Source organism: Hyperoodon ampullatus (assembly GCF_949752795.1).
Source record: "Hyperoodon ampullatus genome assembly, chromosome: 10".
In the NCBI taxonomy this organism is placed as follows: domain Eukaryota; kingdom Metazoa; phylum Chordata; class Mammalia; order Artiodactyla; family Ziphiidae; genus Hyperoodon; species Hyperoodon ampullatus.
The window spans coordinates 45,067,496-45,139,584 of record NC_136923.1 but is presented as its reverse complement, the minus strand read 5'-3'; the positions used below and the strand labels follow the sequence as shown (position 1 = coordinate 45,139,584).

At 45.3% G+C, this 72,089-nt stretch overlaps 1 protein-coding gene across 1 annotated transcript; it reads right to left on the bottom strand.

The window, feature by feature from the left end:
* Positions 1-34,706: 34,706 nt before the first annotated feature.
* LOC307058906 (zinc finger protein 621) lies at positions 34,707-50,283 on the bottom strand (the record flags this gene model as incomplete). Its single annotated transcript, XM_079712608.1, has 4 exons — positions 34,707-35,764; positions 37,313-37,420; positions 37,998-38,124; positions 50,260-50,283. The coding sequence occupies 4 exons, from the start codon at positions 50,281-50,283 to the stop codon at positions 34,707-34,709; spliced, it is 1,317 nt and encodes a 438-aa protein (XP_079568734.1).
* Between the last annotated feature and the right edge of the window lie 21,806 nt (positions 50,284-72,089).

Sequence of the window (72,089 nt, the reverse complement as noted above, 5' to 3'; positions counted from 1 at the left end):
TCTAATTGTATCGGAAAGAAAATTATCAAAGACTACTGGGGTTATTCCAACTTGAAAAAAAAACTCCCACTGGCCAAAGATGGGACAATTTGAGCGCCAGTAATAATAATCTTAAAAATAAATAATAAAATGAATCATAATAATCATTGCAAGTGAATTCAAACATGTCAACTATGATTAAATGCATGGATTCATAATGATTCTTTAATAAGAAAATTGAAAAATGTGAATTTTGATGGATATTCCATAATATTAAGGAATCTAGAAGCAATAATGGTAATTGAGGTTATGTTTTTAGAGGAGTTCTTATATTTTAGAGATGAATACAGTCAATCCTCTTTATTCACAGATTCTATATTTGTGAATTTCCATACTCACTAAAGTTTACTGGCAACCCCCAAATCAATACCCTCAGTGTTTCTGTGGTCATTCACAAACGTGTGAAGAGTGGCAAAAACCTTGAGTCACCTACCCTGCACATTCCAAGCTGAGGTTGATCAAGGGGCCTCTGCCTTCTTGTTTCAGCCTTCATACTATAAAAAAGTGTCCTTTCTGTGATCTATTTAATGTCACATTGTTCACATTTGTGTGCCACTTTTCGTTGATAATTTCACTGTTTAAGTTGGCCCCTAAATTATGTCCTGAAACAATGTTCCTAAGAGCAAGAAGGCTGTGATGTGCCTTATGGAGAATACACATCTGTTAGATAAACTTCGTTCAGTCATGAGTTATGATGCTGCTGGCCATGAGTTCAATGTTAATGAATCAATAATGTATATTAAACAACTTGTCTCTAAACAAAAACACACATAAAACAAGGTTATGTGTTTATCGGTGGATGAAAATGTGGCCAGAGGCTCAGAGAAACCTACTCCTGTATTTCCCCTGGGAGTAACGGTTCAGTGTTCACTAATTCAGTGTTCATGGTGACTTTATGGAACCTAACTACCACAAACAACAAGAATCGACTCTATTAAAATAGTCGCAGATTATACGGAGCAAAAAACTATGCAACATGAATAAAATATATCTGCTGGCCTGGATTTGGCCCACAGGACCCAACTGTCAGTCCCTGGTCTATTTCAATCTAACCACTACACGGGACAGAAATTTTTTCAATCATCCCCCTACTGACAGACATTTGAGTTGCTTTCAGTTTTTCACTCTTATGATCGATGCTGCAGTGAACATCTGCACATGTGCAACAGTTTCTCTTGAGAAGACGTGGAGAACTGTAACTGCTGAATCACAGGGTGTGCACGTTTTATATTTTAATAGATGCTGCCAAATGGCCTCCGAAGTGGCTGTACCAATTAATGCTCCCACCAACAGTGTGTGCATGTCTGGATTTCTCACACTCTTGCCAATGCTAATTCCACAAGTATTTTTGGAATCTGGATACTGTGTGAGGCACTAATGAGGTGACGGGGGTGGAGAGGAAGCAAAGCAAGATGTAAGCTCCATAAGACATGGTGTCACAGCCCAAAGACAAGGTGCTCATCCTCTCCAGAGGTTCACCCAAGATTCACAGAACAGGATGGTGGGAATAAAGAACAAGCAGAGGATTTTCGAACCTTATGCAGTGCCCCACTCCTCTTAAAACAATAATCCATAAAAATGAATTAATTAGCTTTGGAGTGCTAATATGTGCTATGTCTAGCCCAAGACTGTGTCAAGGGCAAATCTGTTTCATTTTAAAAATAAATTACATTTTTTCTTATTATATATGGATATCTATTTGACTATGTGTATCCAAAAAAAAGGGGGGGGTGGGAATCCTTTAAACGTGCATGCTACTTAGCCAAGCAATTCTTTTTTTTTTTAAATAAATTTATTTATTTATTTATTGCTGCATGGGGTCTTTGTTGCTGTGCGCGGGCTTTCTCTAGTTGCAGCCAGCGGGGGCTACTCTTCGTTGCGGTGCGCGGGCTTCTCATCGTGGTGGCTTCTCTTTGTTTTGGAGCACAGGCTCTAGGCGCACAGGCTTCAGTAGTTGTGGCGCACGGGCTTAGTTGCTCCGCAGCATGTGGGATCTTCCCAGACCAGGGATATGAACCCGTGTTCCCTGCATTGGCAGGTGGATTCTTAACCACTGCACCACTGGGGAAGTCCCTAGCCAAGCAATTCTTTTCTGCATATATCTTAGGGGAATTATTTGAAAAATTGCAAACATTTAAGCACAAGGGTGTTCATTTGTAGCACTGTTTAATATCCCCCATGATGTAAACTACCCAAGTGTTCAAAAATAGAGAATTTAACAGGTAAATATAACAAACACTTTTGAACTGTCAGTTCAATAAAGTGTTAAATAAATGGAACTGTTAGGAAGTATTATGTAGCCAGCAGAAATGATTTATTTGTTGTCATGGAAAGATATTTGGAAAGTAGTATTATTTTTTTAAAAAGCCACCAATGTGCACCCATTTGTTCATTCCCTCACCAAGTGCATGCTGAGCATCCACCATGCTGGGTGCTGGAGACAAAGTCATAACACGTGCAGGCAGAGTCCTTGCTCTGGGGATCCAAACTGTCTTGTCCCTCTTGCCTGCACTATGGACTACACACACAGGCTTCTCCAGCCTGGATCTGAGCACACGACTAATTCTTTGCTATTAAGCTCTTTGTGATTTCACGAGCACTAATGGATTGATTGCTTCTAATTCTTACACCACGTATAACTATGCTCCACTCGCTTAAAGTTTCTTCTTTCCAGTATCGTGGTACTTAGACTCATGGGAAGACAGGTTATCTTAACCACAGAACCAGCAGAGCAGACTTCCCTTTCCCAACACCACTCTCCGAGGGAAAGCATCTAAAATAGTGGCAATACCATGCCCGAGGGGTGAAAACAGTCCAGGCTCAGAGTCCCTGTTTTGCTTTCTTGACACCTGCCTTACCGTCTCCCCACCTCTGTGTGTTCCCATCAGTAAGACGAGCAGGGAGGGTTGATGATAAATGAATCCCAACCACACAAGGGCTAAGATGATGACTGGCACACAGTATATACCCTTCAGATATGAGCCCCCCTTCTCATCTTCTATTTTCCTGTCAAAGATTGGTTTCATCCACAGAAATCACTAGTATGAAAAGTAGAGGGATGTGGAATTCGGCTGGGATGTTATTTTCTTTCTATCTCATAACTTTAAGGAAAAGAGTAGTCTGGCTTACTCACAGGTTCTCTAAAAATGGTCACCAATACTGTGTGATGGTTAGTGAGTGATCTGACTCTAGAGGCACATATACATTCAAGGCTTCTCCCTTCTACAAATAGACGTCAGCACATGACACAGGCAAGTGTCTGCCCTTATCTACTTCCAAAACACAAGTCCCTTGTCCCTGCTTCCAATCTCTCCAGTGTATGAAATGGTGTGGGTTGGGGAAGGAGAACAGGAGTATATAGAAGAGGACCTGAAAGGGAACCACAGGCACAAGACTCAGGACTGGGCAATCAGGCCATTCCATCCACCTGGCCTCTGTGGTGGCTCAGAGATGTGCACGTCAAGCCAGTGGTTTGCAATTCTAAGATTTGCTTGGATTTTCTTCTTTCTGCTATGGTGCTTTAGTTGGGAGAATATAAGCCTGGGACTGCTGGGAACCACTGTGTTAAGAAATTCTTCCTGGGAAGCAAGCAGAGCCAAGTGATGGAAGGAGAGAGATCAAATCCTAATGACATTGTTTGAGTCCTCTGGATCCAACCTTACCTGAAGCCAAATCTATGCCTGGGCACCAGTTACATGAGGCTAAATCAATCTCTCTCTCTCTCTCTCTCTCTCTCTCTCTCTCTCTCTCTCTCTCTCTTTCTCTCTCTCTCCCAGTTGAGGCTCCTTCTAAAAGGATGCATATGCAAAGAGTATTTGACAAGCATCCCAGAACACACCAGCAGGAGACTGGGGAAGGGAGACAGGGAAGAGAAGGTACATTACTGAGCAGGTAACTACTAAAGGTCAACTTGGGCTCAGTCGCACTCAGGAACTCCGGGAGACCTCGTGGAGCACATATTTCAGAGCCATCCCGCCTGAGGGGCAAGGGAGCTGGGGTATTGACACACCTCTCTGCCTGTTGCTGTGTCAGGCTGCTCCTGGGGGGCCTTGGTACCCTTCCTGGCTGACCCACCATGAGAATGGGCAAAGCAGGCTCCTTGGGCAGCCATGGGGGCCGGCAGCAGGCAGTCAAAGTAGTCTGCCCTGTACCAAGGGGAAATGGGTGGAATCCTCTTGTTTTGTTTTGTATCCTTTTGGCGCCAGGCGGGAGGATGGGGGGCAGGTTAAGCTAGGCTTCCAGCCATTTGCCTAAATCATCCTGACTAATGTATGTAACACTTCCACCCAAGTCAGAAATCAGCTTAGAGTGTTCCTGGGATAAAAGAGCCCTGGATGGGCTTCCCTGGTGGCGCAGTGGTTGAGAGTCCACCTGCCGATGCAGGGGACACGGGTTCGTGCCCTGGTCCGGGAAGATCCCACATGCCGCGGAGCGGCTAGGCCCGTGAGCCATGGCCGCTGACCCTGTGCGTCTGGAGCCTGTGCTCTGCAACGGGAGAGGCCACAACAGTGAGAGGCCCGAGTACGGCAAAAAAAAAAAAAAAAAAAAAAAGCCCTGGATTTCTTCCTTGACCTAACCCCATCCCAGACATGACACCAGCCTGGTTACAGGAGAAACTCTTACCATTGATCTCTTCTGTGCTCTGCACACACGCAGGCACAGCAAACTTGTTCATTCAGACATCCCTGAGTAGGAGCAATGGCCAACCCTGTACCCGTCCAGAGTCAGCCAGCCCTCCAGGAAACAGCACTGTTCCTATGGTTCCCTGCTCCCGGCCGGGCCCTGGGCTCGGGTGACCACCCACAGTGACCACAACGGGCAACCAGCAGGCCCAGCCGCCCTTTGGCTGCTGCCCACAGCAGCTGTCATGAGCTTATACCTGCAACGTGCCTCCAAGGAGACAAAAACCTCCCACTAAGAGAGCCAGGGAACCGCTGGCCCCCTATGCTCTGAGGGGTAGGGGCCAGGAATCCAAGCTGTAATCATAACAATTCTCTCTCCCACCACGGAGGGATGCCTGGGACAGAGGGAGGAAGGTGCAGTGCATGTGTCTTCTCCTACAAGTTTGCTTTGAGGTGATAAATATCTTTTGTTTCTATTGTGAGTGAGATCTTTCTCTTCCATTATTTTTTCTAAGTGGTTACTATTGGAAATAGGAAAGCTACTGATTTTTGTACATTTATTTTGTGACTGGCTGTCTTACTGAACTCTCATTATTTCTAATAATTTTTCAGTTCAATACTCCGAAAGCAAAAAATTTTAGGCGATGTGACAAAACTGACCAAAAAACATGTGAAATCAGCCACCATTCTATTTGTTCTGAGATGGATAAAAAAATCAAGACAGAAACAAAATCCCACTCAGGCTACCTGCGAGTAGTCTGTTCCCACCCACCACATCCCAGTGTTCCCGTGCCCCTCCCCTCACACCACCCCTGGGGAAAGCTTACTCCCCTGTGTTGTGTGTGTGTGTGTGTGTGTGTGTGTGTGTGTGTGTTGGCCGCACCTCGCAGCATGCGGGATCTTAGTTCCCCGACCAGGGATCAAACCCGTGCCCCCTGCAGTGGAAGCACCTATTCTTAACCACTGGACCACCAGGGAAATCCCTCCCCTCTGTTTTGAAGAAAGTCTTTGAGACCCACACTCAGAAAAGCCCTTTGTTGGGGCAAACAGTCCAACCGTAAGCTTTTCTGGACTGTCAGGCTCGGGCAGGGGTCCTAGCCATGAGGAGGGCCGTGACCTCCACGCCTGACCCAGCTTTTCACCCATCACTCCAGCTCCTCTCCAAGCAGCCCTGTAGCCTAACTGAGTACCTCCTGTGGGTCAGGTCTGGGAATGTGAGAACCTCGCACTCTTGGGTATACATTTTTTTGTTGTCTCATTCTTTTCTTTGTAGGATGTAGCCACACAGGCAATGCCCTGCCCAGATGCCCTCCAATCCCTTTCACAGCTGCTGAGAAACCCTCTGGCTTCTGTGTGATCTGGCTTCTGATGCCTGCACCCGTGACTCCCATTGGAGGACTGCCCTCAGGCGACTACAGCTGCTTTGCCCACACCTGCAGAGATCGGAAATGCCTGGGAGGTGATGTCCCCCCAAGGCAGCCCTGAGCCAGTGACTGACAGGTGCGGTTGTCTCAGGCTCCAAGACGGACTCACAGCCCAGCACTCCCCTGCAGGGGCAGGATGAAGCCACCTGCTGCGGGTCTACATCTGAGCTCTTGCCCTGCCCCTCCCAGACTCCCTGACCTATCCCCCAGGGAGCCCATCTTCGATGCATCACTGGCACGTAACTCTTCATCTCATGGTTTGCTTCTGGGGAATCCAACCGAGACACAGAGCAAGCCTCTGACCCTCCACAGCCTTAGTTTCCCCATCTGTCAGGGTGGCATAATTAGAAAGTCTCCTGAGAAAAGGGTTAGGATTCTGTTATAGACTGAATTGTGTCTCCCCAAAATTCATATGTCCAAGTCCCAACCCCAATGTGACTGTATTTGAAGATGGGGCCTATGAGGGGGTAATTAAGGTTAAATGAGTTCATAAGAGTAGAGCCCTGATCCAAGAGGATCGTGTCCTTATAAGAAGAGACACCAGACCCCTCTCCCCCTACCCCATGCACACGCTCCACGGAAAGGCCATGTGAGGACATAGAGAGATGGTGGCCTCCAAGCCAACAGAAGAGGTCTCAGAATGAAACTGAATTTACTAGCATCTTGATCTTGGACTTCCAGCCTCCAGAACTGTGAGAAAATAAATATCTGTTGTTGAAGCCACCCAGCCTGTGGTATTTTGTTACAGCAGCCCGAGCCGACTAATACAGATTCCTTCACCTGCTTTCTGGCTGGGATCCTGGAAATGCCTCTTCTGCCTCATTCAGATGACCCCTCACCACAAAACAAAAAGACTGTGGCTCTGGGAGCAACTCTGCCTCACTCCAGGGAAAATAAAATAAAATTGAAGCCATAGACCAGAGGTTGGCAATTTTTTCTGTAAAGAGCCCGATAGTAAATACCTTAGGCTTCACAGGCCATGTGGCCTCCGTCTCAACTACTCGGTTCTGCTGTTGCCTTGCAAAAGCAGCCCCAGACGGTACACAAATGATGGGTTTGGCTGTGTGCCCATTAAGCTTTACTTAGAAAAACAGGCCACTGCGGGCAGCCGTTCGCTGACCCCTGCCACAGGCTCTTTGAACTGGGAGTTTAGCAAACATCAGATCCAACCCTCGGATGGCAAGACGAGGACCAGCGCAGAGGGTGGGAGGGATTTGTCCAAGGTCCCCCGGGGAGCTAGTGGCAGTGAGGCTAGAAATGGATGGCCCACTCCTTGTTTCTACCCCGTGGTTCAGAACCGAAGCATATAAGGGTAGGGCTGGATCCTGAGGGCTTCTGTGACTGTTGAAGATAGAGGGTGACATGCTGCCCCAGGAGGAGAAGGAAAGGGGCAAAGTCAGCCAAGAGCCAGGCATGGAGACAGTTGTCAGCATTCCCACCTGAGGTCAGCCTCTGAGGAGGCACGACGAGGGGCAACCATAAGGCAGAGGATGGCACTGACCCATGAGCTCTGGGACCCCACTGCTCTTCAAAGGAAAATGAAAGGCTGGCCCCTCCCACTGGCAAGACCAAGGTGAGGGGCTGAGGGGAGAGGAGTCCCAGTGGCTGAGTGTGCAGAGAATAGCTGAGGAGAGACCCTGGGATCACACCTCCATGATTGGACTGCTTACCTGCACAGGTGTGACCCAATCCTTGCTCTCACAGGCCTCTGCTTTAGGCCTGAAGCCTATTTTGAGCCTCCTTTTTTTTTTTTTTTGGCCACGCCACACGGTTTGTGGGATCTTAGTTCCCCAACCACGGATCGAACCCGGGCCCCGGCAGTGGAAGTGCAGAGTCCTAACCACCGGACCGCCAGGGAAGTCCCATATTTTAAGCCTATTTTGAGACACACCAGCTGCACACACTCTGACCTGTGGCTTCACATTTTGCAGAGGTGGTGTAGGGATTGCAGCCTCCAGGAGAAGTAGGGCCACAGGGCCCAGGAGGAGATAAGGGGGACTTAGAGCCGTCAGGACCTGTGGCCTCCTCTCTCTCTCAGTGCCCCACTGTCTCGACTCTGCTGCCACAGACCACTGGGTTCAGATGGGGACCTCTCAACAGATGTAGGGAAGGGGACACCTCGTTCACAGCAATGACCTTCTGAGAGCTGGGAGACTCCCTCTGGCCCCCAGAGTCTCCTTAGGGCCCCTCGGAATCCTGGGCCCACTCGGCAGCCTCCATCCTTACAATCTCCCAAGTCAAAGCCTCAAGTTTTCAAGAAAGAAATGTTCAGGTTTGGAAAGAGAAGGCAGTGGGGACCTTTGGGCCCTGGCAGAGGACTGATTCTATTTGGAATTCTGTAACCACCTCAAGGCCAAGGAAAAAGGACCCAAGCATATCACCAGGACCCGAGAGACAGATTTTTTTTAACTCTTGGTATCAACAAGATTTTGGTCTTCAGTCATCTCAAATTAAATAAAACCTAAGCAGCAGGAGTTATTGTAGATACGCAGAGTAAAGAAAGAAGGGGAAGAAAGAGCCTTGCATCACGTGAATTTTTTGCCGCAGAAACTTAATGAGAAACACACCACATTTCCAGAACCCTCTTTCTAGTCAGGGCTCCCGCTGAGATAAAAGGTCACAAGAAGAGAAGGAGGGAGAGCAGGCAGGAGCTGGGGCTGGCAGCAGGCAGGCACTTTTACTGGAAAACAGGCCCAAATTTCATACACGCTGCTATCTGCCTGAGAGTCTAGACTGATGATTTTCTTTGGATGCCAGATGTGAAGGGCTTTCACAAAGGAATCTCAAACATCACGCATTTAAAAACAAATCGACCCAAGCTGCATTCACTGATGCAATGGAGAACTTTCTATCCCAGACAGCAGGGAAAACACACAGCCTGGTGGGGAAGAGTCCTGAACTCGGCTGTGCATCACATTGCTGCCCCCTGCAGGCCACGAGCGGCAGGGCACCCGGAAGCCAGCCAAGGCTGGGGACCCTGGGCTGAGCCACGCCTCCGCCAGCCGATGGAGACTTTCTGACCATCTGGCCCAAGGTGGCTGGAGAACGGTCCTCTGCAAGGTGCCAGATCGTGGCTGGAAGGACTGCGCTGGGCCTGCACCTCAGCATTACATACATCAATCAATCTCATTCAATCTCTAACCTGGCAGGGTGGAGATGTTGCCCCTGTAAAGTACAGGGTCCAAGAAGTTGAGTGATTTGCCCAGTGGGTGCAATTGGCTTATTCAGTATTGGCATTTGACACCAGTGCCCCTTCCCTGACCCTGTGTGCTGAGGCCATCACTGCCGGGATGCCCCTTCTCAGGGAAGATGGAATGATGTAACTGGACCTCCGTCATCCAAACCTGATCAGACCAGCAAGGAGGAAGCTCTGCCTGTGAGGCCCACAGGGCCAGGCTGGGGGGCTGCACGTCCTGCGGCCTCAGGCTGGGAGTGGCCCAGGACTCAGGGATGCTATTCCTGCCGTAAGGCTGGAGGCGGGCTCCTTGACCGCACACCCAGCCAGGGCTCAGGGAGAGTGTAGAGCAAGGAGTGTCCCGGCCACCCTCTAGCCTCTGGAAACTCCCAACAGCCCTGCACTTCTACTATCTTGGCTGTCTTGGGCTGCTACCCACCCCCCTGCCTTTACACAGGGAGTGACTCTGTAAACATCACCCTGAGATTACCCCTGACCAGAGACATCCCACTTGGCGGCAGCTACAAATCACGATGCCAGACACTGGGGATCAGTGACCTTTAGAAGAGGCCGGGCGTGGCAAGGACCCCACAGTGACTCACGTTTAATCTAGTGTGAAAGGACCTCTGCCCCCACTGCCCCAGGCAGCCCAGCCCTGCTCCATGCTCTCTGGCTTGCCCGATCCCGAAGTCATGGGGACTAGACAGGATGTTCTGGAGAGTGTTTGGTTTTCTGCCAGTGTTGTTGACTCAAGACGCTGTGTGGACCCTTGGGCATTCCTTCCTTTTCTGAATCCTCCTAAAGTGGTCCAGTCACCTCTCTGGCCCCATCTCTCCACGGGGCTTCTTCTCTCAAAGGCAGGGCTGGGTGTTGAGCCCAGGACACCCCTGGGCTTTTGCACAAGCCGCTCCTCTGCCTGGAATCCCTTCTAGCCTTCATCACTTGCCCGACTTGGGCTTGTCACCAAGCGTCAATCCTCCCACGGACAGTTCTTCCCTCCTCTCCTTCCCTTACCCCTTGGGCAGAGTACCCACACACACACACTCTGAGCTCCACCATGCCACCTACCCTCGCCTTCCTCTGCTGGCAACATCACCATGCAGTCACCTGACCACTGGTTCGTCTTCCTGTTTCTAGAGGCCAGCTGGAAAGCCCTTAGCAAATATTTGGTTGATTCCCTAATCTCTTTGCATCTGGATGTCACTGCCCTTATGTTCAGGGACCAACCTGCTGAATTGGAAACTGGGACTTGGGACCTGACCATGGACTAAACATTTGCCTTTGGAGTTGTCCTCCAAAGGAGAAGAGGTTTCTTTCCCGGTCCACTCCCTCCCCAGGGCACTTGGGTGGCAGGGAGAGGGGCCAACTTTATCATCACTTGGCCAGAGGCGCCTGTTGGGCCTGAGGGGGAGCAGCCACTCGAGGGAGGTGTCCCTGAGCCACAGTTCCAGGTCCACCCCTGGCCTGGTTGACCCTTTCGAGCCACCACTTCCCAGAAGGCTTGGCTGGGGTTATTAGTGTGCCTCTGGGAGCTGAGGACGGAATGTGCCACCGCGGTGCAGCTCCTTTTGTTTGCTCCTGGAACTGCTGTCTGGAGAATCTGACTGAGAGAGGCCTTGTTCATAGTTCCTGCATAAAATCTAAGGAGAGCTGTATAACGTATCAGTCATTTACACCTTAATGAAAACAAATGAATGCAATCTGGTCATTGAATCCCAGAACCTGAGGATCAAAGGGAGCCTTCAACCAGCACCCTTTCTGTCCACCCTTCTGTCCAGCTGGCTTCCATCCTGTCTGTCAGTGCTGCTGCCGTAACTTGATACGTTTATAAAACACATCCCCTACGCCCCCTTCTCACATTCTTTGCTCTTTCTTAATGAATTGAAAATTAAAATGCTAACCATGATCCTTGTTAATACAGGTGAAATTACAAAAAACTCTGTGAAATTACAAAAAACTGAAAGGGCACCAGGTCCAATGCCCACCTGGTACAGACCCTCCCTCATCTCCTAGACGAAGCCCTGTGACCTGGGAGGCTCCCAGACCCCCTGGGGTCTTTCAGAGAAAAGAAAGGAGAGAGAGTCCCCCTCACTGGACCGCGGTGGGAGGTAACAGCTCTGAGGTGATGAGGAGGCCATCCGCCTCAGGAAGAATGTCCTGTATTTTCTAATTCTCCATGCCCAGAATGACTGCAGTCAACAGGGCCCAAACAGGTCACTGACAAGCATATCTGGAAATGTCACCATCCCTAAAGAGGCCAAGTGGTGCCTGGGGGTGGGGAGACCCCTCACCTCATCCACCCTCCCTACAGCAGGACACACACAGAGCAGGGCTCTCCCACCCTGCCTTTCCAGCTCTCCAGCCACCCTCCTCTCTTCCCTTTCATCCCAGGAGGGAGAAGCAGATGGGAGCGAAGCACAGCTGAGCCCAAAGAGGAGCCTTGAGGCTGCAAATGTGTATAAACAGAGGCGAGAACCACAGGGGAAACTACTTTAAAGTCTCCATCTGGTAACAAATGAAACTGTGGAAGATAAGGCACATGGTTTCCCACTGCAGCAATTTGTCTTTGATCGGAAGAGGCCATCTCGCTTATTGGGCAGGGGGCTAGGTCTTGAAGCCACAAGCCTGGGTTTGAAGACTCCTTCTGCCACTAACTAGCCTGCTGGGGGTCTAGAAGCACTGCCTCACAGGGTGTGGGGAGATTTTTGAATGATGAAACACTTAGCACTGTGCCTGGCACATGATAAATGCTATCGAGGAGCAGGAAGAAAAGTAAAGGTGCTCCATATGCTTCTTGCAGCTCTACCTATGGCGCCATAGGTAGAGCTGCAAGAAGCATATGGAGTACCTTATGGTCTGCAAAGCTCTCTGGGTTCTGTTCTTTCACCTGATGCTCTAGGAGGCTCAAGCTGTAATCATCCCCACATCACAGAGGAGAAAACTGAGGTTTCAAAGTGCCAAGAGACTTGCTTGTCATCCACATGGATTGCCCAATGGAAAGCAAAACAGAACACCGGGAAAGGAGAGTAGGTCTGATGAGGCCATCCAGAATTTCGCCAGCAGAAAATCTAGAAAGCCATTCCTTGCCGATTTGCACCATGCACATTTGGGGTCTTGTGGGTGCAGGGTTGTGTTTACACACCAGGGGTACCGTGATCTTTCCAGAGTCCGACTCCAGCTGCGTGTGCGGCGCCCGCCCCCCACTGCCGCAGATAAATGCGGACAGGGCAGGGAGGAGAGCCTACCCACGTACTTCCCGTTTCCCTGCTAGTTTCAGGGCATTCAGACCTCATGAGGCCAACTGGACATTCAGCCCAGGGCTTGACAATGCACCAAGGCAGATCTTGGCAGGCCCGCACGTGGATATCACCGTCTTTCATGTGTCCAGGTCTCCCCAACCCCCATCACGTTTTCGGTTAGAGATACCAGTACATTCGCGTACCCTCTGTGCAAGTGCAGTCACCGCAAACGCTTCGAGTTGCCCGTTTATGCCTGCATCCGAGCTCCACCTAGTGGCAGGTGTTGGACATGGAGTCCGAGTGTGCATTTTTTTCCGGAGTCATTTGCCTACACTGAGTCATTGAGTGCAAAGTGGACACTTTGAACTCAGCACCCCTGAGGCCTTGGTCCTCTGCGACCCTGTCCATGTAACCTGCCCTGTGCCAACCCCTTAGCTTTAACCATGCCGGGAAGCCTGAAGGCACTAAGTGGCTAATTATAAACCCTGTCCAAGACTGCTCAGAGCATCCTCCCTCTTGCTCTCAAAGCCCACAGAGCTCTGTGATGTCCCAAAGGCTTGGCCAGAGCTGAAGTGGCAGCCACCTGACACAGTAGAAAGTATATAAAAGTAAGTGTCCCAAGACCTGAGTTCTAATTTCACTGTCTTAACCTGAGAGCTAGGTGGACTCGATAAGTCATCCAAGTGCTCCAAATCCACCTGTCCCCTTCTGTGTAACTAGGATAAGACTCAGCCTCAATATCACATCAAGTCATGGTGAATGTGCTGAACAAACATGATATTTCTCTGCAAGAATCCAACAAACAAGCCAAGTGAATTTCTACATGTTTTAAAGAAACAGGTGGCAATCCTTATGCCCTGTTTTTCCTCGTCTTTGTAGACGCTGGTTTCTCAGCCTGGCATGCTCTTTGCCCCACTCCTCTTAGCTAATCCCTCCCTCATACACCCATCACCTCCTCCAGTAAGCCCTCCCTCCTCCCTCCCCTGAACTGAGTACCTCCATCTCTAGCTCGCACAGCACACTGCTATGGCTCTCGTCACACTTTGTTGTCGTCATCTGTTCCTTTTCTCTTCACTTGACTAAACTGCATGCTCTTTCAGCAAGGGGACTGTCTTCTTTACTCTTGTATCCTTGCTGCCCAGCACAGAGTCCAGGATACAGTAGGCTCTCAATCCCGCTTTGTCTTGAATGACTGAAAAAAACTGAACAAAATAAACAAATGGGTCATGAGGATGTTCTCTGTAATCCTCCAGAGGCCTTTCTGTTTTAGATCTGAAATCCACCTGCCTTTTTATGTATAGGTGAGGTAGAGATAAAGATAGACTTTTTCCCATATAGATATGCAGTTGACCCAATACTTTTATTAAAAAAGACCATCTTGTCCCCACTATATGGCAGGGTCACCTTTGTCATAAATCAGGTGACTGTATATGCGTGCGTCAGTTTCTAGACTTTATTCTGTCCCATTGGTCAGTTATTCAACCAGGTTCCTGAGGCAAAGACCCCATTACAGACATTTTCTATGCAAATAAATAACAAAGTTTATGCCAATGCCAATTTTAAGCAGTGCCACACCCACTTGGGAGCCCAAGGGGTGGACAGAGCCAGAGGAAGTGGCCAGGCTGTGAGCTCAGGGTAGGTTACAGCCAGCTCTGAGAGTCTGTGCACCTCATGGAACCAAACAAGGGGTGGATTGCCCCTGTAAAAAGAGGGGAAGCAGAAAGGCAAGCCAGGGCCCCAAGTCAGGAGGAACCAGGCATTGCCTGAAGTCCATGACAAGAGCCAAGGGAATGTGTGCACTGCCTGGGGCTGAGTCCACTGGTACCTGCTGCTATGGCATCTGGCTCTCGGCCCTGCAGGCAGCTTTTAGGAAGGCTCCCGTACAGAGTAGCTCAGGGCATCAAGAGGCTTCTGACAGCTGGGGCTGGGGCTGGGAAGGCTGCAGAGAATCAGGGAGGGGAGGATATTGAGAAAGGCCCCAGTTCCTCTTTGACTTCACTTGGGAATCTCAAATGAGTGAAGAGGCTGAGGGGAGGGGAGGGGAGGGGGGGATCTAATAGCAGGCACTTGGCCTTCCTAAAGTAGCGGTGTTGCCACAGCGGAATGGGGCCCAGAGTTGCCAGCTCTTCCAGTTTTCCAAGAGAAGCTGAAAATCCAAACTTGCACGCTAGATTTTTAACTACTGGCAGCTAATTATTTTAATTGTAAACACAGTGAGCGACATAAAACACACCTGCAGGCCATATTTGATTGTATCTGATTGGTATCTGATTGGTTTCTTTGAAATCAATAGAGGAAGAAACAAATTATTTTATCCTTGAGTCCTGGGTATTGTTCAGATATCAGGAGAGTGTGGAAGTGGTGTCCCCTACACACTGAGAAAATTTATTGTGAACATAAGAAAAATAAATAAATAAACGTGCCCCCCCTGCTGTGTTACTTTTCCAAGTATAATTGCATTTTAATAATCTGGGGCTAATTTTGAAGGTAATAATTGTTTGATTCTCACTTTGGGTTTGTGTTGATTATTTTAGAAAATGTGTTGAAGCATATTTTATTTTCCAGTCTTGTACCACTTCAATGAAAATTCGTTACCAAAAGAGCTTTCTGAACTGAAAAGGAAGAAATCAAAAATACACAACTGTATGTAAATAAAGTAAACAGGCATGCTAAATAAATAAATTCTTTGTACATGAGGTATCTGGTCCATACTGATGAAATACAAATAAGGGAATATTTCAGCCTTAGAAATAGAACAAAAAACTATGGAAAGAATAAGTAAATGAAATGATACTATGTCAAGGATCATTTGGGACAGCTATGGTGTAGGAGAGAAAGCATTAGAATCATAAGATCTGGTTTAAGTCCAGACTCTGCCCTTCTGGATAAGTTACTTAACTTCTGGATGATAAGATTACATATTCCTGCCCTGTTGGAGTCATTCCTTTGGCCAGTAAAAAGAGCAGAATCGAGTACATTTATACGTAGGTGAAGCTTCAAGAGCTTGTGAAAGCTTTTCTGTGCTTTTCTTTCCTTTTGATACAGTGATCAGCAACATTCCAGGTGGTGGATACTCTGTCACCAGAGTTCTATCATGAAAACAATGATGCAGAAGAGGGTCTCAGAGTAACCCACCATGGACTTGAATATGAGCAAGAAATAAACCTTTATTGTCTTAAGCCATTGAAATAGGGTGGGCTACTTGTTACTGCAGCACATTGTACCCCATCTCCACCCCAGTCTGTAAACAGAATCCTTATCTTTAAAGGAAATTTAAAAATATCTACCTTAGAGCATAGTGATGCATGTTACCTCACCCAGCAATGAGTACCCTGAATTACTCATTTTTCTAAGTATACCACACACCTCGTGTCCTCTACTCCCCATTATATATTTTACATATAATTATATGTTGATATTTTTGTTATATTGTGTTTCCTGAAGACAGGAATCCTGTCTTTTCATCTATAGATCTCAAATAACAACAACAAAAATCAAGCCATTTCAAGTTGGGCTTTTGCACCCAAAGCAAAATACATCATTCAAGGCACCATAAGAAAGACGTCCCAAGCTCATCTTTCTGCTGCAGAAAGAGACGGCATTTGGTGGGGGCCGGAAAGAGTCCAAACGCTGAACCACCCAACCGCAGTGCAGAACTGCAGCCCAGCTTGAAGGGCCAGATGCAAAGGGGAGACCAAAATGAAAGCTATCAACAGGATAAAAGAACACACAGGCAGGAAAACAGCAGGAGGGCTGCAGAGAGAGAGAGAGAGAGGCAGGCACAGGGAAACAGACCAAGAACATGAAATGTGCTATCACTGATTTGCATGTTGGACTGGGCCGATACACACCATTTTTGGAGTTGAAAATGAGAAAGCATGTTTTTTAATGAACAAGAGAAGAGAGTATGCCGGCAGATTCACGGTAACCTGGGAACGGGGCCAATCTCTTCCAGCCAAAATTAAATCCCCACAAAAAGAGGGGGTGGGTATGTGAATAAAGACCCATTTTATTTATTTCTTTTTAATTTTATTTTTTATTTTTGGCTGCGTTGGGTGTTCATTGCTACGCGCAGGCTTTCTCTAGTTGCGGCAAGCAGGGGCTACTCTTTGTTGTGGGGCACGGGCTTCTCACTGCAGTGGCTTCTCTTGTTGTGGAGCACTGGCTCTAGGCGCAGGGGGCGTGGGCTCAGTAGTTGTGGCTCGCGGGCTCTAGAGCACGTGGGCTTCTGTAGTTGCAGCGCCCGGGCTTAGTAGTTGTGGCGCACAAGCTTTGTTGCTCCACGGCATGCATGTAGGATTTCCCTGGGCCAGGGATCGAACCCGTGTCCCCTGAATTGGCAGGTGGATTCTTAAACACTGCGCCACCAGGGAAGTCCTAAAGACCCATTTTAAACAAAGAGAAGAAAAGGCATTTGGAGTTGAGAGATACCGTGTGTCCTAAGGCAGGCTCGTTGAATCTTTAACCATAATAAACACACATAAGGAGAATAAATGCTTCTTAACGTACGTATATGGTTCAGCGGCTGGAAGCCCAAGAATAAAAGGCAGAAGGAGTAGAAAACAGGGCATTTTTGCCATCCCAGGTCACTGATGTTGTCACTCATTTATTCCATGTACATTTAGCAAGCCCCAAGCCCCTGGCGTTCATGACGCAACTTGGACCACGGGATGATGTCACCCTCCCTACCTCATTCGTTGTGCCTTTTCTTCCCCAGCACCTCACTAAGGGTTCATAAATGCTTTCCTTCCACTCTGTACCCCTCTGCCTTGGGCAAGCGCCCAACCCCCTGTGTTCCTGACCCAGCCTGAACCACAACCCCCAACATGCCCCCCAAGATAGAGGATCAGAAGTATGTCAGAGCATTTGTGTTGATTTCTTTTAGAAGTGATAATATAGGGTCTTTTTAAACTACTTATCTTTTAGAGTTCCCTACTGAAATATTTATTAATGGAATGATATATTTGGAATTTGCTTCAAAATAATTTTGGATAATATTACATAGCAATTTTTAAAAACAAACAAACAAATGGATGAATTTCACGGACAATGTTGAGTCAAGAAACTACACCCCAAAAGAGTATGATTACCTTTAGAAGAAGATCAAAAACAGGCAAAACCAACCTTTTGAGAAACAAGTTAGAATAGTGGTTAGAATGCCTTGCAGGAGATGGGAATAAAGACACAGACCTACTGGAGAATGGACTTGAGGATATGGGGAGGGGGAAGGGTAAGCTGTGACAAAGTGAGAGAGTGGCATGGACATATATACACTACCAAACATAAAACAGATAGCTGGTGGGAAGCAGCCGCATAGCACAGGGAGATCAGCTCGGTGCTTTGTGACCACCTAGAGGGGTGGGATAGGGAGGGTGGGAGGGAGGGAGATGCAAGAGGGAAGAGATATGGGAACATATGTATATGTATAACTGATTCACTTTGTTATAAGGCAGAAACTAACACACCATTGTAAAGCAATTATACTCCAATAAAGATGTTAAAAAAAAAAAAGAATGCCTTGCAGGGAGTGATGGTGATAGAAATCAGAATAGTACCTACTTCTGGGTGGTGGGTATTGACTGGAAGGGGACAGGAGGGAACTTTCTGGGATGATTGAAATGTTCTACATCTTGTCTTGTTGATGGTACACAGGTGTAGATAATTGTCAAAACTCATCAAGTGCTCAAGATATGTGCTTTTCATTATATACTAATTATATTTCAATAAAAGTAGGTTTTAGTCTCTTGCTATCATAATAGTTATTTTTTAGCTTAAAGAACACTTACTCTGGCCATCGGTTTTCTTCATGACTAATGCTATGGACATTCTCTTTGTACATAAATCTCTGTGCAAGCGCACAGGCATTAATTTTCCTTACCAGTGAAGAAATGAATGAAAATAACTGTACTGTTATTTAGCTATGAGAATAATTCTCTCCTAGAGCCAGAGAAATTTAGAAAAACCCAGCAGGAGTTTGTCACTAACAAATCACCCAATTAGGGATCTTCATTCTGAATTACCACTTTTTCTTATGAGGTATGTCAATGATCCATACCACACAGGACCAATGAGTATAAAATGAATGTTCTCATTTGAGAGGCCAAAATGCACCATATGCAGTGAGCCAGAGAAAGCCCAAACCCAGCTGTCTAGGTGAAGCCAGGGACCTCTCTGCCCTTCACTGTCAGGCACTGGAGGGCATTAGGGTGGAGGTGACCCACACACACCCCTCACAAGTCTAAGGGTTCTTCATGAAGAAGTGAAGCTGTTCCCCAGGAATGAACTTGAGCCTTGGAAGCTAAGCACATTTTGAAAATAAACATTCAGTAACTCAATAGAGAGAAAAGAGGATCTTCCCAGTCCTAAGAATAATGTTGGGTCACCTAGAGGGTCACCTTAGTCAAGATTAGCCTGGCTCTGAGTAGCAGACTGAAGACCTAGAAGCTCCGGTCTCAGCCTGAATTTATTCCTTCCTCCCCTAGTGTTGTTTATAGTTTAAAAATACCTGGCAGTTGGGACTTCCCTGGTGGCGCAGTGATTGAGAATCTACTTACTAATGCAGGGGACACGGGTTCGAGCCCTGGTCCAGGAAGATCCCACATGCCGTGGAGCAACAGAGCCTGTGATCCACAACTACTGAGCCTGTGCTCTAGAGCTCATGAGCCACAACTACTGAGCCCGTGTGCCACAACTACTGAAGCCCGCATGCCCAGAGCCCGTACTCCACCACAAGAGAAGCCACCACAATGAGAAGCCTGTGCACCGCAACGAAGAGTAGCCCCCGCTCGCCGCAACTAAAGAAAGCCCACGCGCAGCAACGAATACCCAACACAACCAAAAATAAGTAAATAAATAAATAAATTTATTAAAAAAATATATCTGGCAGCTTTCACCTGATTGGCGTTTTCATCAGTCTACTGAATTAATTCAGTCTACTGAAGTTTGCTGGCATTCTGCAGCCATTTCACCTGCTGAGGATAATTCAGTAGAATTATAAAACTTGATTCACATTCTGTCTTGTGCTCCACAGATTATACATAGAGAGAGAGATTAAAGATTAGGGAGACGATTCAGGCAAGAAGGGAACAGGGTATTTACATAAACCCAAAATATCTCCCACAAAAGTACATATTAACTACAAAAGGAAAAACAGGAATTTAATGGTGGAAAAATCTGATGGACACCACCTTAACCAAATGATCGACATTCATAGCATCAATAATGAAATCAACCCACAATGTATGCCTCATAAGATACACTGAGAAGGACACAATATCACCTCTGGGATATTCTTGGCCAAAATGCATAATCTGAATCTAGTAACGAGGAAACGTCATAGAAACCCAAGTTATATAATGTCAAAGTCATGAAAGGCTGAGGAAATGTTCCAAATTAAAGGACCCCTGAGAGACATGAAAACTAAATGCAATGTATGATCCTGGATTAGAATAAAAATAGCTATAAACAACATTAATGGGATAATTGGCAATACTGGAATGTAGACCACAAATTGGAAAATAGTATTGGATCAATGTTAAATTTCCTGAATTTGACAACTATGTTGAGGTTACATAAGAAAATATTCTTGCTCTTGGATATTCCCATGGCAGTGTTTAAGGGACAGGAGGCCTTCAATTTACTCACAAATGGTTCAGAAAAAAAAGTGTGTGTACACATGTATGTATACACACACACACACACACACACACACACATATATATTGATAGAAAGGATGATAAACCAAATACGGAAACTGTTAATACATAATTGGTGAATCTGTGTGAATCTTTTTTCAAATAGGGTAAAAATGAGGGTGGAGATCTGAACAAGGCTCATCCCCTCTCTGGATCACTCTCATACCAGAAAAAGTCAGAAGAATTCTCAGTTGATCCCAATAGGAACAAATTGAACTGGTTTGGGGGTCTATGTGTCCAGCTAGAGGACCTAAAATGATTCAGATCACCTTCATTTTTTTCCCTTTGTTTCCATGGTTAATGTGCTCTCTCACATAACAATACCACTTTTTTCTTAGAAATGTCACATGCTTAAAATCTAGGCACAAGTAAAATAAAGTTGTAAACAATGCCAAATTTTGCTCCCTTCCTCATCAATAAGGAAAGATTGAATGTGCTGCTTCTCACCTTGTTCATTTCCCTTTTGCTTATAACAAGCACTCATCTACTAATATACATTTGCCTTTTTTTTTGGCTGTGTTGGGTCTTCATTGCTGCACACAGGCTCTCTAGTTGCGGTGAGCAGAGGCTACTCTTCGTTGCGGTGTGCGGGCTTCTCATTGCTGTGGCTTCTCTTGGTGCAGAGCACAGGCTGTGGGCACATGGGCTTCAGTAGTTGTGGTGTGCAGGTTCAGTAGTTTTGGTGCATGGGCTTAGTTCCTCCGCAGCATGTGGGATCTTCCTGGACTAGGGCTCTAAAACCCATGTCCTCTGCATTGGCAGGCGGATTCTCAACCACTGCACCACCAGGGAAGTCCCTGCTTAATGTTTTAAGATAATCTTTTCTGCATGTCCTTATAGTAATCCTATCATTGTGGGAGCAGTTTGTTCAATTTATAAACAAACTAGGATCTGTAGATATTATTTGTATTTCAATATGTACTGAGGGCTGTTTTACAATTTATAGCTCATGAATCTCCATATATTTACTGCTTGGTCTTCTGGTGACATTAAGTTACAGCTTGAATTAGGATGAGGGTAATAACTACTTACACAAAGATGCTTTAGTAATTTATTTCTTCATAAAGCACTTATCGAGGGACTTCCCTGGTGGCGCAGTGGTTAAAAATCTGCCTGCCAATGCAGGGGACACGGGTTCGATCACTGGTCCGGGAAGATCCCACATGCCGCGGAACAACTAAGCCCGTGCGCCACAACTACTGAGCCTGCGCTCTAGAGCCCACGAGCCACAACTGCTGAGCCCTCATGCCACAACTACTGAAGCCTGCACGCCTAGAGCCCATGCTGTGCAACAAGAGAAGCCACTGCAATAAGAAGCCCGCACACCACAACAAACAGTAGTCCCCACTCACCACAACTAGAGAAAGTCCACGTGCAGCAATGAAGACCCAATGCAGCCACAAATAAATTAATTAATTAATTTTTAAAAATCCTTTATCTAAAACAAAAAGCACTTATTGAAAGCCTTCAACATGTCAGGCACTCTGTCAGTTATTTGGAATGAGATAGTTGTATGAGTTAGACATGTCATCCAATCACGGATTGTTTACTTTTCTTATACTAAAAACAAAACAAAACAAAACAAAAAACCACCACAATGGCTGCAAGTTCAAATGAGAAACAACAATTGATGCCTCCTGATCACCACCTTTCAGCACCAGGTTCACAGAGATCTACTTATCATTCAGTTTGGGTTTCCATGTGAAGAGTGAGTTGGAAAGCCAGAAAAAAGTCCAACAGCCCCACAGCCAAGAACTAGACTAAATATATCAAATCCCAGCCTTGGACAATTCATGGTCAAGCTAACACAGTAGCTCCCAGCTCTCAGTTTCTAAATAATCTTCCCCAAACCAGGGCTCCTTGGAGAAATGGTTGATTTCAGGGCTGGGGATGGGAATTATCAGCCAGAAAACACAAAAATGATCAAAGACTAATTAGGACATGGCCAGAGGACACAAAAGCCAGATTGAAAGGGTTCCCAGTGGCCAAATGTGGGATAATTTAAGAATAATAAGAGGAAGAACTATAATTGATTATAATACATTGAATGATAATTTTGTAAAAAAGCATGAGTCCACAGTGATACTTAGAGTAAAAGGGGATAAAAAGATCTTTTTTCTTTTTTTTTGGCCACACTGCGTGGCTTGCAGGATCTTAGTTCCCCTACCAAGAAATGAACCTGGGCCATGGCAGTGAAAGCGTGGAGTCCTAAGTACTGGACTGCCAGGGAATTCCCTAAAAAGATCTTCTTTACAGAAGAATACTGGCTAATAAACATAGAAGAAATGATAGAACTGGAAAAGTACTCTCTTGAAATCCCCAGTGACCGATTCAGGAAAAAAAATCATTAATGGATTCTAAAACGATTATACAAAAGTTTGTTGGGGAATAAGAAATTAGCATGATGCTGAAGTATCATGCCATAAATTATATAGTGATTTCAACAAGAAAGGTACTTTTACAATGGAAAGACCTAGTGGTCACCACCTTAATCAAATGGTCAAACTTAGGATCATTCATAGTAGGGAGGCTTGGCATTTAGTGCGTCCTGAAATGCAGTATGAAAGACACAACATCACCATCACAAGTTTTTGCCAGAAATGTTTGCCAGAACATTTCAAATCAAACCTCTAGACAAACTTCCGGGATACAGGAAATAGAGAAGAGAGGAACAAGTCAATTCCCAGAGGAAGTAACCATACAAATCAAGACTGGGGGACATTTTACAAGACAATGTGTTTTTAAATTAACTACCCTTGTATTAGCACAAGAAAAACCAACCCAGCAGCCCCAGGGCCCAAGAATAAGTTAAGACACAGACAGGCAAGGAGTGATTTTCCCAGGCCCAGGTATGGCGCCCCAGGCCTGCGTGGCACAAACTTCCTGAGCAAACTCCCAAGGGGACTGGGAGTTCAAGGAGCTGGAGGGGCTTTTCCTTTGAGATGAGGGAAATGGAGCAAGGTGTGGGTCCAAAAAGGGCCCACTGTGAACATGAGGACACTGGATCCTGTCTGATGGCCTTGCCCGGCCATCCCACCAGTGGCTTACCTCCACAAGTAGGGCCCTTGATGGCACAGTAGATGACGCTCATATTAGATTCCTGGGACCAAGAAGAGGAATCCAGGCAGGAAGAAGGTGGTGCTGGAGACACCTGGAGATGGGCCGCCTCCAGGCCCACACCAGTCAGGATCAGCACTCTTACTTGTGATCTCATGAGGAGAAAATAAACCTGCCCTGGACCTGCTTAAAGCAGACACGGAATAAATGGAAGCTGTTCCTCTCCTGCTCCCCAGTCCCAAGAGCGGGAGCAGGAAGGAGGCCAGCACCACCTGGGGGCTCTTCTGCATCAAAGTGTGTTGAGGTTTCTCTCTAAGAAACAGCTAGCGTTTTAGGTTCGGGTCAGTTGATGTTCCCTGGAGGTCTCTGCCAGCTTGTTTCTCAATGTCTCTCCATAACAAACCTAGGCTTGGGGGTAGGCAGAAAAATCAAATAGAATGAGCATGTCATCTTTCTGGGGGGATATATGTTGTAAAGAACAGGGTAAATCAGTCAAGGACAAGGCGGAAAACAGGATGCAAAGGCTCATCCAATGACTTATCAGAGCTTACTGTGGCATCTTGGCATATTGTGGATGTGGGAGGGTGATTAAGAAAGCAGCTTGTGATTTGGGTTTTTTTTAGTTTTGTTGTTCTGCTGCTGTCAATCATCAAGAAGTGATGATAATTGTTTTTCCTCTCCCAGGAGAGTAGCCAGGTATCTCACAAACTAAAATCTGGATTTTTCTCTCCTTACGGGGGAAGTTAATAAGTGTTTTTCTTAAAAAAAAAAAAAAAAAAAGGAAAAAAAGAAAAAAAACCCTGCAAATCGGGAGTTTAGCATGAAAACAATAACTAAAAAATAGGCATTTGCTGTTAAAAGCATAAATTTGTTGAGGTCGTTAACTAGACTGGGGAGAGGATGCAATGCAGGCTTTGTGCTTTTCTGGTTGGGAGGGAAATCTAGAATGAAGATAATTGTTCCCCCAGGATTGGAAAGAGAAATGGTAGGGATGGGGACATGAGTCGTGCATATTCAGAGGGTCTGAGGTGGCAGGACTGCAGGTGAGTTTGTCCACTGGTCCTTGGGAGGACTGAGCCATAAGCCCTGCAGTGTGGCAATCTCTGGGGATGGCACAAGGTAATCTGTGTTTACGAAGTCCTCTGGATCTTTTTTTTTTTTTTTTTTTTTGCGGTACGCGGGCCTCTCACTGTCGTGGTCTCTCCCGTTGCGGAGCATAGGCTCCGGACATGCAGGCTCAGCGGCCATGGCTCACGGGCCTAGCCGCTCCATGGCATGTGGGATGTTCCCGGACCGGGGCACGAACCCGTGTCCCCTGCATCGGCAGGCGGACTCTCAACCACTGTGCCACCAGGGAAGCCCCCTCTGGATCATTTTTAACACGTTCAAGTTTGAGAAGAACTGGTCTATAGTATAATTCCATTGGGGGTTTAAAAAACTGTGAGCAAGGACCTGTATACATACTCATACATACATACGTATATTAAAAAATCATCAGCTAGAATTACAGCACATTGCATGCCCTGGCTGGTAAAAAAAAAAAAAAAAAAAAAAAGGGTATGGGCCCAGCATGATCAGCTTGTACCAAGCAGCGTTTACTCCTTGGAGATGCCCCCTGCTACATGTGGCCAGTGGAAGTAGGGAATGCTGAACAAAATCTGGGTAGAAGGAAGAAAGGGATTGGCTGTTTTGTAGGCACCCAACAGTAGCTGCCACATATGTTTATACTGCTCTTCACAGAGTTATTAATTTTAGATAGAATCTGTTGAGCTCTATCTGGTTGTGTTCACTGAGGATGTAATGTGTTACACCTCATTATACTCCATCATTCTCCCAATATAATTATAACACAAATTTTGGTTTTAAAAATTGTAGGGCTTCCCTGGTGGCGCAGTGGTTGAGAGTCCGCCTGCCGATCCAGGGGACATGGGTTCGTGCCCCGGTCCAGGAAGATCCCACATGCCGCAGAGCGGCTGGGTCCGTGAGCCATGGCCGCTGAGCCTGCGCGTCCGGAGCCTGGGCTCCGCAACGGGAGAGGCCACAACAGTGAGAGGCCCGCGTACAGCAAAAAAAAAAAAAAAAAAAAAAAAAATTGTAGTGTTTATTTATCATGACTATAAATATTGTTACTTGATAAGCCAAGGTGTGTTTTATGATTTATGACTACATTTTCTTACTCAACTTTTTGCTTTTCCTGTACTTCACAGTTGCCTGGATTTTTTTTTCTTTTGTAATTTGCTTTGTTTTGTATTACCCCTTATTATTTTTTTCCAAATTCTCCCACAGATCTGTGAAACAATATTTTTTCTGAACACTCAAACACTTCAAGTAATCTATTCATTCCTTTTTTTTTTTCCTGGCCATGCCATGCCTCATGTGGCATCTTAGTTCCCCAAGCACGGAATAAACCCGTTTTCCCTGCAGTGGAAGGACAGAGTCTTAGCCACTAGACTGCCAGGGAAGTCCCTATCAGTCCCTTTTTTGTTTGTTTGTTGTTTGTTTGTTTTTCACCTCTCTCTCCCACAATGCTTTGTCCTTCTATTCCAGTCTGGACTGGTTACTGTTGCCTTCTTCGGGCTTCCTTTCTCCTTCTCCTGTGCTGGATTTCCAATTTCCTAGATCTTCTGTACTATTTCTACATTACTTTCTCATTTTTCTGAAGCACACATATTCTCTTGTAACATGATGGTTAAATTATTTAGTCTTTGAATATCCAAAAATACATTTATATTACTTTTTTTATATTTCAAACTTATAGAATGGTTGTAAGAATAAGAATAGTACATGAAACCTGTTACCTTTTACCCACTTTCACCTATTATTAACATTTTGCTCCATTTTCTTTAGTATTTGCTTTTTCTTTCTCTCCCTCCTTCTCTCTCTCTCTCTCTCTCATGGGTGGGTGGGTGAATGGATGGATGGACAGAGATAGATGATCATTTTTTTCTGAAATATTTAAGAGTAATTTGCATACATTGTGGCCCTTTATCCATAAGTACTTCAGTGGGTACATTTCCTCAGAATATTCTCTTACATAATAACAATACTGTTATCTTTAGTAAATTTAATATTTTTTAAAATTTATTTATTTATTTATTTTTGGCTGTGTTGGGTCTTTGTTACTGTGCGCAGGCTTTCTCTAGTTGCGGCGAGCGGGGGCTACTCTTCGTTGCGGTGTTGCTGAAAAACGGGATAGACTAATAACCCACAGAGACGAAGAGAGAACTAGCATACATGACTGCACACGGCATAACTGTCTCCTGCATCTCTGGGACAACAGCACCGACGTCAAATTTTTCAAATGTGAAAAGTAGTGCCATTTACTATTTATAGATTAGCTCTGGAAAAATAATAAAAGAGCGAAATAGAACAAAATGTATAAAAGGGGCAGGGTGGGCACATGGCTGTTAGTGCAGGGCCGTTAGCGAGCATCCGTTAGCGGTCCCGCTCGGCCATTGGTTGGCATCGCAGAAGCCCCCTCCCCCTCCTCTGTGTAAAAGGAGCCGGAATTCTGACTGAAGGAAGATGGTTCTTTTGCACACTAGTCTGCCATCTTCCCAGTCTGCTAGCTTTCCCATTAAAGCCACTATTCCTTGCATCAACAACTCGTCTCCTGATTTATTGGCCTGTTGTGCAGCGAGCTGGACGAGCTTTGACTCGGTATCAAAGGAACCCTTAGTTTATGAGAAATGTTCTATTTCTCTTATTAAAAAAAAATGTAGACATCAGCTAAAAAATAATAAATCATGACTGTGTCAACCATGTATGTACTAGGTGTTCTTCAAAGTAATTAAAGCGATTCAAAATGGAAATATCCTAAATGTTCATTAATAAGAGACTGGTTCCATGAAGAAATCCATGCAGTGCAATATTATGTAGCTATTAAACATGACATTATAGATCATTTGTCGACTAGAACATGTGCATGGTATTCTGTTAACTGAAAAAGGAGTCTATGATAGAATATGCATATTACAGAATGTACATTCATTGTGTGTGAGTGTGTGTTTACCAAAGTATTAAAAGTGGTGAAATTCAGGCCTAGATACTTCTCTAGGCAAGATTTTTACTCAAAACATGTATTTCTAATTAGAAAGAAAAAAAACTTAAGAAAATTTAAAAGCCATTTTATATGATCAAGAGATTAAAAGTGGAAATAATGTAGACACCTCTTCTCAACTGCTTATAAAATAATCAGACATCTTGTTTATGGAAAATGAGAGAGCTGAGAAGGTACAAGAAAACTGCCCTGTCCCAGCACAGCAGTGGCTGTAAAGGGAACCTCCTTCTCAGGAATGGACACAATTTGGCTTCACATTTCTGCTACCTATACATTTGAGACTCATTATTTGCACTTTTGCAATCTAATGGACATCACTCCTTCCATAATTAACCAATTTGCTAGTAGTCACTGAAGAACAAATTGCAACTAAGCTGCTAAGGCTGCCTGCAAAACAATGGCAAGAAAAAAATAATCTATCCCATGTAAGTAATTACTTGATACACTGAAAACTACTGCTATACTTGAGACTGTTTTTCTTAGAAAGTTAAAATCAGAGCTGAAAGGGGGCATCGAAATGCTTCAGTTCTGTCTCTAGCCACCGTGTCCCTTAAGCAAGATCATTTACCATCTCTGGAGTTTCTTTTTATACAAACCTGAGATAGAAAATCTAATTTGGGGACTTCCCTGGTGGTGCAGTGGTTCAGAATCTGCCTGCCAATGCAGGGGACATGGGTTCGATCCCTGGTCCAGAAGATCCCACATGCCGTGGAGCAACTAAGCCCGTGCACCACAACTACTGAAGCCCGTGTGCCTAGAGCCCGTGCTCTGCAACAAGCCACCGCAATGAGAAGCCTGCGCACCACAATGAAGAGTAGCCCCCGCTCGCGGCAACTAGAGAAACCCTGTGAGCAGCAACAAAGACCCAACACAGCCAAAAATAAATAAATTTAAAAAAAAGAAAATCTAACTTGCAGTGCATTGTGCTTTAATATTGCATGGTAAACAGCATGGAGAAAGTATATACTTCTATCATTAGTAAAATAAAAGGTGTCCTTGAGAAGGTGGCAAAGGTGTAAATTGAAAATTCTGACCAACCGAAATTTCCTATAATACCACAAATCTATTGTAACTAGTAGGTAGATTGGTAGAAATGAAATAACATTCATTACTGATTCATTTATGAGAAATATGAGCCAGCCTTATAATTGGGCTTCATGTAATAAAAGTTTCAAATGTTTTCTTTAAGCAATATATTCTTTTCTATATTATCTAGCTTTTAAAACAATGTATTTAGGTTACAGCAAATCACATAAGTTCTCTCTGGACAGCCATGAAATATTTGTACTGATCTACTTATAAGGGTGTTAAGAGAACACATTTTGTAAAGTACTTTGAGAATCATTAATTCAAGATATTTTAGAAACAAAATATCTACTATTGTTTTCAGAAAAGAGATAGGGCAAAGGCAGGGGGTGCTGGACCACTGGGGGGCAGCATTTGGGACTGAGTTCCTGGAATCTGGGACAGAATGAGAGAAGCAGTAAGAGGAGAATGAAGGAGGAAGGAGGGAAGAGAAGTATATTTTCTCAGCCTGTGCCACTGATGCTTGATCACACTACACTATATTTCTCTATAGTTCTGTATTTTGTATAAATGTGTATAATTTTGCATAAAATGTGTTTATTTCTAAACAGTATATTGTTGCTTTAATTCATATAAATCATTTTACAGTGTATCTTAGGTTCTGGGGGATTTTGCTTTGTTTTTGCTTTGTTTTGTTGTTTTGAAGATCAATATATTTAATATCTGGTAGCACAAAATCTCCCACCTTCTTCAAAATTGTCTTAGCTACTGTCCTTTACTCTTCTGTATAAATTTTAGAATCAATTTGTAAGGTTGCATGTGCACGTGCACACATACATACACACACACACACACACACACACACACACACAACCCCCTAGTAATTTTGATTGGAACTGCTTTTAACGTATAAATTCACTTGGCAAAAATTGTAATCTTGATACTGACCTTCTCTACCCACGAATATAGTGCATTCTTCAGAGATTTCGGTCATTTTCTATGCCTGTGATGAATATCTGCTATTTTATAGCTCCCCAAAATATTTTGAAAATCCTTTCCCCGTTTTAGGACTTCTCCACATTATAAATCTCACTTTCCCAGGTAGAATCCAAAAACTATTTCCCAGAAGCCCTTGCTACTTAGATGTACACATACAACCAGTTTCCACTGAGCAGGTACAGCTTCTCAGAAGATGGAAATAAAGGTCATGAGACCATACAGTCAGTATCCTACCAAAATGGTCGTGGGTGTACTTGCTTTTTCTCAGAATATGTAGCAAGCCTCCTGGATGTCTAGCCTCTCTCTTCAGTGGGGTGGGGTGGCAGTCTAGTAGCAGGCACCAGCAGCTGCTGGGTTTCCACTGGAGCCTCTTGGTACTGTCCTTGGTCATTTTTCTTGGCATCTGTCTATGTGGCATCCCACCTTGTTTTCCTTTTTGGAAATTCTATAAGCTACCTAGTGGTAGGTAGGAAATCCCTTTCTGCTTAAACGTGTTAAAATGGATTCTGGGGAACTCCCTGGTGGTCCAGTGGATAGGACTCCGTGCTTTCACGGCTATGGGGCTGAGTTCAATCCCTGGTTGGGGAAACTAAGATCCCACAAACCACATGGTAAGGCCAAAAAAAGAAAAGGATTAATGTTGAACAGAGTGACAGCAGGCCACAAGCTAACATCTTCAAGGAACGAGGGCATGTGACCCAGAGGTTCCAGCCTGATGACATAAGATTCAAAGGTAGAGGTTTTGGGGAAAAGGGAGAGGTGAAGAATGGCCTGAAACTGGCACAGAGAAAGAGGAGGACCCAAGCTATGTGATATTAGGAATGTGGAAGCAATATAACCACCATTTCAGAGGGTGCCTGGGAAGAAACAGCACCCTCAAGGGATGAGGTTTTGATTACAGCGAGAAGGTAAAGGCAATGTTCAGGGATGCTGAGCATGAAGGGACCTTCACTACCAATGGGTCGCCAGCTTCAGAGAGTGAAGTCTTCAGGAGCTGGAGAAAGGTAGCACACGAAGACAAAAAGGGGAATTGCAGAGATGTAGAGGATTACATTTGCAAGAGGTGGAGGTTATCCTCGAGTTCCGGGTTCCTTGTGGTGACTGAGATAAACACATAGTACGTGCTGAGAATGTTCTGAGTGTCTCAGGACTGTTAACAATGGGAAGGCTGAGACTGCAGGATGGTGGGGGGGTCTGGACCCCTAGGGAGCGAGGCTCTTACTTCATTCCTGCCGCCTGAGGCCTGAGGACAGGGTAGTCTTACTCCAATACTTGGGGCCTCCTCTTAATACGGGCTGATGAAGGCACAAAGCCCTAGACTTCAATTCTGGGAAATCTCCTTGAAGTACTGATATTTCTTTTATGACTTCCTCCTCTCCCATGTCTCTATTCCTCTCTTTTTACTGCCCACTTAACTATTAGGTCACCTATCCTGGACCTCTTTTTACCACTTGCACCTCTTCTTGTTATACTTTCTGGGTGATTCCCTTGACTTTATTTTCCAATGCTGACACTGAGTGTCTCATTTCTGATATCAACTTTCAGTTTTCAAGAGTTCTTTTTTGTTCTATGAATTTTCCTTTTTTACAGCAATCTATTGTCTCAGGGTTAGTTGCAAACATCTTCTGTAACCTTAGGATGCTAAATTTTCTTCTTCCTGCATAGTCTGTTTCAATTGGGCTTTTATTCCCCCTCTGCTTCAGCCTTTTTCACATCCTTGGCTTTTTTTTTATATTTAAAAATGGAGGGCTTCCCTGGTGGCACAGTGGTTAAGAATCCGCCTGCCAATGCAGGGGACACGGGTTCGAGCCCTGGTCTGGGAAGATCCCACATACTACAGAGCAACTAAGCCCGTGCGCCACAGCTACTGAGCCTGCGCTCTAGAGCCCGCGAGCCACAACTACTGAGCTCACGTGCCACAGCTACTGAAGCCTGTGCGCCTGGAGCCCGTGCTCTGCAACAAGAGAAGCCACCGCAATGAGAAGCCGGCGCGCCGCAACGAAGAGTAGCCCCTGCTCACCGCAACCAGAGAAAAGCCCGCGCACGGCAATGAAGACCCAACGCAGCCAAAAATAAATAAATTCATTAATATTAAAAAAAAATGGAGCGTCAAAAAGCTGGTGAGAAGCTCTGCGTGCACAGTTGGCACTTCTGTGTGGAGCTATTTTACTGAGGAATCACTGGTCTCTTCACTTGACTTGATCAGATCTCCCAAAGAAAGTTCTGATTTCCAGCCTAGAAGGTGCACAAGTCTGTTAGCAGGTTCTGGATAGAACCAGGAGTAGAAGGTGAGGGGGTGACAGAGAAGGACCTAACATTCAGTGTGGTTCCCCAACATTCAAAATTCCTGCTACACTGCTCCAGAGAAGAGAGAGGTGGGGAAGTGACCAGGAATCTAAGTGCTTCTTAAAGACTTTTAGCCAATTTTCCTGTTCTTCACCCCACCAGCATCCCCTTCTTCCAGAGGTTTCTGAATCTTCAGTTCCTAAGCCTTTCTGGGAATTCTGCCACATGGGTTGCTGCTCAGCTTCCTGCAATATGGCTTAGGATTTACCTTTCTCAGCTCTGCTAAAAGTCACAACTCTTTCACCTGATTTTGAGCTTCCAAAATGTTGTCATCAGCTTATTTTCATTGTTCTTCTGAGTTTATGCTTTTTAATTTTTAATCTCTTTACTATCTTAGTGGAGTTTCAGGAGGGTGAAATGCTAACATGTTCAACTGCCATCTTTACGAAACCCTGGGGACTTCCCTGGTGGCCCAGTGGGAAAGAATCCGCCTTACAATGCAGGGGATGCAGGTTCAATCCCTGGTCAGGGAACTAAGATCCCACATGCCGCAGGGCAACTAAGCCCATGCGCCACAACTATTGAGCTCGTGCGCCTCAACTAGAAAGCCCACACGCTCTGGACCCTGTGCACCACAACTACAGAGCTCATGCGCCCTGGAGCCTGCACACCACAACTAGAGAAGAGAAAACCCACATGCCACAACAAGAGAGAAGCCTGTGCCACAATGAAAGATCCCGCCTGCCTCAATGAAGATCCTGCATGCCACAACTAAGACCCAATGCAGCCAAAAATAAATTAAGTAAATAAATAAATAAATAAACACCAAACTCTGTTGTATATCTTATTTCTAAGTTTATTGGGAAGGGGGCTGGTGGTCTGTTTGTTTGGTTTTTAGTTTTTGGTTAATTTTTTTGTTTCCCACCACCATCCCACCCCCCACCCCAACCTTCTGAATTGCAAGCCTTCAAACTCATTTTCTAAAGAATGCATCCAAGACTGTAAACATTGCTCCAAGTACCACCTTTCGCCACATCCCCTAGACCCTGCTATGATCTATTCTTACTGTTGTTCAATTCTAAATCATCTGCAGCTTTCACTTTGCGCTCTCTTTAACCCAAGAGCTAGTTTGAAGTGTACTAACTTAATATAAGAAAAAAAATTTCCTCATTCTTTCATCGAACATGCAAATAAACCATAAAAACAGCAAAAGGTAACCAATGTCAACCCCACGAACCTTCTGGCATTGGAGACCTCAAAAACTCTTCATAAGCTACATCAGTTCTCTTTGCCCCTTTCTTTTTTTCCCTACAGACCAAATTTCACTTACTTTTCTCTTTTCTTCTAAACTGATACCACCTAAGCTACTTTTAGAGGTTTCTCTCCTGAAGATCACTGTGAAATAGGGCAAGCCCTTTATCAAGGTACACTCCCCAGGCATTTGCTGCTCAAGGCACCTCTCTCAAAGTGTGGTCCACACTAAAGGTCTGGACATCACCATGGATATCCAAAATCAGAATCTCTGAGAGTTAGGCCAGAAAATTACTCTTTTTACACCAGCTTATTCAGACACATGGTAAAGTTTAAGAAACACTAATGTAAAGGTTTTTCTGTTAACTGCAATGGAGACACATGTAGACAGCAAAAGCAACTTTAAAAAAATGTTATGGTCCCTTCCATCAACATTTAAGGGTTTACTTTATATTAGCGCTAATACAGGCAGACCTCAGAGATACTTCTGGTTCAGTTCCAGACCACCACAATAAAGCAAATATAGCAAGAAAGCAAGCCACACGAATTTTTTGGTTTCCCAGTGCATATAAAAGTTGTTTACACTATAGTCTATGAAGTATGTAATAGCATTGTCTAAAAAAAAGAACATACCTTAATTAAAAAATACTTTATTGCTAAAAAATCTTAACCATTATCCAACAATGCAGTTCTGTCACAAACCTTCAATTTGTAAAAAAACAGTATCTGTGAAATGGAAAAAGTGAAGCACAATAAAACAAGGTGTGCCTGTAACACATAACTCAAGTTCTTTTTCCAGGAATTACTTCACACAGTCCTTTGCACAGTTATAAAAGATTCTCACCTAAGGTCAAAAGGAAGAGCAATCCAAAATTCCACTTCACTAACCTGTCACATAAGCTTAACCACTGACCCGTTACATAGCCCTCTTTATTCCTAAAATACAATTCTGCAGGCATATTCAGATTTCCCCCAAATCAGTTGCTCCTATTTCTTTAGTAATTTGCCAAAGTTCATGTTTACAATTTGGAGAAAAGTCAATGTAGAAACCAGTGCTTGCAAACAGGAAACCAGAATGCACACCAAGAAAAATTTATGCAACAGATGGAGCAAAGATGAATGTCTTGGTGTATATTTACTTAGGAAACCAAAGTTACAAGGAAACATCTAGATATCAAAAGCAAAGCTAAAGATTAAAAAAAAACAACTTCATGTTTAAAGACATGATTGCTATTCATCATATAAATGATTATTATCACTGTATGTTTTCTTTTTTTAAAAATTGGTTATTTCAAATGATCTTTTGCAGAGACGTACAAGATCCTCAATGATCTGTGTCAATAGCAACCCAACTTCAACTGCATGAATACACCACAACTTCACCCACTGAACAATCTGCATTCATTTCTAAAGGCCATGGTTGGAAGCTCATTCCAATTCTCAACTCTGACAGGTCTTAAATGCCTCCTCTGTTTCTCCCAGGCTGCTTCTCTCTAATCACGGGGGCCTAATACGGGGATGTCCTCTCTCTCAAACGTCCCTAATTCACCAAAGCGTCCTATTAGCACTTTGACCACCAGCAGCCCCACAATGCAGACATGACCGTTACTGTTCAAGCCTGAAAGGGACCAATATGAAGGTCAAGTATTTCCATTTTCTACCCAGAAAAAAACAGAATATATCATACAAACACAGTCTTTAAATATATCTCGATTACAATGGCGTTTATGCCGAAACAGCTGTAACACGTGTACAGTGTAAAAGCCAAAAATCAAGCCTAAGTTAGGTTGGAGATCTGCTGTGTGTAACAGCCAGAGAAGTGCCAAGACAGAGCTCACGAGGGGTGAGGAGAAGGGGTCAGAATAACTGGGGAAGGCTTCACAGTGGGAGGAAGACCCTGGAAGACTCGTACTATCTGGACAGAAGAAGGGACTCCAGAGGTGGGCAGCAGCATTAACACGGGCCCGGAGGCAGGAATGAGGACAGTGTGTGGCAAGGCGAGTGAAGGCATGGCCACAGCCGGAGCAGAGCAGGGGCCCTGGAAAGGCATGGCAGCTAAGGCTGAAGAGGGGCCCTGGGGACACAGCACGGACGGCCCGAGAGCCTTGCCAGGCTTCTTCTCCACGGGGTGCAGTTTCTGATGCTGAACAAAGCTGCCGTACCACTTGAAGGCTTTCCCACATGCCTGACACTCATAAGGCTTCTCTCCGGTGTGAACTCTCTGATGCTGAATGGAAGCAATCTTCTGGGTGAATGCCTTGCCACACTCCTTACACTGGTAGGGTTTCTCCCCGGTGTGAATTCTCTGGTGGGCGATAAAGAGTGACCTACACCCAAAAGCTTTCCAACATTCCTTACATTTATAGAGTTTCTCCCCAGTGTGTAGCCTGTGATGCTGAAGGTAGGCTGCGCTCCGACGGAAGGCCTTGCCGCACTCCTTACACTCATAGGGCTTCTCGCCCGTGTGGATGCGCTGATGCTGGGTCAAGGCTGTGTTGGAGCTCAGACCTTTGCCACACTCCTTACATTCGTAGGGTCCTGCGCCGATGTGATTTTTCTCGTGTACGATACAGTCATAGCTGGACTTGAAAGCTTTGCCACATTCCTTACATTTGAAGGGCTTCTCCCCAGTGTGGCTCATCTGATGCCGAATGAGCTTTGAGTTATATCTGAAGATCTTCCCACATTCTTTACACTCATAGAACTTCATTCCACCTCGAAGTATTAGATTGGGATTCAGACTGAAAGTCTGCCATGGTGCCTTGCTTTTAAAATCAAAGTGCTGAGACACGTTTCTGAAAAGCCCTCCCACTGGCATGCTGTGCACCTCTGTTTCTTCAGGGGCTTCCTGCTTTACCACTGGCTCTTCTGTCTTAGTCCAGGACTCACCACCTGACCAAAGAAACCACAAGTGTTCCTCGTTACTGAACTGGAAGGGAAACAGGATCCAGTGGTCTTGATTTTCTCTCGTAGTAAGTGATTTTTTAAAAATATACCCATAAGATGGCAACAAGCATCCATAAAGGAGGATGAGAGAGAAAAAGAAAAACAATAACATATAACTGGAGAAGTGACGACACTGGAACCAGTCCAGGAAGTGCCTCTTATAAGGAAGGGCTGGGGAATGAACCAGGGCAGGTGAAATGTGCAGAATGAGAATGGGAAGGGGACCTCCCTGGCGGTCCAGTGGTTAGGACACCATGCTTCCACTGCAGGGGGCTCAGGTTCAATCCCTGGTTGGAGAACTAAGGTCTCGCAAGCGATGCGGCACAGCCAGTTAAAAAAAGGGAGGGGGGTAAGGAAAAGAGGCAGGAGGGGAAAAAAAGAAAAAAAAGTGGGAGAGGTGAGAGGAATCAGCAAGCAATGGAAACAGGTTTTAAAAAGAGAGAGAGGGAGACCTCGAAGAAGGGAAAAGACACCCGTGAGATGAGTAGCTGAGCAGCGCGGTAACACACACAGAGGAACAATGGATCCCAGTGCCCCACCTGGAAGCCAGGAAACCACCCCATATTCCGAATTCTAAATAATGGCCTGACAATTCTACTTTTAAATATTCCACATAGGTATTCCAGTGGTTAGGACTCCGTGTTCTCACTGCTGAGGGCCCAGCTTCAATCCCTGGTCGGGGAACTAAGATCCCACAAGCCTCACAGCACGGCCAAAAAAAAAAAAAAAAAAATCCACATAATATTCTGGGATAAAACATTAGTTCGTTCAGAAAGTCAGCCAGAACACAAGTCGATCGGAGAGCTGTAGGCCACAGTGGTATTACTGCTAAAGGAACCACTATTTACAACGTTGCAGTATGTGTGAGAAATGAGGCCTGGAAACTTTCTTCCTAAAAGAAAGAAAACCCAAGTAAACAAAAGCTCCCAGGACTGGTAAGCAGTCTCTGGGAAGTTTTAGGGTGGGTGGGTGTGTTGGGTGTTGTATTGGGGGAATATTCTTGCCCTTTCCTCTATAGCCCTATAGAAAACAAATACATCGTAAACCTCAAGATTATGACATCAGGAACTTTTAAATACTAAACATGATTTAAACACTAAAGAGGCAAATAAAATCATAGCTATGGCACAGATAAATCAGTTTGACCCACAGAATAATATTTTCCTTAAAAGTATGGCTAAAACCCTGCTTCTTTGCCATGAAAATTGGCATAAAATTAAATATTTTCGCTGGTAAGTGAGAAAAGAGGTGGTTTCAGAGGTAGTGGGTCACAGCTTTTCCGTGGGAGGATAGCCATGTGGATATGGACAGCGTGCAGCTATGCACTCCTAGGGAATGGTCCTTCCGGGCTCAGTGCGGGAACTCGAAAGAGGTCAGAGAGTGTACTGAGTACTACCTTATAAAAACTACAGGGAGCTTTGTTCTCTGCTGCAGGAGAAATATTTCTAGTAAACCAGGAAGGCAAACCAGAAAGCACTAGGTCCTCTTACTCACCTGGACAGATGCCTCTCAAAATCTCTGCTTCCCAGGGATCTGGGCCCCATGGTGCTTCCCCTCTCTCCAGCTGGGAGATCAGAACAGGTGTGGGGAATGGAAGTGCTTCTCCAGCAAGAAAGAGAGAGAGACAAGTTGAGGGGAGACATCCAGAGCTGTTCCTGAGATCTCTGCCCACCCCATCGTGGGCTAGTTGAGGAGGGGAGAAGTGGACTGCCCAGGGGACCAATGGGCCACCAGGGGTTCTGAGGAAGGGGTCCAAACTGTGCTCCAAGGTAGGGCCAGGGAGATAGTGATTCTCCTCAGGGAGAAAGTGAAAGCTCACCCTGACTCAGAAGAAAGGAAATCCCTTCAGGAAGGATGTATGTACTGATATCCTGGGAGGCTCCTCCACACAGGAGAGGGCCCAAATCCCACAACACTGGAAGGATGGAGGAACAGAGGTCTCCTGGGGGTACCCAGGAGAATCCTCTCCCTCAGGGTCCAGAACCATGCTCTTCCCTGGGAAGTAATGAAGTCCAATTTCAAAGCCAAAGGGAACCTGGGATTTCCCCACCCAGCATCTCCAAAGGCTGATGAGTGCAGAACTCCCCTCTGGAGCCATCAAACCTAAGGACTACTAGAATCCCCAAGACATCTGAGAAGACGTGAAACTATCACAGAGGGCCACTGAGAGAGACCTTACCCAGGGAAGCCACATTTGCATAATTCTCCAGCATCACCTCCCTGTACAGGGCCTTCTGCACAGGCTCCAGGCTGGCCCACTGGTTCTGGGTAAAGTACACAGCCACATCCTCAAAGGTCACTGGCTCCTGAAACAACAGGTTCCTGCTGAAGCCTTGAGCGAGGGCCAGAAGGGGGCAGTCTGAGCTGCAGGGAAGAGATGGACCTGCCAGGGTCTGTGACTCTGAGCCTCGTGGAAGGTTTGCTCTATGCACAAGAGCATTCAGCACCCCAGCCAGAGGCCAGTCCTCAGCCAGTGTTCCCACCTCCAGACTCGGTACGCCAATGCTCTCCCACCTACTCAGCTCTGGGGCTCCAAACTGTCATCCTAACCTCATAACTTGGCATCTGGGGCTCTCCTGCCTGGTAACTGCATCAACCCCTTTGTTCATTTCTCCATGGATCTGTCCCTCTAGCACCTGCTGCCCTCATGTACTCTTAACCTGTCACCTAATTTTCTGTACACCAACCACTCTCTCTGTCTCCACTCAGCCGAAGTACATATGCACGGCCACATGTACTCCCTGCCCCAGCTTCTCCTGGCCTTCCCCAACAGCTGCCACTATGCGCAGAGGAGCCACTCCTTAGGAATAGTCCCAGTGCAGCTACATGTAAAAAAGTGAAGTTAGAACATTCTTTAACACCATACACAAAAATAAACTCAAAATGGATTAAAGACCTAAATGTAAGACCAGATACTATAAAACTCTTAAGAGGAATACATAGGCATAACACTCTCTGACATAAATCACAGCACGATCTTTTCTGATCATCTCCTAAAGTAATGGAAATAAAAACAAAAATAAACAAATGAGACCTAACTAAACTCAAAAGCTTTTGCACAGCAAAGGAAACCATAAACAAAACAAAAAGACAACCCACAGAATGGGAGAAAATATTTGCAAATGATGTGACCAACAAGGGATTAATCTCCAAAATTTACAAACAGCTCATGAAACTCAGTATTAAAAAAAACAAACAATCCAATCCAAAAATGGGCAAAAGACTTAAATAGACATTTCTCCAAAGAAGGCATACAAATGGCCAAGAGGCACATGAAAAGATGCTCAGCATCTCTGATTATTAGAGAAACGCAAATCAATACTACAATGAGATTCACCTCACACCAATCAGAATGGCCATTAACAAAAAATCTAACAATAAATGCTGGAGAGGGTGTGGACAGAAAGGAACCCACTACACTGTTGGTGGGAATGTAAATTGGTAACAGCCACTATGGAGAACAGTACGGAGGTTCCTTAAAAACCTAAAAATAGAGCTACCATATGATCCAGCAATCCCACTCCTGGGCATATATCTGGAGAAAAACATGTTTTGAAAGGACACATGCACCCCAATGTTCACTGCAGCACTGTTTACAACAGCCAAGACATGGAAGCAACCTAAATGTCCATTGAGAGAAGAATGAATAAAGAAGATGTGGTACATATACACAATGGAATATTACTCAGCCATTAAAAAGAATGAAATAGTGCCATTTGTAGCAACATGGATGGACCTGGAGATTATCATACTAAGTGAAGTAAGTTAGACAGAGAAAGCCAAATACCATATGATATTGCTTATATGCGGAATCTTAAAAAAAATGATACAAATGAACTTATTTACAAAACAGAAACAGACTCACAGACTTAGAGAATGAACTTATGGTTACCAGGGGACTGGCAGTGGGGGGAAGGGATGGATTGGGAGTTTGGGATTGACATGTACACACTGCTATATTTAAAACAGATATCCAACAAGGACCCAATGTATAGCACAGGGAACTCTGCTCAACATTCTGTAATAACCTAAATGGGTAAAGAATTTGAAAAGGAAAAGATACTTGTATATGTATAACAGAATCACTTTGCTGTACACCTGAAGCTAACACAACATGGTTAATCAACTATACTCCGTAATAAAATAAAAATTAGGAAGCATCAGGAAGATGGTGGTGTGGGAAGACGCAGAGTTTGCCTCTCCCCACAACTAGGGCACCTGCCAGACACTGGTGGGGGACCCCGATGCCCAAGGAGATGGGTATAAGCCCCAAGTGAACCGGTAGGACGTGGGGGGACTGAGGGGGAAGGAGAAGTGGAGGCTGGATAGGACCGGCGGCCCTGAAGGGTGGCTGAGAGGGGGGAGGGGTTCCCATGACTGGTGGGACCCTCAGGGGCTCGGATCATGGGGAGCACACGCAGTGTTTCCCCTGCCCAATCTCCAGGACCAGAGGAGCAGGAGAGGAGCAGAGGGCGTATGCACCACCCACTCGGGCCCACAGAGACTGCTAAGCTCCCAGGCTGATTCCCCAGCCCTCCAAAGCCCACTCCAGGCTGCATGGGTCCTGGGGAGGGAGACCGGGGAGAACAGGAGAGGCAGGCGGGAGGGGCCCTCCGGGACTGGAGGAGCAGGAGAGGAGCGAGGGTGTTTGCTCTGCCCACTCGGGCCCAGGATGCCTGCTGAGCTCCCAAGTGGGGTCACCCACCCTCTGAAACCAGAGGTGGGAGGTACGCCTGGGCCCCTTCTGTTCTGTTGAGCCTAAGCCCCACCCCCCACACCCGTCAGGGCCTTTTCCAGCCCTGTGGGTCCTAAGCATAGGCCCTGCCCCCTACCCAAACCTCGCCCCTGCTTAGGCAGTGCCTTCCAGAGCCAAGGCCTTTTCCACCTTTTTTTTTTTTTCTACTCCTTGTTTTTACTATTGTGGTTCTGTTTTACCTTCTGGTTGTTGTTTCATCTATATTTTTATTTTTATATTTTTTCTAACATATCTGTTAGTTTCCTAGTTTAATTTTATTTTTTACTTTGTTACAGTTCTCCTTTTTCTTTTTTCTTTTTTTTTTTTGCGCCACCTTGCGTGGCTTGCGGGATCTTGGTTCACGAGCTGGGCATCGGGCTGAAGCTCTTGCGGTGGGAGCTCCGAGTCTGAACCACTGGACTAACACAGAACCTCAGACCCCAGGGAATAGTCATCGCAGTGAGGTCTCCCAGAGGTCCTCATCTTGGCACCAAGACCCAGCTCTACCCAACATCCTACAAACTCCAGTGTTGGAAACCTCAGGCCAAACAACCAGTGAGACAGGAACACAATCCCACTCACAAAAAAAAAAGGAAAAAAAAAAATGGAGATGGCAAAATAATATGTCACACATGAAGGAACAAGGTAAAAACCTACAAGACCAAATAAATGAAGAGGAAATGGGCAATCTACCTGAAAAAGAATTCAGAGTAATGATAGTAAAGATGATCCAGAATCTCGGAAATAGAATGGAGGCAAGGACTGAGAAAATACAAGAAATGTTTAACAAAGATCTAGAACAATTAAAGAACAAACAGAGATGAACAACACAATAACTGAAATGAAAAATACACTAAAAGGAATCAATAACAGAATAACTGAGGCAGAAGAATGAATAAGTGAGCTGGAAGACAAAATAGTGGAAATAAACTGCAGAGGAGCAGAATAAAGAAAAAAGAATGAAAAGAATTGAAGACACTCTCAGAGACCTCTGGGACAACACTAAACACACCAACATTTGAATTATAGGGGTCCCAGAAGAAGAAGAGAAAAAGAAAGGGTCTGAATTATAGTCAAAAACTTCCCTAACATGGGAAAGGAAATAGTCACCCAAGTCCAGGAAGCACAGAGTCCCATACAGGATAAACCCTAGGAAAAATACACCAAGACACATATTAATCAAACTAACAAAAATTAAATTCAAAGAAAAAAAATTAAAAGCAGCAAGGGAAAAGCAACAAATAACATACAAGGGAATCCCCATAAGGTTATCAACTGATTTTTCAGCAGAAACTCTGCAGACCAGAAGAGAGTGGCACGATAAACTTAAAGTGATGAAAGAGCAAAGTCTACAACCAAAATTACTCTACCCAGCAAGGAACTCATTCAGATTCGACAGAGAAATCAAAAGTTTTTCAGACAAGCAAAAGCTAAGAGAATTCAGTACCACCAAACCAGCTTTACAACAAATGCTAAAGAAACTTCTCTAGGCGGGAAACACAAGAGAAGAAAAAGACCCACAGGATAGAAAGCCCAGAGTTAAGCCCACACACATATGGTCACCTAATTTATGACAAAGGAGGCAAGAACATACAATGGAGAAAAGACAGCCTCTTCAATAAGTGGTGCTGGGAAAACTGGAGAGGTACATGTAAAAGAATGAAATTAGAACACTCCCTAACACCATACGCAACAATAAACTCCAAATGGATTAAAGACCTAAATGTAAGACCAGACACTATAAAACTCTTAGAGGAAAACATAGGCGAAACACTCTGACATAAACCACAGCAAGATTTTTTTTGACCCACCTCCTAGAGTAATGGAAAGAAAAACAAAAATAAACAAAATGGGACCTAATTAAACTTAGAAGGTTTTGCACAGCAAAGGAAACCATAAACAAGATGAAAAGACAACCCTCCGAATGGGAGAAAATATTTTCAAATGAAACAATGGACAAAGGATTAAGCTCCAAAATATACAAACAGCTCATGGAGCTCAATAACAAAAAAACAAACAATTCAATTAAAAAATGGGCAGAAGACCTAAGTAGATATTTCACCAAAGAAGACATACAGATGGCCTAGAGACACATGAAAAGATGCTCAGCATCACTAATTATTAGAGAAATGCAAATCAAAACTCCAATGAGGTATCACCTCACATTGGTCAGAATGGCCATTATCAAAAAATCTAGAAACAATAAATGCTGGAAAGGATGTGGTGAAGAGAATCCTCCTTCACTGTTGGTGGGAATGTAAATTGATACATTTACAATATCAATATCATACATATGGAGAACAGTATGGAGGTTCCTTATAAAACTAAAAATAGAACTACCATATGAACCAGCAATCCCACTACTGGGCATATACCCTGAGAAAACCACAATTCAAAAAGAGACATGTATCACAATGTTCACTGCAGCACTATTTACAATAGCCAGGACATGGAACCAACCTAAATGTACATCAACAGATGGGTGGATAAAGAGGATATGGCACATATATATAAATGGAATATTACTCAGCCATAAAAAGGAACAAAATTGAGTTATTTGTAGTGAGACAGATGGACCTAGAGGCTGTCATACAGAGTGAAGTAAGTCAGAAAGACAAAAACAAATACCGTATGTTAACACATATATATGGATCTAAAAAAAAAAAAGGTACTGATGAACCTAGTGGCAGGGCACAATAAAGACACAGACATAGAGAATGGACTTGAGGACATGGCAGGGGAGGGGGAAGCTGGGACGAAGTGAGAGAGTAGCACTGACATATATACACTACCAAATGTAAAATGGATGGTTAGTGGGAAGCAGCCACATAGCACAGGGAGATCTGCTCAGTGCTTTTCGATAACCTAGAGGGGTGGGATAGGGAGGGTGGAAGGGAGGCTCAAGAGGGAGGGGATATGGGGATATATGTATGCATACGGCTGATTCACTTTGTTGTACAACAGAAACTAACACAGTACTGTGAAGCAATTATACTCCAATAAAGATATATTAAAAAAAAATAGGGCTTCCCTGGTGGCACAGTGGTTGAGAGTCCGCCTGCCGATGCAGGGGACGCGGGTTTGCGCCCCAGTCTGGGAGGATCCCACATGCCGCGGAGCGGCTGGGCCCGTGAGCCATGGCCGCTGAGCCTGCGCGTCTGGAGCCTGTGCTCCGCAACGGGAGAGGCCACAGCAGTCAGAGGCCCGTGTACGGCAAAAAAAAAAAAAAAAAAAAAAATAGTCCCAGTATTTTACAAATTTCTTTTTATACCTTCTTACCTTATCAGAAAGCTAGCTCTCTTGAAGGAGACCTGCAGCCTGCCCATTGTGGCCTCTCCTCCAAACTACTTGTCTTCAAAGAAGGCTGGCCATGTGCTTATCTCTGGGCACAGGCATGTCCCCCTGTCTTGAGCTCCATCCCACCTGCCAAAGTGTGCCCCCTCTGTCTCCCTTGGGCCACCTCCATCTTCTGAAGAGTGAAGGGAACTCATATTTGTGGATTAGCCCCTAGGCATCAGGCTCCTGGGTGGGTACTTTTTTTTGTTTTTAATATATCTATTTTACTTTATTAATTAATTCATTCATTTATTTATTTATTTTTGGCTGCATCGGGTCTTCATTGCTGCATGCGGGCTTTCTCTAGTTGCGGTGAGTGGGGGCTACTCTGTTGTGGTGCACGGGCTTCTCATTGTGGTGGCTTCTCTTGTTGTGGAGCACAGGCTCTAGGCACACGGGCTTTAGTAGTTGTGGCATGTGGGCTCAGTAGTTGTGGCTTGCGGGCTCTAGAGTGCAGGCTCAGTAGTTGTGGCGCATGGGGTTAGGTGCTCCGCAGCATGTGTGATTTTCCCGGACCAGGGCTCGAACCCGTGTCCCCTGCACTGGCAGGCGGATTCTTAATCACTGCACCACCGGGAAGCCCCATTGGGTGGTACTTTTAAATCTTGTCTTTGGGACTTCCCTGGTGGTCTAGTGGTTAAGACTTCACCTTATAATGCAGTGGGTGTGGGTTCAATCCCTGGTCAGGGAGCTAAAATCCAACATGGCTCGTGGCCAAAAAACCAAAAACATAAAACAGAAGCAATATTGTAACAAATTCAATAAACACTTTAAAAATGGTCCACATCAAAAAAACTTGTCTTTCATTTACTTTTTACAACATATATATGAAGTCATAGTTGTTACTCCCATTTTTCAAAGGATGAAACTAAGATTCAGAAAAATTGATTACTTTGCCCAAGATCACACAGCCAGGAAGTGACACAGCTGGGACTTCAACACAAACCTGTCAAACAGCAAACCTGGGCTCTTCCCACATAGCATGCTGCCTCCGACAGGGGGCTCATGAACTTCTCCAAACACATAGCTAACCCCTGAACCTCATCATAACCTGGTGTTGCCCCATCTTTGGAGAACATCTTTTCAAACCCAACTTCCAAAATTACGTATCAAGCCATCTTTACTGTGCTCCCTCCAGGCCACGTGGGGCCCCTCCCCCAATCTACACTGAGGGATCAGCTATTTCAAAACCGCACACACCATCCTAGGAGCCAGAGCCTCTGCATCTTCCATGAGATGTAGGAGCAGTTTCTAACGGTGTCCACTGACTACCTTCTCTGCTTCTATAGACAGCACAGTCAGACCACAGAGACTGGGCTCAGCCTGGAGGGGTTTCCTGCCTTCTGCACCTTCTCACCTTCATGACCCCACAGATGATTCCGTCTCCTAGGAGATTCTCACCACCCTATGCAGTCAGCCTTGTTCTTTTCAGCCCAATGAAAAGGAAGACACCTACCCACAGGGGCTCAGCTAAGTCCCTTACTCTTTGAGTGTCCCAGTCTCTCCTGGCAGCCTGTGCACTGGAGTCAGCAGAGGGGACAGGGAGAAGGGAATGCTCTCACAACTGCTCCTGGGGGAAGCAGGGAAGAAACATACCCCAAGCATAAATGCTGGCAAGTTAAACTGCTCCCAGCCACTCTACTGGCACTACACTCAGGTCCTTCTGAGGGGGTCCTTTGCAAACAAGAACTAGGGAACTCAGTTCAAAAGGAGACATTGAGAGAAGAACAAATTTAGAAACTTCTCAAAGGGAGAGTTGACCCTTAAGCTGGGCAATGACGAGGCTCAAAGGGCCCCCCAAATAGCTTGAGCCCCAAATGCAAACATCAGATAGAACCATGATGTCCTGTGAGTAATCACTGCTTCAACAAGGCATTAAAGGGCTTCTGATGACAGTGACCACAGGCTTACAGGTAAACCAAAGTTCACCTCTGCGTGCAGCAAGTCAAACCTCACTCCCTCACATCTTCAGAGCTATTCTCACAACTTTCTCCACCCAGTACCATCTTCCTCCCCAAATTGTTCTTCCCACCTGCTGTCAAATAACCGCAGGTATCATGAGTCCAAAAAAATGCCTATTATTAAAGGAGAACTTACTTTTTCAAGACAGGTAGGTTGTTGATACATTCTTGTTCCTCCTATGGATGGTCACTATGTACATCAACTTATTTTATTTTTCTCCACAGTATTTTTCATCATCTGACAAATTATACTTTTATTGTCTATCTCTCCCCACCAGGTTGTAAGTCATGAGGGAAGGATTCTGTTTTGTTCATTATTGGTTTACTAGTGCACAGTACATTGGCCTGGCAGATGCAAGATGATTAATATGAATTTGCTGAAAGAATTAATTTCAAAAATGGTTTGATCACCAATAAAAATTTTTACACTTATGAAGGTCAGAAAACAATAGCAAATACCACCTTAACAGTGAAGTGCCAGAGCACATCCATTAAAGTTGATGGTTGATAATTTACCACGCACTGAGTTCTACTTTCTGTGAAAGACTGGAAGAGCATAAATGTAGGAAAGAAACATAAACATCTTTGCTTGCAGAGGAAATACCTATCTGCCTAAAAAATATCCAAGACGCAGGAGAATAAACAAAAAACATTTAAAACTGACAAAATAATTCATTAAGTTAGCTAGATATAGGATAAGTGAACAAAAATGATTAGCTTTCCTAAATACCACCATAAACAAACAGAAGACAAAAAAAGAGAAAATAAGATGCCATTCATATGAAAATAGCTAAGAACCAACCTAACAAAAACCTGCAAAACCAAGACAAGAAAACTAAATGTTTATTAAAATAAATAAAAGAGGAACTGAATAAATTGAAATATACAGTGTTTCTGAATGGGAAGAATCAAACTTGTAAAGAAGTCAATTATCCCAATTTTGCCTATGAATTCAAAAAAATCCACTCCCCCACCAAAAAATCAATGAGATTTATACAGGGGTAGGGGATCATTTAGAGTAATCTGGAAAAAGTAAGTGTGAAAAACTAGCTGAGAAGGTTTTGAAGGAAATACATTTTTGAAAGAAATGATGAGGGGGAATTAAACCCTACCTTAAAAGGACAATACTTCAAGAAAACGAGACTACAAGCCATAGATAGTGAGAAAATATTTTAAAAGACATAATAAAGGACTATTATCCCAAGTATATAGAGAACTCTTAAAACTCAATAAGAAAAGAAAATGAACAACCCGATTCAAAAAATCGGCAAAAGACCTGAACAGATACCTCATCAAAGAAGTTATACAGATGGCAAACAGGTATATGAAAAGATGCTATACAACAGCGGTCCCTAACCTTTTTGGCACCAGGGACCAGTTTCGTGGAAGACAATTTTTCCACAGACTGGATGGGGGTGTTGGGGGGTGGTTCAGGTGGTAATGTGAGGGATGGGGAGCGGCCAATGAAGCTTCACTTGCTCGCCGCTTACCTTCTTCTGTGCAGCCTGGTTCCTAACAGGACCAGTCCAGTACCGGTCCTTGGCCTCGGGGTTGGGGACCCCTGCTCTACAACATATGTCTTCAGGCAAATGCAAATTAAATCAATGAGATACCACTACACATCCATTAGAATGGCCAAAATCCAAAACACTGACAATACCAAATGCTGGCAAGGATGTGGAGCAACACAAACGCTCATTCATTGCTGGCAGGAATACAAACTGGTGTGGCCACTCTGGAAGACGTTTAACAGCTTCTTACAAAACTAAACATACTCTTACCATATGATCCAGCAATCATGCTCCTCGGTATCTTCCCAATGAGTTGAAAACTTACGTCCACACAAAAACCTGCACAAGGACGTTTATAGCAGCTTTATTCATAATTGCCAAAACTTGGAAGCAACCAAGATGTCCTTCAGTAGGTGAATGGAGAAATAAACTGTGGTACAATCAGTCAATGGAATATTACTCAGCACTAAAAAGAAATAAGCTATCAAGCCATGAAAAGTCACACAAGACCTTAAATGTATACTGCTAAGTGAACAAAACCAATATGAAAAGGTATGATACCAACTACACAACATTCTGGAAAAGGCAAAAAGATCAATAGTTGCCAGGAAGGGAGGGCAGAACACAGAGGATTTTTAGAGCCTGTGAAGAGGCTCTGTATGATACTACAATAATAGATACATATCATTACACATTTGTAACCCATAGAATGTACACCACCAAGAGTGAAACCTGGGCTTCCCTGGTAGCACAGTGGTTAAGAATCCACCTGCCAATGTAGGGGACATGGGTTCGAGCCCTGGCCAGGAAGATCCCGCATGCCACAGAGCAACTAAGCCCGTGCACCACAACTACTGAGCCTGCGCTCTAGAGCCCATGAGCCACAACTACTGAAGGCTGCGTGCCACAACTACTGAAGCCTGTGCTCCTAGAGCCTGTGCTCCAAAACAAGAGAAGCCACTGCAATGAGAAGGCCTCGCACTGCAACGAAGAGTAGCCTCTGCTCGCTGCAACTAGAGAAAGCCCGCGTGCAGTAACGAAGACTCAACGCAGCCAAAAAATAAATTAAATAAATAAACTAAGTCTACTAAAAAAACAAAGAGTGAACCCTAATGCAAGCTACGGACTTTATGTGACTATGATGTGTCAATGTAGGATCATCAATTGTAACTAATGTACCACTCTGATAATGACGGAGGCTCTACATGTGTGGAGCCAGGAAGCATATGGGGACTCTGTGCTTTTTGCTCAATTTTGCTATGAACCTAAAACTTCTCTAAAAAAATTAAGTCTACTAAAAAAGAAAGGGAAAAGGGCAGGGAGAGCAATACTTAATCTCTTACCTGGACTGCAATATCATCCTGACTCACACTCTTCTGCAACCAATGCACCACTACGGGCTGAAAACCTTTTTAATATATAAATCCAACCCTTTCAACTCCCCTGCTTAAAATCCTTTAGTGTCTTCCTACTGAACCCAGAATAGAAACCTAAGTCTTCACAGTGACCTCCAAGCCATGTGCTTAGTTGCCCCACCTCACAATGAACTACTTCCTCTGACCTCTCCCTGTCTCCAGAGTACACCCAGCTTTCTCTCCCAGCCCAGGGCCGATGCATCTGCTGTCCTCTCTGGAAAGCTCTTCTTTACTTCTTTCTCCAGTAGTTTTCAAGACTATTTCTACCTCATCCTTGAGGTCTCAACGTCATGTGACCACCTCCATGAGGGCTTCCCTGACCACTACCTTCAAAGGTAGCTTCGTTGGGGCTTCTCAAATTTGAGAAGGTGTGTAAGAATCACCTGGAGAGCCTGTTACAACAGATTCCTGACCCCACTTACCCTCCTCCCCAATCTGACTCCGCGTCTAGGGTGGGACTAACAATTTGCAATTCTAATGAGCACCCAGGTGATCCTGATGCTGCCCACGTATGGACCACACTTTTACGAAGCACTGTACTTTAGCAACAGGTAATTATGGTAACTTATTTGTTTTTGGTAAAAGTACCCTCCATGAGAAAAGGGAACCTGTCTGCATTATTCAGTACTATGCACCTAGCATTTAGAAAGCACATATGGAAAAAACAATGCTGGTCTCTCTGGGATACATCTACTACTTGTGGAGCAATCCCTTCAATAAAGAATTTCTCTGGGGCTTCCCTGGTGGCACAGTGGTTAAGAATCTGCCTGCCAATGCAGGGGACACGGGTTCGAGCCCTGGTCCGGGAAGATCCCACGTGCCGCAGAGCAGCTGAGCCCGTGCGCCACAACTACTGAGCCTGCGCTCTAGAGCTTGTGAGCCACAACTACTGAGCCCGCGTGCCACAACTACTGAAGCCCACGCACTTAGAGCCCACACTCCGCAACAAGAGAAGCCACCACAATGAGAAGCCCGCGCACCGCAACGAAGAGTAGCCCCCGCTCAACGCAACTAAAGAAAGCCCGCACACAGCAACGAAGACCCAACGCAGCCAAAAATAAATTATTTATTTCTTTTTTTTTTAAAAAAAGAATTTCTCTTATCTCGGCAGGCAACCTTTTTTTTTTTTTTTAAATCCCACATTCCTAATTTATCCCCCACCCCCAACTCATTTCCCCTTTGGTAAGGCTGTTTTCTATATCTGTGCTGGCAACTTTTATTTGTAGAACATGATCTGGATTTCCACATTTAGGGGGAATTTCTTGGCTTGGGTCCCCCTTTTTCCACTTAAACTTATTCATCCAAACTCATCACTCTGTACACACAAGACTCTTATTTCCTCCACCATGTATTTACAGCCATAGCCCTGGGGATGGACTCAAGAGGGAAACCATAGCCTGGCCAAGTTAGGCCTTCTTGGTCCTTTCCTGATTACCTGATAGCTCATGTGATTTTTAAAAGACTGAAAAGAAGCTCAGCTCACCTGAGGCCAAGTGGTTTGGAGCATGGCTGATGTTCCCTGGCTCCGTGCACTGTCTTCTGGGTTTGGAAGAGCAAGAACCTTAAAAGCTAAGAGAAGAAGAGCCATGAGTGCAATAGTCCCTGTGCTACATCACCCACAGCCGCCTTCCGTCTTTTCCTTTCGAGCACTGGCGGGAGACTCTATCAGCCCCGCTCTGGCTGATCGCCCCAAACTCCTCATGAATTGCACTGCCTGGTCCTCGGGACAATCCACCACCTGCCTGCTCTGCCCAAGAGCGTCCCGGGGCCCATTCACATTGAGCGGACCTAGGGATCCAAGACGAATCCTGTCCCTACAGTGCTGGGTCTGAACAAACAAAAACCTAAAAAAGCGCTTAGAGGGATCATGACATTGACCCCAAAAAGCGTGCCTTTGGAGAAGGGAGACAGGGGTGGCTGGATCTGGATTGAGCTAAAATACTCAAGTGTTCCAGTGGGTGATGATGACAGGAGACTCCAACGGGCTCTCCACCCAAGGAAGCAGGAGACCCCAAACATCAGAAACTTCGGTACCGGGCACGGGAGGCAGTTGGGCCAACTTCTTTAGGACAAAAAAGAGGATCACGCCTCGGTGGGCAAGGGACTGGACCAGGGCTCTAGGAGGCCCCGCAACCACCTCGGCGGCTTCTGCGAGGCCCAGACACCCGAGCACCGGGTCAGAGAGGCGAGTTCAGGGGCGGGGTGCTGACGAATCGCTAAGGAAAGCGAGGAAGCTGGCGCCGGACAAGACTAGCACGAAGAACTCGCCTGAACCGAGCCTGTTCCCCCTCAGAACCTCTCGGTGAGTCTCCGAAAGCCGACACAGAACCAAGCAGGGGCATCGAGCGCCCCTCTAGGCCGCCCGGAGGCGGCCCATCTCGGTGGTCCCCGCGGCACGGCCTCACGTGACCCGAGGGGGCGGGGAATAGGACAGGCTCTTGCGCATGACGTCATGTGCGGGCGCCGCACCGCCGAGCAAGCTGCGGGTGCCTCCGCCCCTGTGCTTCAACCACTGAGGGCGGGCTGTGAGGGCGCTGACGTAACCTTGCTCTACTCAGATCTCGGCCTCTAGACCTAGGTGGGGCCCCAGTTAACCGACTGCCCCATCAGCTGTCGGCCGCCTTTATTCCCTGGGTCACCTGGAGCCTGGGCTGTGCAGGTGTGGGGAGAATGGTTTCTGTTGTGTCATCTCCTAGAGGCCCACGCCAGGCATCCTGCTTGGGTCCTAGGCTGGGCAGCCCTTAGGAGAACCATGGTTCCCATCTACCGTTTTAAAGCCCTCTCCCTTCCTAGGACCTAGGCGTGTGTGGGACCTTTTAGGGCAGATTCCTTTAACAACCAAAATAACAGTGACTACGGTTGCCAGGCATCCTGTATATACAAGTCCTATATTAAATGATTTTGTCCTGTATTGACTTTGGCAGGATGCCCTAAATGTCCTGTGTTTAGCTTTTTTCAATAGAGTACAAAAATTCTGTAGTTTACAGCTATTTCACCTAGTTAACTGGCAAGTAACTTAAATTTCAACACTGGCTGAAAAAAACAATCATACCTCCACAAATGAAGATCTGGATAATCCCTCACAGTCTCTCCGTCAGGTTGGGCTGAGGAAAGGAAAGGGCGGGGGGTGGGGGGGCGGCTGAGAATTGAAACATTAAAAGGACTGTTTTTCAGATTCAAGAAAGGAAAAGACTGTTCTTTGACCAAAGTTCCAGGCCACGAACGAGTAATTGCTCTTAAGAACAAGTAAATGCCGTTAATTTACATAACTTCGGGTCAACACACATGCTCTGAAAATCAGCCAATGACAGTGACAGTCTCACTTTGGTGACCCCTGCAACTATGCTTCTGAGAGTTATCAAATCAATGGCAGCCTCAAACTTTAGAACATGAGCCAATCAGTGACAAATGCCCTTGAAAGCTAGCCAATCAATGACAGTACTACCCACTGGACAACAGCTAATTAGCAAATGCCTTACTACAGTGACGATGCTTCTGAAAATCAATGGGTCAACAGTAGCCTTACTTCAGTGACCACTTCTTGCCAGTGTGGTTGCCAACATGAACAGACTTTTTCTTTGACCACTGATAGGTCTACTGAACACAGTTCCATATATATGGTTCCTGCTCACCAAGCACTTCAGAGCTAAAAGGGGAAATTGGCCTCCCACTGCTAGAAGACAGAATGACCCTAGATATCTGTATATATGACTCTATCCCAGGAGTTACTTACTATACAGTAAAAATTACAAGATATTGCTGAAATTAATAAAAATCTAAATAAATGGAGAGATTTACCATGTTCACGAATCAAGAGTCTATATAATTAAGATGTCAATTATACCAAAATTGATCTATAGATTCAATACAATCTCAATCAAAATCCCAGGATATATTTTGTAGAAATTGACAAACTGATTCTAACATTCATATGGAAATGCAAAGGACCTGGAAATGCCAAAACAACAAAAAACAAAGTAGGAGGACTAACAATATATGACTTCAATACTTAGAAAAACTATAGTAATTAATGAAGTGTGTTAATGGCATCAAGATGGACAAACAGATCAACAAACAGGAACAAAACAGAATCTAGAACTAGACCCACACATATATGGACAATGGTGCTACAAGAAGTTACCCATCTGAAAAGGAAGGGAACGTGAGAGAGAGGGAGGAAGGAACTTGGATCCATACCTCATGCCCTATACAAAGTTTAATTCAAAATAGATGACAGAACTAAATGTAAAATCTAAAACTATAAAACTCCTAGAAGGAAAAATAGGAAAAAGCCTTTGTAAAATTGGGTAAGGCAAAGATTTCTTTAAAATGCCACTAAAAGCACAATCCACAAAGGAACAAACTGATAAATTAGACCTCATCAATATTAAAAGCTTCTGTTCTTCAAAATATATTGTTAAGAGAATGAAAAGACAGACCACAAGCTGGGAGAAAATGTTTGGAAATCACATATACAAAAAAGGACCTGTATCTATAATATATAAAAACCTCTCAAAGATCAATAAAAAGAAAAGCCAGTAAAAACATAGGCAAAAGATATAAACAGAGACTTTACCAAAGACATAATGGAAGGCAAGTAAGCACATGAAAACATGCTCAACATCAAGTCATTAGGGAAAGCAAATTAAAACCTTAATGAGATAGCATTACACACTTATTATAATAGCTAAAATTTTTAATGCTAACAATATCAAGTGTAGGCAAAGATGTATTAGAAATGGAACTCTCACACAATGCTGGTAGGAAGGTAAAGTGGCGCAACTTCTTGGTAGAACAATCTGAAGATACTTAAAAAGTTAAATATACACATACCTTATGACTCAGCCGTTCCACTTCTGGTGTTTACCTAAGAGAAGTAAAAGTGTACATCCTTACAAAGACTTGAACACAAATGTTCACAGCAGCTTTATTTGTAATAGCCAAAAACTGGAAATAACCCAAACGCCCATCAAGAGGTGAATGTACAAATAGATGGTGGTATATCAATAGTAGAATACTACTCAGCAATAGAAAGGAATGAACCACTGATATTATGCAACATGGATGAATCTCAAAATAATTATACTGAGTGGAGTTCCCTTAAGGTCTAGTGGTTAGGATTTGGCAAAAAAAAAACCAAAAATTTTGCTGAGAAAGACACCAGACCAAAAATAATAATACATACAAGGTGTTAACATTTGTATAAAATCCTAGAAAAGGAAAGCTAATCCAAAGTGACAGAAGGAATTCCCTGGATGTCTGGTGGTTAGGACTCCACGCTTTCACTGCCAAGGGCCCAAGTTCAATCCCTGCTCGCGGAACTAAGATCCCACAAGCTGCAAGGTGCAGCCAAAACAAAAAACAAAAACAAAAAAAACAAAACAAAAACAAAGAAACCCCACAGTGACAGAAAGCAGATCAGTGGTTGCTTGGGGAGAGCCAAGAGGGAGGGATTACAAAGGGGCATAAGCAAAGTTTTGGGTGTTATGGCTATGTTTATTATCTTGATTGTGGTGATTGTTTCACTGGTATATACATGATAAGTCAAAACTTAACAATGACATTATGATAATAAGTAACACTTTATTATGCTCCAGTCACTGTTCTAACCACTTCTATGTGTATTAATGCAGTTAATCCTCAGCACAATCCTGTGAGGTAGATGGTCATCCCTATTTTACAGATAAGGAAATTAGTGCAGTTTCCATAACTTAACCAAGGTCACACGCCTGGGTTCATACCAAAGTTGGCCTAGCTCCGAATGATTAACCACTACCCTCTGCTTCCTGCAGTGGGAAAAGTCAAGCTGTCTGCATGAGTGGATGCTACAATAGAACATATTTACTTCTCTTGTAACCGCAGGTGACAGAAAATAATGGTGGCTTCTTCCAGATCATAAAAAATAACTAGATGAAATTGCAAGGGAATGTTTGCTGATGGGAGGTCACTTGGAACAGTAATGAGATGGACAAATTTAAGACAAATAGGGCCTTGCATCTGATTCAAAGGGTACAAACACCCCATTTTTGCAAAGGCATAGACTGCAACTGAGTAGCGAAGAGTCACCGCAGAGTCAGAAGTAGTGAGGGTGGGCACTGTACCCAAGGTAGGTCTCCGGAAGTCTGCACTTTATTAGGACTGTCCTTCCAAGATGCAGATGGTTCCACACAGACAGGGCCCCTCCATTTTTGTGTTTAAGAGACTTCCAATATACAGATTATAATAGAGGGTCCACATAGCTTGCCTTTTTCTTAACCCTTGTTTAGGGTTGCACATCTGAGAAAGGATGCAGGGGAGATAAAATTTTAAGAGGTACAAGGTCTGAAATCTACCTTGAGGGTATAAAATTCTGGCGGAAATCATTTCCCTTAGAATGTCAAAGGCATACACCATGTCATCGGACTGTCAAGGTTGCTGTTGAGAAATCCAATGCTATTCTTACTCCTGATCTTTTGTTTTCCCTCTCCAGAAACGTTTTAACATCTCCTCTTTAAACCTGGTGCTTTGATCATTCACAGTGATGGTCTTTGATGTAGGTTTCCCCCCAATCCATCTTGCTGGGCACTTGGTGTATCCTTTCAATCTGGAAACCTTCCTTTGATGTTTTTAAGTTTGGGGGTTTGTTTCTTGTCTTTTCTAACTGTAAAGAGAGTTCATCTTGGGGAAAAAAGGGTTAAGAGAACCTGAAGAAAGTTTCATGATGGAAGCTGAGAGTCTGAATTAAACATCTTAGTGGGACAGGCCAGAGGAGCATGCGTTGCAGTTACGCAGAAAGCAGCAGCAGATGCTTAAGAATTAGCACAGTTAGGGACTTCCTTGGTGGTCCAGTGGTTAAGAATCCACCTTCCAGGGCTTCCCTGGTGGCGCAGTGGTTGAGAGTCCGCCTGCTGATGCAGGGGAGACAGGTTAGTGCCCCAGTCTGGGAAGATCCCACATGCCGCGGAGTGGCTGGGCCCGTGAGCCATGGCCGCTGAGCCTGCGCGTCCGGAGCCTGTGCTCTGCAACAGGAGAGACCACAACAGCGAGAGGCCCGCGTACCACAAAAAAAAAAAAAAAAAAAAAAAATCCACCTTCCAACGCAGGGGATGCGGGTTCGATCCCTGGTCAGGGAAATAAGATCCCAGATGTCACAGGGCAACTAAGCCTGCGAGCTACAACTAATGAGCCCGCACACTCTGGAGCCCACGCCACAATTAGAGAGAAGCTGGCGCGACACAGTGAAAGATCCTGCGTGCTGCAGTTAAGACCCCACGCAGCCATAAATAAATAAATAAATAAATAAATAGAATTAGCACAGTTCAGAAAAGGCAGTGATGACATTAATCAAAAGCATGAAGATGGGGAGAAACAAGAAGAGGCACCGTGAGCCTAGCTGTGGAGAGTGCTACTCTTGGATAGATGTCTTCTGCACGTGGAGTTTCTGATGCAGGATGAACCTTCCACGCCAGCTAAAGGTCTTCCCACACACCTTACACTCGTAAGGTTTCTCACCAGTGTGGACATGCTCATGCTGAACCAGGGTGATTTTCTGATTGAAGGCCTTCCCACGTTCCTTACATTCAAAAGGTTTCTCCCCAGTGTGGATCCGCTGATGCTGAGTCAGGGCTGTGTTGGAGCTTAATCATTTCCCACACTCTTACATTCGTAGGGTTTCTCCCCAGTGTGCATTCGCTGATGGAAACTTGAGCTATAGCTGGAAGTTTTCCAACATTCCTCGCACTCATGGAGCTTCTCCCCAGTGTGGAACCTCTGGTGCTGGAGGAAGACGGGGCTGCAGCTGAAGGCCTTGCCGCACTCCCGACACTCATAGGGCTTTTCTCCAGTGTGGATTCTCTGATGCTGAAACAAGGCCATATCTGAACTGAGACCTTTCCCACATTCTTTGCATTTAAATGGTTTCTTCCCAGTGTAGATTACCTGATGCCGGATAAGTAAGGAATTATATCTGAAGTATTTTCCACATTCTTTGCATTCAAAAGAATTTTCACCAGTGTGACATCTCTGATGTCTGTGGAAGTCCGCCATCCGAATGAAGCATCCGTCACATTTTCCACACTTATAAGATAGCTGACCGCTAGAAATTGTCTGATTCGTAGTGAGTTGTGTGCTAACACTAAAGTATTTTCCCAGTTTCTCACACTTCTCCCCGCTCTCCACAGCACAGGCCTCCTGATGCCTGGTTGACCCATCTGTGAAATCTCTCCTCTTTGACTTTGTCCTCTTAACCATCCTGTGGCTGTGCTGTTCTAGGTGACTCCTGAAGCCAAGGTGCTGGGGAACATTCCCTGGCAGCCCTCCTAATGTCAGTCCATGGGACTCTGCTTCTTTGGAAATGTGTTCTTTTGGCGTTGATTCTTCCTTGTCAGTTCTGGTCTCCCCGCCTGATATCATGAAAAGAAAATACAAGTGTCAGCCCCCAATATCACAAAAAGAAAATACTTATGCTAAAGAGGAAACAGGATCAAGTGGTTCTGATTTTCCCTAAGGGGATATTTTCCAATATGTACACCAAATGATCAAAGACCACCACACAGCAGAGCCCCACAAGTGGAACTCTGTGAAAGAGGCCAGGGAGGCCAGCGAGGCCAGGAGCATTCCCGTAAAGAGCATGAAGACTGGAAAACAGTAGAGTCTGTTAACTAGGGCAGAAGGACCAATTGCTGTCTCCCAAGTGGATCGGATGGATCAGCGCAGATGTAAAGAAGTGACGAATGGGGAGCCCGAGGTGAGAGAAAGACTGCTGAGAGTGGAGAAGAAGGGGCAGTCGAGCAGCTCAAGTCCTACAAAAGGTCCGACAGGCTGAAATTCCTTAAGAGCTGCTTATTTTTTTAAATGTTATCCATGTCATAATCTTTGAGAGAGACCCAACCTCTGTCATCAAGTTGGCTCTAGTAAAGCAGCAGGCTCCTATGCAGTGGCTGAGGGGACCACGCAGGGCAAACACCACAGCATCCAGAAGGAAGGGGAAGACGTGCAGGCTTGCCTCGAAAAGAAAAGAGCACTGGGCATGTGAAGAACGCTTCCAAGAATGGACATCAGTCCTATAGACAACCACGTAATGATCGTTGTCCTTTTTCCTAAAACTCTATACAGGATGTATATACGGTCTAACACACAGTAAGGAATGTGAAATCCTAAACTAACTAAAAAGGAAAAACTAATATAATCATCAGCACTGGGCCAGAGAAAAACTGCATGTGCTTACAAGCAAACTGTTTAGAAAATATTTTTTAACCCAGACAACCTGAAGTCTTGGCGTCATATCCAGAAAAGCACACGAGGCTGGAGGGGGGAGGCGGTGGGGAGCGATGTGCATTATTTTTAAAAAATATTTATTTATTTATTTGGCAGCACCGGGTCTTAGTTGTGGCACGCAGGATCTTGGTTGCGGCATGCAAGATCTTTTAGTTGCAGCATGCGGGATGTTTAGTTGTGGCATGCAAACTCTTATTAGTTGCGGCATGTGGGATCTAGTTCCCTGAGCAGAGATCGAACCCAGGCCCCCTGCATTGGGAGCACAGAGTCTAAGCCACTGGACCACCAGGGAAGTCCTGCGATGTGCATTATTAATGGACATTCTCTGTAAAGCGTCTGAAGAGCACAGGAAATTTTAACAGGCAGAGAATGGGTGAAGCAGAATAACAAAGGCAAAAAAAAAAAAAAATATATATATATATATATATATACTATGCTGTTATTTCTAATTCTCATATCAATACCTCTCAAAATGAGGAAGCCATTCACCTTTCATTTACAAGTTTTGTTTCAAAAGTTCATCTGTTAAAAAATACATACATATATATATATATATATTTTTTAAATATTTATTTATTTAGGCAGCATTGGGTCTTAGTTGCGGCACGGGGGATCTTCATTGCGTCATGCAGACTTCTTAGTTGCGGCATGCGGACTCTTAGTTGCGGCATGCATGCGGGATCTAGTTCCCCGACCAGGGGTCTAACCGAGGCCCCCTGCATTGGGAGTGCAGAGTCTTACCCACTGGACCACCAGGGAGGTATCCATATATTTTTAAGTGTCCATGGAGGGAAGATGAAACAAGAATGGCAGGACATAGGTGGACTGTTGAGGTGAGGGGTACACTGGGTGCATTTGGCTGCTGGTGTCTGCATATGTGTGAAAATTTCCATTATAAAAATAAATTTTTAGTATTTGTTAGGTTAGTGTTTGGGAACACATACTTCAATTTCCCATACAAATAATGTACCCTATGCATATGTAGATTGCCAGACAGGCCCCCAGAAGTCTATTTTCCTCATAAGGTGGCTGACATCCTCATCTTTGCAAAAACAAACAGATGGAAAAATAAAATGTTTCCACATGACAGGGATGATAAGAGCTGCTCAGACAGTGTCCCTTGGCAGGTGGTGAGGTGGAGAGGCAAATGTGAACACGCGAAGAAATCTTGCAGCCACACCCTTCTTGGAAGAGAAGGGCCCTTCCTCACTTGAGGGAGGCAACCACTATGAATGCAGAGCATCACATGTAACGATTCCAGAGGAATGAAAACAGTCTCACAAGAGAACAAACACTCTGCGCATACTGAAATGTGAAAACAAGAAAGCAGGCTAAGCAAAAAAGGTAGGGTCTCATACTCGCCTGGACAGGCTCCTCTGAGGGCCTCCCTGCCCACGGGTTCCCGGGGATCGAGGCCCCATGGCAGTTCCCTTCGCTCCAGCTGAGAGACCAGAACAGGTCTGGTGAACGAAAAAGCTGCCCAGGGAGAAAGAAACAGGAAAACAAAGGTAGAGGGAATCATGAAGCAGGGTCACCTCTCAGCCCTCTTTTTCTCCAGTGAGCCAGGTGGGGAGAAACAAAGTGAAGTCAGCCTGTGCATCTTAGAGGACAGAAAATTCCCACAAGGCAGGGCAGAGTCTTGGAATAATCCTCTACTCAAGTGCCAAATATTCAGAGAACTTGAAGACAGAGGCAAAGGCTCTGGTGAGCTCCTGACAGCTCTTCATTTCCCTCCATGCATGGGGCAGAATCCCTCCCAGGGTTAGAGGACAGTGATTTCAAAACCTGGGAACCCAGGGCTCTCCCAACCCAGTAGCCTCTGGGGAGCTCAGCCTCCAGAGCAACTGCCCACAAGGGTTATTAGAGACCCCACAAAGTCAAAGGAAGAAAGAAGCCAGGATGCTCAAAGGGCAGAGGCAGACAAGAGCAGGGAGAAAAGATATCTCACCCAGGGAAGCCACATTTGCATAATCCTCCAGCATCACCTCCCTGTACAAGGCCCTCTGCGCAGGATCCAGGATGACCCATTCATTCTGGGTGAAGTACACAGCCACATCCTCAAAGGTCACTGGCTCCTGAAACAAGAGGTTCTTGCTCCAGCCCTGTGTGAGGGCAGAGGAGCCTAAGTAAAGGGCAGAGACTCACTGGGGCTGGTGTTATTGCCGAGGACAGCTATCCAGTGCTCAAGCCCCCTACACCCCTCTCCGCAGGGGCCAGCCCTCAGCCAGCATTGCCCTCATCAATAGGGGAGCCCCAGACTCACTGCATCCCTTGTGGTCATCCCCAGCAAACAGCCCTTCCTTCACCTGCTGATCTCTGTGTCGACTCTGCTGTGTCCTGCTCCGTGTGCCTATGGGTCCCTCTGGCTCCTGTCCCCTACGTGGGTTTTGTGTGAACATGCACAAGGGAAATCTGTATAAACACAGCCCACAGAACTTTTGTACTGATCTCTACTCCCTCTCTAATCCCGCTTAGGTCACTGGAACACAAAGGCCCAACAGGAGAAGAGTCAAATCAGACTAGAGGTATTAACAGAATTTTGAAAGGCAGAAAAAGGATAAATCGTAACTGACACAGAAGAGAAGGGAAAGCTGAATCTTAACTGCTGGTGGAGGAGGAAGCAAACAAAAAGGAGCCTGATTCACACCACAGAACAAAGGATGAGCTCTGGATATTTTTAAAGTGTGAACTGCTTTTTGTAACTTGGTAAAATATTCTGTCTTTTTTTGAGTTTTTATTTATTTAAAAGGAAGTTTGTTTTTTTTTGTTTTTGGGGTTTTTATGTTTTCTGATTGAAGTATAGTTGATTTATAACTTGGTAACACATTCAGTTTCAAAGCACCAGGGAGGAGAGAGGACCCCCAGAGTATATAGGGAATGAATGAAAAATACCTACACAAAAGCACATCACTGAGAAGCCTCAGAAAAAGAGACTTTTAAAAAGATCCTAAAGGCTTTCAGAGAAGAAAAACAACACACACATGAAGACTTGGGAGTCGAGATGGCAAAGTAAAAGGAGTCATGTTTTTTAAATGCTGAGGAAAAACTTGCACTTCTTATCTAGATGGAGTCAAAGGGAACAGATTTATCCTCCTGCCTGAACCAAAATAAGACAAGTTACATAAAACAATGGTTTTCTAGATACTGGGTATCAGGCAATGAAGGACACCAATTCCTGAGAGATGGGAAACAGAGAGGTAAGCCCTGGGATTCTACAAAAAACACTACTAGAATTGCTTTATCCAAGCAAACACTTTTTCAATCTTGTGGACAGAAGTGAAAAGGGTCTTCCTTGTATGCTGTGATGCAGATTTCCATTTTTTAGTGCATTTCCATTTTTCAGCCCAAACTGCCAAATCTATCCCAGTCAATCCCCCACACTCACTAGTTTTTTCCATCCTGATTATGTCTTAGTTTGGGAATTCTCATTTCTCCACTCCCCTTAACTCCTCCCCTTCCCCAAACACACCCGACAATGACAGATGCACAACGGAAGCCACAGGCCTGGACCTGGATCTGGATGCAGAGCTGACACCTGCTCTCTTGACACCAAAAGGGTGAGAGGGCAGGGAAGGGGAGCCACAGAGGCTGAAAGGATGCTCGCTCACCGGGCGCCAGGTGATCTGGAGCATGGCAGGCGTCTCTGCTTCGCACACTGCCCTCCAGGTCCTGAGATGTGACACTGAAAGGAAAATACAGAGGCACGGGTAAGAGTGATGCTGCCTCGCACCCTGCAAATACCTTCTGTCCGCCTTGGCCCCTTTCCATTCCGCTACCCCCTCACCACAAAGGCAAAGGGTTTGGAGAACCCGGTACTACACCCGGGGAAAGCGAATCTGTTACCCGGACACCGGCACCCGCATCCCAGGAAGCCACTAACCCCGCGCGGTTTAAGCGAAGAGAAAGCATGGGACTGCAGCCAGCCTCTGGGAAAGCTTCCAACAGGTTCAGTGGCAAGTGCGTTAACGGTCTCTCCTCCTCTCTAGGAACCTGGGATGTTTCCCATCTCTGTGGTTCCCTATCGCAGCCGCAGCCGTCCTGTCCCTACTTTGGGAGACGGCAAAGGACAGAGCTGCTGGCCGGAGGGTCGGGTCCCGCAGCGCCCCCATTCGGTAGGTCCGCCGGGAGATGTAGGCCGGCTGGCTCAAGCTACAGAATGGTTTCAATCCTGGGAATTACCCAGGGTTCTCTGGCGTTCACTACTTCTGATTGCCCTTCCAGGTACTGAGGGGACCATTGCTCCACATGTGCCCAAGAGGCCTGGGTTCTGTGACTACACCAATGGGGGAGGATTGGAAATTGGAAGAGTGGAGCCCATCACTTCAACCACCAGATGTGTATGGGTTGAGAGCATAGAGCACCTGGTCCAAAAACCTGGCCGCTGTACCACTTACTGGCTGTGGGACCAGCAGCAAGTTGCCTTGTCTGTTTCATTGTTAAATGGGTATGATGGTGGTACCAACCACAAAGGGCTGTTGGAGGATAATAATTAAATGAATTCATGGATTGGCAAAGTGTTTACAGTAGTGCCTGGCACGTAATAAGTGCTTAACAAGTTTGTGTTGTTTTTAGAGATACAAGTCCTGCTTGGGCTCCAATGTGTGACACAGTGTAGGGAAACAGCTATTAACATTTAGCCTTAGAGCCCTTTCCCACCGTATACCCGGATGTGTGTTCCAGGCCCAACCTGGAGAAATTCAGTGCTTCTACCCAGAAAGGTAATTACAAAGGCATCTTCAGTTAGTTCAACTACATGACAGAGGGCCTGCACCGTAACAGGAATGGCTTCTCTTCTGTGACCACAGGTGCTACAGTATCCAGAGACTTTTCCTCTGCTGTCTCAAATGCCCAATGATGGGGGCCTTTCACGCACCGTGTAACCAGTCTCCTGTACTTAGGCATCTGCTGCACATTGCTCCAGCCCAGCTCCCTTTTGTAACTACACATATAAATAGATATTGAAACCAAGCAGAATCATCTAGACCGCAACCGCAATCCAAAAGGAAGAACTAATATTTTTTTAAATACATTAAACAAGTGTATTACTTTGTTGCAATCAATTCATATTCATTAATTAAACTTCCTTGCACTAGTCACTTAAATGGTCTTTATATAATAGCTAAGATTTATGGGAGCTTAATAGGTGCTAGAAACTGTACTAAGGCTTTATAAGCATCATCACTTTTCATTTTCACTTCTGAGATTGGTACTGTTACATTCCTCATTTTACAACTGAGGAAACCGAAGCCAAAGAGGTTTAGAAGTAATCCGAGGCCACACAGCTAGGAAAGACCATTAACCAATACCCGTGCAGTTTCTCCTGGGAGCTGGGAAGCATTTTAAACACCATGGAAACATGACACAGAATTCTCTGGCTCCACACCCCACAGCCTCTGCTGCACTACTCAGTCCTCCTTTATTTCCCCAATAATTGTCTGAACTGCCTAATGTCATTGGTTTTGCAGTCCTCCTCCTGCCTCTCCTAGATTCATGCTTTACTCATCTAGCATCCCCAGGGTGTCTTCCAAATTCTTCTAAGTTCCATGGCCTCCAAGGACAGGTGCAAACTACTGGCACAGGAGACCTGCCTCTTGGTAGACTTCATCTGTAGAAACTGAAGTGGATTTCTAGCTCCCAGAAAATTTTACTGGTAGTGCTTCCACCTCATGCAATTATATGGATCTTCTGAAAATCATGTCCTCTCTGTAGACAAAGGTATCTCCCACTGGGGATAATCTCATCTCACCTCAAACCACTTTTCCCCGAACACACCCTCACCCGCATAGACACACATCCACAGCTGCCTGGCAAAGGGGAACCCAAGTCACGCCCGAGTCTGGCGTAGACTTCTCTGAGAGCTGATCTAAGAAAAGCTGTCAGGAAGCCAGCTCACCTGGGACCATGCTGTCTGAAGCATGGCTGCCGTCCCCTGGCTTCCTGCACTGCTCTCTGATTTGGGAAGAGGAAGAGTCTCAGATGTAAGGAGAAAAGAGCTCCAAGTGAAACTGCCCCTCTCTCGCAGCCCGTATGTGCATTACTCCCCTTCACACCTCTCACCACCGTCCCTGGACTCCCTTAACTCTTCGGACAATGACTGCCCTACCACTCCATGGCAGCCCGGCCCCTCCCCTCACCCACGGAGTTATAACTGCTCCAGCCACTTGCTGGCAAGGCACAAGGCTTCTCAAAATATGCCACAACACTACATTATCCAGAACTGAGTCTCGGCTAGAGGAGAATCCTGGCCTCAGTGACTGCTTGGGTTGGAACGGAAAATTTTTACTGAGTATGTCCTGTGACCCTGACCAGTGACAAAGATTCTGTCCTTGACCAGACTCTTGGCAGGCTCCCCTGAGCCCTTTCTCCGCCAGGCCTTCAAACCCTGGCTTATGAAGACATGAACAAGACATTAACATCATCTCTAACAGTTCAAGGCCACATCCCTAGGATGACCCTACCCCCTCTTAGAGGGTCTGCTTGAGAAAATTCAAGGTTGTCTAAAGAACGTAGTGCTTGTTCCACCCAGCTCCTGAAGATAGGGCCTCTGTCTCCCAGTCTCTGTGGGAGGGGGTAGGAGCCTAACTTCCATAAGCGCCAGTTAGCAAACCCAGACGGGTTTCACTTGATTTCCCTGCTTTACTGAGTCTCCACTCACCCTCTCTCTACTCTCTCATTCTCCCTTTCAAAGACCGGGTCACCTCTGTACAAGTCGAAGCTGAGTTCAGTTCACCCCGGACACTTTGACACGATGACCAAGACAGGTCTCCTCTGGAGAGAAAGAGGGCGCCTGGACCGAGAGGGGCTACAGCACAAAATGCAGGTGGAGGCTTGGCAGCGGGTCAAAACAGGAAAAAGAGATGCTCAAATGGACCGGTGGGTGATGCTGGGCGCACGCCCGCTCGGAGCGGCGGGAAGCAGGCGACGCCGACGTCTCCAGACGCCAACAAAGAAGGCGGGCACAGAAAGCCCTTCGGAGGAAGACGAACGAACCCGCCACCGCGGGCAGGGGAGCGGGCCTCCTCGGCCAGGCTCCTCCAGGTCAAGGCTCTCAAGCCAGCCAAGACCACGAACGCGCCGAGCCACCTCGCCGCCGAGGCCGGGCTCACACCAGTGGCCGGCCAGCACGACGTTCCACTCTCCCGCCGGAGGGGGGGGCTCCCTCAGCCAGCGCCGAGCCGGAAGGATGGCGGAAGCTCACCGTCCGCTCTAGGAAGCCCGGAGATTTCCTCTCGGTGGTGCCGGTCCGGGGCGCTCATGTGACCCTCCCGCTTCGCCGGGCCCTATCTCCGCAAGTTGGAGATGGCCAGTGGCGGCAGCGACGGTCTTGTGGCAACCCTGCCTACCTAGATCTCAGCGGCTGGCTGCAGATGGGGCCGCAGCAGGGCTGGTGCAACTTTGATCGAAAAGCGGGGATTCTTGACCTCCAGGATGTGACATCATATATGGAAACAAATGTTTGTATCTCTTCTTAATTCCTCCCTATTCCTGGGACAGAGTCCAAGGGTGGACTGGTAAAGATTAACCTAACATTCTGAAGTTGGCTCAATCGCTGTTCCTTCTAACTTGTTAACAAGGCAAAATTTCACATACTAAGTGCTAACTTTCCCGGAGAAGGCTAGAAACTAGAGAATTAGCTCGATTTCACACTATAAATGCTGAGGACTGTCAGCGGAGCGCATTACAATTTAAACTGAACGGTAGGAGCAGACAGAAGTCTGCCTCACAGCTTGCCTAATCTCTGTTATGTGTAGGGTACAGGGAGTGCACAGAATGAGATCTCCCTGAAGGTGCTGCTTAGAAGTCTCAGCTTGGCAGGATGAGGGCAGGGTCGGGGGCAGTTAAGGGAGATGCAGGGAATACCCTGCTGGAGGCTTATTCCTTCAGGAGGTGTGGCAGTGGCAGCTAGATTAAGGGAGAAATTATGCAGCCACATTGTTTTTCTGATCAACAACCCAGCTTCCACTTTGGAGTGACTGTGAACAGAGAAGGAAAAGTGGGAGAACTATAACCAGAAATGAACTAGATGGAGAGCTATAACCAGGGAGCCAGCCTTGCCACTGCTGGGTCAACTACACACATACACCCCAAAGGAAAAGGCCCAAGAGCCACAGAGATTCACCCTCACTCAACCCATGGCCAGGAGTACCTGTCTACCCCAAACACAGAGCACAGAGGAAATCAGAGGGGTTATCACTTCACATAACCCCACCAGCAAGTCTACCCCCAAACCAGCCAGTCACAAGCCAACAACAGACGAGTCTGAATGCACAGACCGAGCTTACTGTGAGCCAGGAAACGTTAATGGAGGATGATCAACACATCCAATGGAAGACTATCAAAGATAAATTGCCCAAAGATTCCAGGCAGTAGGGAAAAAAATATCCTGAAGTTATCTTCGTTGCCAGGAGACATGGAGCAATAGAAATGAGGGAAAAGATTGTAATCGAAGAAGTCAGCAACAGATATCTTTTGGATATTTGCCCCCTTACCACAGGGTGGGGCCCCAGCAGCCTCATAACACTGTATGAACCACCCCCCAACCCCCCACCAGAGGAGAGTAGGCCAGGAGTGAACACTGAAACTGGGCAATTCAGACTCTCTCTCCTAGGAATTTGGAATTAAGTCTGGGAGAGTCTCAATTCAGGCTGGTCCCTGGAGTGGAGTTGTAAACTGTGGGACCTGTGGCAACTTCTGCCTTGTGCCTGGGGATGAAGAAAACAGGCATTCAAAGAGGGGAGAGGAGATGGGAAGCGAGGAGCCTGCTGATACTGAGCCCGACTGTGCCGCCTGTGGTTCTGATTGCTTGGGTTTCCAACCTCCAGACCTCCCGGCTGCAATCTTGCCCTTGGGTGTCAGGATGCACACAGGAGTCCTTATAATAAATTAAGTATATGTTAGTTAATTCAAGGAGGTCTCTGCTATTCTGAAACAGAGTCCTACATAACGTACTAAGCCAAGTCACTGGTAAAGACAAAAGTCTCAAAACTGAGTAACTCAGGTTAAATGACACCCACATACCTTTCCAGAGGGAAGCAGGCAGTCATGCAAATTGGGGGGTGAGGGGCGATCAGCTGGTTATATTGTTATTTCACTTTCAGAGAAAATAGAAACTTCTGAAAGAACACTAAGTTATTTTTTAAATTTATTTATTTAATTTACTTTTGGCTGCATTGGGTCTTCATTGCTGCACATGGGCTTTCTCTAGTTGCGGTGAGGGGGTCTACTTTTCGTTGCGCTGTGCGGGTTTCTCAGAGCGGTGACTTCTCTTGTGGAGCATGGGCTCTAGGCACGCAGCCTCAGTAGCTGTGGTGCACGGGCTTAGTTGCTCCGCGGCATGTGGGATCTTCCCGGACCAGGGCTCGAACCTGTGTCCCCTGCATTGGCAGGCGGATTCTTAACCACTGCACCACCAGGGAAGCCCCAGAACACTAAGTTATGTGTGAGTTTATTTTTACACGTGTCCCTTCTGTGAGCTACATTATGGCCCTTTTCAAAAAAGCTCTTAAGTGTCTAAGTGCCAGACACCTGGCAATGCTGGCCCCTGCATCAGAAAGGATGGCACGTCACTCACCTTTCAGCACCTAGTAGGTGCTGTGGAGGCTGTGTAATAACATTCAATTAACAACAGGAAAAAACTCTAAATGCCTGTTGAATTAATGAATAAAGGAAGAAATAAATGAGAAAATAAAAGTCACCAAAGTCAGAAACCCATAAATCTCTTGGTTGTGAGCACTCAAGAGCCACTTTCAGCCCAGAGCAGATCTGTTTACTTTTCCCTCACTCCTTGCTTTCTTCTCATGGTATAATCTGCTCCCTTCCAAACTATATTTAGAAGTTCCCCTTTTCTGAAGTCTGGCTAGTTTAGAGTCTCTCACCCCCACCCTTCCTTGCTATAATCCTCCCAGGTGCCCTGAGCCCCTTCCTGTTTAATGGTGTTTTAGGAAAATAAATAGGACAAAATTTATATAGTTACATATACACACACATATATGTAGATACACACATATTACATATATATATTATGTTTTTGACACACACACATATATATGTGTGCATGTGTCAGAAATATGTATGATAAAGAAACCACAGTTATTGTCATTTTCCTATATTTTGACTGCTTTTCTTAACGATGATTTTGGATGAGGCATCTTTGCATATTCTGGAAGCTCTGACCACAGCTGGGTAAGTAAGTTTGGTTTCTGCCTTTTAGTCCCCTGAATTCTATGTATTGCACAAACTTTATCAAAGAATGAAAATAAAGAAAATATCCTTAACATCCTGCCAACCTTTTAAATTTCTCCCTGTGCTGAGGGAGCTTTTTGGGGTAATAGAACTTTTCTGTATCTTGGTTACACAAATGTATTCATTTGTCAAAACTCACCAAACTGTATACTTTAAAAGGGTGAATTTTACTGTCTATAAAGTATATCTCAATAAGCCTGACCAAAAACAAAACCAAAACCAAAACCACCTTTCTTTGCCTTCCCTTACAGACAATTTTATGGTGTTATAATGACAATATATGTATCCTTTTCTTAGTACTTATCCCCATGTAATTATTTAAAGTACCCTTCCATGTCACTACACTGTCCTGAAGCAGTGATTCTGAGAAAGGTCAGGGCCTCTAACCACTGGATGGACAGTGTGGCCAAGCCAGTGAGATCATAACATCTGGTAAGATTAGCGTCCTTTAAGCTCTTCTCTTTGGTGTTACCAAAGTCGTTCATTAGGAAATTAATTCAAACGCACCACCCCTCACAAATGAATGATAGGGGATGTGGAGTAGGTGTGATAACAGGCTGAGGCACGTATGGTAACTGATCAGGAATGAGCTCTCTTCTAAGGCAGGAGCTACAGCAAGTCACTGTTGGGTTTCTCTTCTCCTTCCCTCTGGTGTTCCCCAGTGTGATGCCAACAGCATCACCCCATGTATAATTTAGATATACACCCAGGCATCTGCCCTCAATTGCACAAGCCCAAGTCACTTTTTGTACTTACCTAGTTGAGTGGGCACTAAAAGTAAACAATGATATGGATGGGAACAGCAAAGAAACCCAAACAGAAGAAGCACATCCCCTTTCAATCATATTCTTATCACTGATTATTTCCTTGCACTATAGCTTAGTTACACAAGATCCTCATAATGGTCATTATCAAGGTAATAGAAAATCCAAGGCTCAGATTCCCCACAATGAAATTTGCTACTGGCCCCACCAAATGGCCCTCCTTAAATCCTGAAGGTAATCATTGGATATTTTTTCTGATTACTTCCTCCCACAGACTTTGCATTTTCCCTACTTGTTGAATTACTATGGCCCATCTCATTGTAATGCCATTGCCCTAAAGCCCAAAATGTTCTGCCAACTCTTCCAACTCTAGTAGCCCCAGAAGGCAGGAGCAGACTGATGGTAGGCCAAAACTGGGCATGATAAAGAGCAAATACTACAGGGAGTTCCCTGGTGGGCTAGTGGTTAGGATTCCCGGCTTTCACTGCTGTGGCCCGGGTTCAATCCCTGGTCAGGGAACTGAGATCCTGCAAACTGCGAGGCATGGCCCCCCCCACCAAAAAAAAAATACTACCGTTTGCTACCCGGGGGATAGAAGAGGGTAATCAAACATGGTCCTTAAGCGTGAAACTTAAATGGAGCTGGAAAAACAATAATGATTTACTTATGGAAGACCAGAAGAGTATCATTAAAGACATGACCAGGAGACCAGAAGAAAGTCTGCTACCCTAGGGACAATGGAGTTGAAAACATGAGGGAGCTCATGGGGAATGAGATAAAGGGTTCAGGCTATGAGGGGATGACTTCCCAGGAGAAGCAAGATCCTGAAAGAAATGCATGATTTGGACAGGTGAAGACTTGGCCATTTCAGATGAGGGGAGCAGCATGAAGAGAGGCACAGAGGCAGGAAGCATCACTGCATGTGGAGAAGATGGGGGAGACCCTGGCATGGCTGGGGCAGGGCTCGCAGGTTGGGTAGGCGGAGGGGAGAGCACTGAAGTGGGGCAGTGGGGCTTAATCAGGGACGGTCCTGTAACTTGGGCAGGTTTCTTCCTAGTATGCAGTTTCTGATGCTGAATGAAACCTGCGCTCCATTTGAATGATTTCCTGCACACCTTACACTCGTAAGGTTTCTCCCCAGTGTGTACTCGCTGGTGCTGAACCAGGGTGATTTTCTGATTGAACGCCTTCCCACACTCCTGGCATTCATAAGGTTTCTCCCCGGTGTGGATTCTCTGATGTATTATAAAGCGTGAGCTACAACTGAAAGTTTTCCAACATTCATGACACTTATAGAGTTTTTCCCCAGTGTGGAACCTCTGGTGCTGGAGAAATACTGAACTCTGGTGGAAAGCCTTGCCGCACTCTTTACATTCGTAACGTTTCTCCCCAGTGTGGATTCTCTGATGCTGAATCAGGACTGAATTCGAGCTGAAGCTTTTCCCACACTCCTTACATTCGTATGGCTTCTCCCCAGTGTGGATTCGCTTATGGATGACGCAGTCATAGCTACACTGAAAGGCCTTCCCACATTCCTTACATTTAAAGGGTTCTCCCCAGTGTGGATTCGATGATGCCGGATAAGTTTTGAGTTGTAGCTGAAGGTTTTCCCACAGTCCCTACATTCATAGGGTTTCTCTCCCCCATGGAGTTTCTGATGCTGAATAAGGTGGGAGTTTTGACTGAAGGCTTGTCCACATTCCTGGCACGGGTACGGTTTCTCCCCAGTGTGGATTTTCTGGTGCCGTGACAGTTTTGAGTTATATCTGAAGGCTTTCCCACATTCTTTACATATGTAGGGCTTCTCATCCGTGTGAATTCTCTGATGCTGGTGAAGGTCTGAATGTTGGTTGAAATATCTGCCACACTCACCACATTTATAAAATACCTGTTCTCTAGGGAGGCCCTGCTTTGCAATGAGATGTGTGTGGACACCACATCTTCCTTCCAGTTGTCTGGCTATCTCTTCTCTTTCAACGGTGGAAGATGTATGATCCTGGACTGGCAAATCTGTGAAATTGCCATTCTTTGAGTTTGTTTTCTTCCCCATGTCATACAGGTTCAGCTTCTCTAAGCTGTTCTCAAAGTGAGAGTGCTGGAGAACGTCCACCAGCAGTACCTCCATTATCAGTCTGCGTGACTCTGGTCCTTTAGAAATGCTCAGCTCTGGAGTTTGCCCTCCACTCTCAGCCTTGGTTTTACCACCTAGCATGATGAAAAGAAAACATAATATAACTGAATCACATTGCTGTACACCTGAAACTAATACAACATTGTTAATCAACTATACTTCAATATAAAGTAAAAATTAAAATAAATAAAAACACACACACACACACACACACACAGAAAGTGAAGGGACGGAAAAAGATATTCCATGCAAACGGAAACAAAAAGAAAGCTGGAGTAGCAATACTCATACCAGCTGGAGTAGCAATACTCATACCAGACAGAATATAGTTTAAAACAAAGACTATAACAAAAAAATAAAGAAGGGCATTACATAAAGATAAAGGTATCAAAGAAAAAAAAGGAAAAGAAAAAAGAAAACATAACAGTCACCTATTTATGCTAGAAGGAGAAAGGGATTAAGCAGTACTAGCTTGCCCGGGACATATGTACTTTTTGGAGGGAGACATAGCCTCCTGATGGTGCCCTGAAGGAACAGTTAAAAATACTGGAGGTGGAGAAGGAAAGCAATGCCATTAAGAAAACAAAACCAGTGCAGGCAGCAGAAACTGTTAATGGAGACGAATGGAAGAAGAAAAATGGGTATGGGGTGGAGAAACTGCTGGAATGGAAAGGAATTAAGAAGAGTAGAGGGAGGGAATTCCCTGGTGGTTCAGTAGTTAGGACTCAGCGCTTTCACTGCTGTGGGCCTGGGTTCAATCCCTGGTTGGGGAACTAAGATCCTGCAAGCCACACAGAGCAGCCAAAAAAAAAAAAGGGAAAGCAGAGGGAGCTGAGGTAGAGGAAGGAGATCTCTGAACTACAGCAAAGAGAGCTAGGTAAGCAGCTCTCATGTCACACAGCGTCCGGAGGGCTGGGAGAT